The following is a 72,089-nucleotide window of genomic DNA, read 5'->3' on the forward strand; positions in this document are numbered from 1 at the left end:
GTTCGATGAATTATGTTTTGCAGTGTTAATTTTATCTAAATTGATTCATATCTAGTGCTTTCGTTTCTGAATGCTTTGGTGTGGAATGATTTGTTCGTGATCAGGGCCTATTTTTAAGCCCTTGAAAGTTTTTACTGAACTTTGGTGCTATTCTTTTTGGAGGTCATCATCAAAAATGGTTGGAAATGGTTGAGGAGGGATTGATATATGAGTTGGGTGTCATGTGTGAGACTAAAATAGGCTTGATTTGATATGTGCTAGTATCAATGTTTGCTTCAAATGCAATATTACATAATATCATTACATCATTACATTACATAATATTAATAATTAATTGGTGTCTCTTTATTAACTTCTGTGACTTAATAGTTTTGTTGGCTTGAGTTCTGATTTGGAAAAGAAAGACAATGGAAGACACGAATCCCCTTGTTTATATGGACGTCTTGATATGGAAGGCCAACCCTCGAAGGATGATTTTTGAGGTAGCCATTTTCTTTTTAGTATTTTTGATTTTGAATTACAATGATTGTCACAATAGATGATAAATGAGTTTTTATTGTTTGAATTTCGCCACTTTGACTTTGAGGAGGGTAGAAATGCATTCTAACAATGTTTTCATCCTCTCAGCTATACTATGACATTGCACCCTTTGCTGCAGAAAATTTCCGTGCGCTATGTACAGGTAATAATTTGATTTTGTTATATACCTCTATTAAGGCCTGTTGTGCTGCAGTCACAGTCTCACTGATCGAATAACTCCTTGGATATGCTAATTTGCTTTGATTTTATGGTTCATGATATGGGTTCCATATTTCTAATTTAATCTTCTTTGTTCAGGAGAAAAGGGAGTCAGTCCAATTACTGGAGACTTACTGTGGTACAAGCATGCTTTCTTTCATGATGTTAATCCAGAAAGAAATTATGTGAAGGTATGTAGTGATATAGTTTTCAGTTTGTACTTTCTAAGCTGTCCATCTTATAATGCCAAATGGGCTTTGTAATGTTCAAACTCATTTTGTATGTAATGCGGTATCATGACTGTACTGTAGCTGGTTTTCCTTTTGCAGGGGGGGTGCTAGTTGCTTTGAATATGGTACATTTTCTATTGATGCATTGATCTTAGTATGGCACACTTGACTAGTTCTGAAGCTTGTAATTTGATGAATACATTTTGTCGCTTTTACATTTTTGAAGTGGCCAATCTCATGTATTTTCATCATTTCATCAAGTCATCAGATGAAGTAGTTATAGCTTTATTTTTACTATTACTATTTGGTAATTTATAATATTACTAATTACTGATTAAATAGAAGTAGATTTATTTTTTGTGCATAGCACGGAATTTGAAAATTGAGCCACAAAGTTAGCTGCTTGTGAATAATGCGCCTTGTTGTATGTTTTATATTAGATACTGATATATTGATTTTAAGTAAATTTTGTATCCTATTGTCTTCGAGCCATTTGGGTCGATAAACAGTAAGTTGGGTATGATCAGCAGTTGAGGATTTTTGCTGGATTATTTTTGTTTTCCGATTAAAATGTTGTGATGTCTTTCTAAATGAGTGGTTAAACTATGTATTTGTTTGGAGTTCCCAAGTTTAACCAGTTTTCTACTGCTGATATTTATGTGGATCACTGTATATGGAAATCTTCAATTTTCAGTTCATATAAAATACTATTTTATGTTTTACTTGTCTGTAAATCCTTCTTTGAAGGATCCTCTCAATGCTGGATCATATTGATTGTGTACTGTGACCCTAGCAGTTCTTCTCAATTACAATATAACTTTTATCTGGTCCGATGCCCAGTTTATATAATTTTCCAAACTGGCTAAAAATTTCCTTCCTAGATGTAATGTCTACTCTTACACCTTTGCATCTTTTTTCCAATTGGTTTTGCAGCGACAGACGGAGAAGGCATATATGGTTTAAAATTTCCAAGTGAGAATGCTGGATACTGGAGTCATACTTTTAAAAAGCTCTGAAATTTTCTGACTATTTTCAGTTTGAGGAATAGAGCTTCTACATTGTTCTTGTGATTTATTTCAGATGAGCCAAAAATGTGCAACACGCCTGGGCATCATGAAAGAGGTCTTCTATCTATAGAGACCAACGATCGTGAACATGGACGTTCTCATTTTGTCATCACATTAAAACATGATGTCAACCTTGATAGGTTCATTTATGTGGCTAACTCTTGGACCTCTTTTGGTTTTTCCCCCTTCTCTAACTGGCTGGGCCGTCATTATAAATTGCCTGGTGTGCAAACATTTCATTTGTAGAAGTGCATAATATGCTAATCCCATCACTTGGAATCTTGTGTAGGACTCATATGGTCTTTGGGAAGCTTGTCAAAGGGTTTGATACACTTAAGGATATTGAAAGATATGGTTACGTGATACCTATTCGAATAGTCGATTGTGGTGAATATAATGGTGGTAAGATTCATTTTGATCATCTTAGTTCTATCAGAAATGATGACAATTATGCCCCTGATCATCTACAAAATATTTGCATTCCCCTTGCACGAGATGGTAAAGCATAATGTGTGATCATTCTCAAAGCAATGGTATTATTTATAGTTAGGTGTAACACTTAAGATGGCACTATCAAAATAAATCACTTCATCTTTGGCCTCTGCTTACTAATGAAGCAAAATCATAAAATATATGCTTGTTTTTATGAGAATAAAACTTACCTAAAGCTCTTGGTTACTTGATGAATTAGACTATTAGTGCTTTTCTTAGTTTACTCCTCTAGTAACATTATGTTTGTGGTTCCCATTATTTTACTGACCCATAACTAACCATTAATTTTAAACGAAGTAAATGGCTTATCTGGTCCGACAAATTGGAGGTATGAGTGGACCATTTTTTTGCATTATGCTATTACCCTTACTCCTCTTGATCTATATTTTTTTTGGGCTGATTTGTTTTATTGGCAACTAATTTCGTTGTGTGCTGTTATTGCAGATGCCGAGTTTTCCTTGTTTGGGGATGACACTGGTGAAGCTGAATACATGTTTTAGTTTTTCATTACATTAAGGTTGTTTTCAGAGTTGAACATTACTGAATAATCTTATATATGGAGTGAATTCTGGTATGCATGTACTGTAGAAGAGGCAGGATGCTCCTCGTTTGGAAGACTCAATGAAGGGCAATTAGTAGTGGATGAAGACGATCAATTAATGGATGAAGATGAAGACAGAAGGTTCAAATCACATCCATAATTGTCATTAAAAGAGGGAATATGGACGTTGTCGCATATCTTTTGGTACTAAATTCATTCCTACCCATTGCGTCTTGGACAAAAACTCGCAAATAAAGTCGAACACGCATTGAAATGGTATCCATAGGAATTATTTAGTTATCATCATAATGAGTTTGTCTTAAGAAATAATGTGTTATTCACATATGTAATTTGTATTCGGTTTTTTTTTTTTTTGGGGGGGGGGGGTAAGTTAGATGTTTGTGCAAATTTAGCAAGAGCATCAGCATATTGATTACAATATCAAATGATATAATTAAAAGTGACATTCCAAGTTTAAGGGAATATGTTTTGCTTTGCAGTGTAAGGAACCTAGCCATGATAATCTTTTATCGATTTGTGTACCTGTCTTCCGAAATACAGCTGAACCATTATATTGGAAATGTTGGTGTATGATTTATCTGAATTTCCATGTTTTTGTTATGGTTTTGACCATTGTGATGGGTAGAGGATCGATTTGACCATGTAAATTTGGAAATTTATGATTTGGTTGATTTTCTAACTCATAATTAAAGTTTATTTGATTTATTTTTTTGTTTAAGCTTGAAATTTGGAAATCTGTATTTTGGTTGGAAACCCTAGAATGGGAATTTGGGTATTTTGATTAACTGCAACAACGTAAATCTAATTGAGGATTCTGTTAAGCTATTTCGATTGAGGAAAGATGAAAAATTGTGTTGGAAGGATTAAGTGTGGTTTACGGTGAAATTTGGCAAGTTATAGGTAAAAGTTGGAAACTTTATGTAACTGAGTTAATTATCCAACTAGTACTTGTATTATGAACTAATTATGTAGATTGATCATAGCTTTGTGTGGGGTGTATCAGGTTGTGATAATCTGGTTGCTTTTGGTGAGGAGTAACTACTTTTCACTTATTGGGTGTGCTAGTATAATTCTTGTAAGTGATTTCTAAAGAATGATTTGTATGATATACCTTGAGAAAATAGAATTTCGAAATGTGATTTTTATATAAATATCTATGTGCAAAATATGATACGAATTAGTGTGAAATGTCATTAAGAAGTTCATAAAACTTTCCCCGAGATTTGATCTGCTGCGGTCTGCGGTCTATGACACCCTGAATGTGCGAGAGAGGGGATCCATGCTTTGCAGACTTTACCCGGTCCTACCACATGTCCAATGAGCTTGTCGAGTAACTGGTTGCATGGGTAGATAACTTAACCGTGGGTTCTGAGGATATGATGGAGGTTATGTGGTGATTGACGTTTTCTTGTAATTATGATATCGTGAAATTATGTTTCCTTTAATATTTAATGCTCTTATGACTGCACCACTTGTCATCTCGGGAGCTTGCATTAGTTTGTATATTTAATTGTTGATTACTGAGGTGTTTGTCTCACCCATACTGGCTTAACATTTTTCTAGTAGATGTTACAAACGATAACCATTAGAGAAAGATGTGAACGATTAGTGTATTGCTTGTCATTGTACTAGCCTCGTCTTTTTGTTATGCCTCCAATTGTACTCTTCCAGTCTTTAATATAGAACTTAATTGTTGAGTTGATTTTAATTTTAAATATAAAACATATTTCTCATATTTATTAATTTTTTCTAAATTACCCTTATAAATTACTCCCTCAACTATAATCAAGTAGAAGAGGGAAAGGGGATATTAAAAAATCATCATGGTGTTTTAAGAAAAACATGTCATATTTCTTATAATTAACTAACTTACTTAACTTCTTTAATCTAATTAAATTAGTTAAATAATTCTTATATTAAGGATAGAGGACAAGAAAAAAAAAAAGGAATCCGTGTCACAGGACAACCTAGTTTTTCTGCTGTGCATGGACTACATGCTGCAATTTTGCTTGACTTTTATATGAAACATGGGCTAAATTATCTTTCTATCCTGAGCATCAAATATTGTCATGATTAATGTGGGTACTATAAGTATAACATAATTAATTTTTTTTGTTGGCGAAAAAATTCGAAAAACAAAAAAAGAGGGATGTCGTTGTTCTGGAGCACTATTGGCATAGGAGGAGATACAAGCCGTCTCATCCTGATTACTGTCGCATCCTATGAACATTCCTAGTGATTTATATTCCTCTGTTTTAATTTATAAGTTGTTTCTTATTAATTCATATGTATTAATAAAAGCAGTTGAAAATGCGAAATTTGTTATAAAATGTAAATAATTTTTAATATTACTCCTATTAATCATGCTAAACTTTACCATGATATTAATTTCAATTCTCTCCTTTATTAAATATGAACATATATGGCAAAAAAAATATTTAATGCTCATTGAAACTGTTAAAACATAAGGACTAGAAATACCTTCTAGAAGATATCTTATAAAAAAGAACGGAGGCATGATAACATAAACCTTCTAGAAAATGTACATATTAAGTATCAAAGTAGTAGCAAAAACTAAAATTTTATAGGGAGTTGGCACGAAATTGCTGCTACTGATGTATGTTGGAATTTATTAAAATCAATAAATGGAGGCAGTAGGCAACAGTAGGCTTCTTATGAAGACTAGGGTTGGTAAATGTTAGACTGTATTAAATCCGGTAATAGGAGACATATTTTCATGTCATACTAATTCGATTAATGGTTAATGTTAATTAGTTGCTAAAGGAGTTTATGTGTATGTGCTGTCAAAACTCTTGTTGCCATTCAATCTTTGTAAAATATGCATCAGTAAAAGAATGGGTTGGATATCTTTGTATTTACTGTTTAAAGGGAATATCGGAATAACATTTTTTAATGTGTGTTGTTTCAGTACATGCGCTTCATTTTGTTTTTTCTTCACGTATTCCTTTGGTCTTTAATACAGGACCTAATTATTAAATTAATTTTGATCCTAAATATAAAATCTATTTATCATATATATTAATTTTTCCTAAATTACCTCTATGGATATTCCCTCAACCATAATCAAATAAGTGAGAGAAGGAGAATATTAAGAAAGATGATTATGGTGTTTTAGGAAAAACATGTCATGTTTCTTATAATTAATTAACTTACCTAACTTTCTTAATATAATCAAATTAGTTAAATAAGTCTTATATTAAGAACCAGAGAAGTACTATTTATGAGCTCTGTTTGTTAAGATGTTTGTACATTTATGTTGGTGTCTAAATTGTGAATAGGATAATAGTTGTTATGTATTCATGGGAGAATTAAACTCTTTTGTTTTTTGTTCATAATTTCACTGTCCAGTTCAGTAGATGGTTGGCAATAAGATTCTATGTGGGCTTGAGGCTCACAACACAGGTATTATTATTTACTAGTGTTCCAACATATCATTAATGCTTCTTCATAGGTTATCACTCTGGTGGGAATTAATATTTTCTGATGTATATATTTTCTAGTGAATGGTCAAAGTACTTTACAAAACATCATTGTTAATTATAGTTAATTATGCTTAGTTATTGGTGACTGCCCTCAACGGCTGAATAACTATGAATATTGTTAATGTTCAGTTGAAAACTAAGGTAGCTGGAAATTTAGTTGGAAGATTTAATACTTTATATTTTATAATTTACATTTATTTGTAATACTTTATATCTTACACTTCAAAGTATCATACAGTTTGTGTGGTTAAAGTATAAATCTTTGTGGTAGTAATCTCGTTTAAATTGTGAACAATAATGACGAACATGAAAGTAAAGTTGGAGCATGTAGAACTGAGAGAAGTACAGTCAACAACATTAAAACATGATAATCTCAAAGATACAAAGATAATAAGATAATGGAGCATATAAGGGTTATGCTAACTGAACACAATCATTAACATCCTAATAGAAAAAATAGTTGTGACCAATGGATGACATTCGTGTTGTTGATTTATATTGGTGACGTTGTTCTGGCTAGACAGATCCTTACTCTGAGCTCAAGTCTTCTGAAGGTGGTAGATTAAGGTCAAAGTCATTTATAGTCCTAGCAGCTATGTTAGTATTTATGTTGTCTGTGTTCGAAGGTTCATTACAAATGATTGATCTGTAGATGGTGTACACAAGCGCTCTCCTACGTCTTCTTTGGATTGGGAACATGTTCATGTAAGCATGAGACCACGAATCATGAATGGTGAGTAGGTCAGTGATTGTTACATTGACGTATGGAGTGAAGTGTAGAAGGAATTCAGAGTAACCTGTGTAGTCTTAGTAGCTAAAGCTATTTGCTATGTCCGAGCTTTGACAGTGGAAACCTTGATCACGTATGAAGCCATAGATGCACCGAAGAGGTAGGTAACCCACACGCGTTTCGCCACTCTAAAGAGTGTAATACTGTAGAGCTGTTGATTTAATATCAGTTGAGGAGTAGACACATAGTGGCCCACACCAAATTCTGATGTATTCCACACCTATGGACTTTCATTGTTCCAACAGAGCTCTTACTTGTATGAAGCTTATTTCCTGCGCAATAGTCATCATCATGGAATCCAAATAGCTGATTGAAGTGTGCTGGGCAGAGAAGGTAGTAGCTGCAAACTTCTAGTTTATTCTGCTTTTACCAGCAGCAGCTCCAATCAATATGTTCCTTACAATTGTGACCCGCTTTTACAATTGTTATTAGTAATTATTTACATTAGTTTCCTTTTTCCATGTTTTTGGAGCTTAATAAGTTGCATTGAATATATACTAGACCTCTGTAATCTGTTGAGATCCTAAGCACTTTTATTTGGCATTATTGGTCTAAGATCTTACTTTGTGTTTGATCGTAGTGTATATGGCAGTATGCCATAACTGGCGGCTTTGAATTTATTAGTTATTATCCATTGAAGCTTGGTACAGATACCTTATTTTTGTTTATTATTCGATGCTTCATTCTATTTGTGTTGACTGCTTTTTATTATTTATACATGGATGTGTCTCATTCTACACGTATTTCTTGGCAGCATTGAGTGAGATTCAGGTGGTAGCCGCCACAAATGGGCACTGATATGTGATGGAACATGATATCCGCATGTCAAATTAATTAAACGTTTGATTCGAGGATATATTGTAACGTGTAGCAGGAAGATCGTGCCTATGATTTCCCTGACTAACTTGATAATCCAGTTAGTTTGAAGGTGTTATTGAAGTTGAAGCTTAAAGAGCATAACAAGAACTATCCTCACTTTCAGCGTTAGTGTTCTATAGTATATGATCTGTGAGAATCTTATGGAGTACTTTGAAGATGCATCTGAGGTAATAATCCATAAATGAGGTTCTTCTCATTAAATATCCTTAAGTCATTGCATTCATTAATTTGTTATACTTAAGTACTTCCTCCGGTCCTATGTATAAGTTTCAAATAACCAAATCACGTTTTACGAATTAGTAATTAAAATTAGTTAAAAGTAATAAATGGGTCAAAAATATATTTTTTTTCCTTTCAAATTTGCCCTTATTTGTTAAGAGGATATATGGGGATAATATTGATGAGAGAGAGGTAGTATTAAATACAGTCAAATGAGGGCAAAATAGAGAGAAAAAAAAGTAATAAATGTTCAAAAGAACTCAAAAACGAAGTTTATATTTTGGACATAATTTTTTTTTCAAAAATAAAGCTTATATATAGAACCAGAGGGAGTATTAATTATTTATTAACATGATTAGCTTTGGGAAAATGTTGGGCCAGAGGTGAGTTGTTTATTCATCTAGAGTTTAGAGATTAATTGTAAATGAATAAACTCCTGTTGATGTGCTGATGTTGATTTAACTCTATTTATTTTCAGTTAGTTCATGTCATCAATATTGAAGATGGCGGTGAAGAAGTTGAGTACTCTCAACCTATTCCCATGCTCAACCTGTTCCTCAGACACCAATTTTTGATGCCGATACGTCAGATGACATAACTTTAGCTGAGTTCTGCCAGAATGTTGATGTTCCTTCTATTATTAGAAGGAAAAGGAAGAGTGCTAAGAGGAAAGGTTGTGTGGCTGATAGTGGAATCAATGGATCTGCTTCTTCTTCTTGCTTGAACCCCAACTGGAACACTGTGGAGATAATCAAGAAGGAGAATAATGCTTGATGATGGTCTGCTATTTGATGACGTTGGTGTAGTTGTAGGATCTCATGTCTTTCGGTTTGTGTCCTGGTGGGCTGTTGGATGTTGTCATTTTGTGTTAGTTGAACTTTTTTTTAATCCTTTCATGTTTGCTTTAATTCAGGTCCATTTTGCTGTGCTCAATTTGTTAATGTGATGATTACTGTGTTACTGGCTAGTGTTGAATCGTGGCATTTATCAATGGTTATTAGTTAGTTATTAAATGATTAAATATTAATTATTAATTATTTTAATTAATATAAATATTAATGTTAATTAAAATTAAAATTAAAATTTATTTATATTAATATTAATATTCATAAATAATTAATAAGTATTAAATGGGTATGAGACTTTGTACGCTGAAATGTAACATGATAATGAGGGGGCAGGAAAGAGATAATATCTTTCTAATATTGGACTTCTCATAATATTCATCATGATGCAAATGTGAAGAATGACAAAAGCATGGCAACAATTAAAGAAAGACGACGAAGAGGCGTGCTTTTAATTATTGTTACTCAATAACATCATAATAAAATTGGGAAAAAATGTGAGTTTAATGAGGTGGAGGATACATTTCGCTATTGGCAAAAAAATTAAACGTGCATGTAATAGTAAAGAGGCTAAGAAATTAAATAACTTATTCTTAATAACAATATCTCAATAGCATCTAAATATGGTCTGGAAAAATTTTATGGAGAGTTTATTAAACTTTTTTTATTGGGAAACAAAAGAGGTGAGATTTTTTATTCATAAAATTGTCCCCTTGTTGTTATTCTTCCTGAACGTAATATTTTAATAAAAGTACTTGTGTATTTTCTAGATATAACTGATGAAATATGTTTTTGTCTTTGCACAATCTGATTGACCCAAAAAGGCATACTTATATTTCAATGGTGCTGCAAATGCTTACAAATATTATTTAATTGGTTATTCCATATTATGTTTATAATCATCATTATTTAATTTATCATGGAATAATCCCTCTTTAATATTTCTTGGATACATTTTATCAAATAATCATAGGTTGAAATTTCATTTATCATGGAATAATCCCTTTTTAATATTTCTTAAATCCTACAAATAAAATTAGGATGTTACATCCGGAGGCAGCAGGCGGCAGAGAAGCAGAGTGAAAGGGCGTCTTCCTCCTCGGGCTTGGAAAAATGGGCCGTATGCACAGTTGTGGTCCGTTCTCTTATTTGTTTTAGGGTCTATCAAACTTTGTTTCGTGAGTCCACTAGTGCCAGCATGTTTGTTGCTTCAAATGAGATGATTGGTGATAGTATTGAATACCAGCCTAAATTGTGATTTCTGCTAAGTTTAATGACAAATTTAGTTTTTGGTACTTAGCATATTTTACCCCTGAAAATATTGATATCTATGTGACGGTACTCCGTCCTTTCTCCTGTTAGTAATTTTGATAATTGGTTTTGTTTGCTATACAACTGGTTAGTTCAGCTGTATCATTTCATTTTTTTGTATTTCTCATTCTCTTGGCATGTGATTTGGTCAAAAACATTTCACAATTTTTATCGGTAATATGGATAACAACGACTCGTTCACCATTTAATAGGACCATCATTCAGTTTATATGTATCAAACAACCCATTTAGTAGTGTGTGCATTTTTATGAATAGAAGAGATAGCTAAACCTGTACCAGTTCCGATAAGAGCATGCACGGTCGCTTCTGAATCCTGTTTCAGGAGCTCCAAGAGTTTTTTATATCCTTCCCGGGTGAAGGAAAGGGAGACTGTGTCTGAAAGTCTTATTGAACTATTATTCAAATGTTAAAGTAGGAAGGTTATATTAATGCTATTCGAAATATGTGAGAAGACTAAAGAATGTTTATTTGCTTGTTGCATATATGCGTGATGTTTGGAAGTCATGGGGTTCGAATTATGGAATAAGAAGTGACTTGAAACCCACTGTTCAATACATGGAATAATATTAGATGAGTATTTTAAATTATTAAAATGCTACTGGGCTTCTTAATGGAAACATGGGATTGCTGAAATGTTAACCAAGCTAGCAACTAATGAGTGTCAGATAGTATATGGTAATGAAAACTTTATATATAGGTTTGAAGGTTAAGTTTGGAAACTGACGAGAGGCTTGCTGTTTAATGCCCACACTTGTTGAACAGTTATTTTAGAGGACTAAATCATGTTTAGAGACTTTAAAATGGTGATTTTAGCGTGGTGGTTGAAGCTGAAAATTTGTGTAAAAATTGATATTCAATGCTATATAGTGAGATTGATTGATTTAGTTGTCTAATTGTGTTTAGAGATGTTAAAATCAAGAGTTAGAATTTGCTTATGAAGCTGAAAGTTAGAGGTTAAAAAAATGAAGAGCAACAATTGTTTTGATAGTTCTTTATAGGGCTGTTCACGGGACGGATCGGGACCAGGACCGAGACAGGCCCGTCCCGGTTCCGTCCCGATGAACAGTAACAGGACAGAAAATCTGTCCCGTGTCCCAGCCCGTCCCGGGGTTGTCCTGGTCCCAGTCGGGACAGGACGGGACCAGGACGTCTTTATTTTTTAAATTTTTTTAAAATTTTTTTAATAAAATATGATTTTTTTAATTATATTTTTTTTAGCTTAAACCTTATAAAAACATATTTTTATTTTCTTTTTTAATTTGTTTGGGCATTCTTAAACAAAAGCCTAAAATATTGCATATAATAATCATTAAAAACTCTAAACAAAAGTTTTGAACACAATAAAGGCTTGCTAAAAGTTCTAATCATCAATAATCTCAAATCATTAACAAATATAAAAACTCTAAATAAATATATCCATATTTCCATACAATAGTCTCAAATCTTAAAAAAATATGAAAAAAATGACATTATATAAATAGGATAAAAAATTAAAAAAATTTAAAAAAAAAAAAAAAAAGAACCGGGACAGGGTCTTGGTCCTCTTTTTGTCCCGGGTCCGTCTCATCCCAATAAAACCAGGACTGAAACGGGCCGACCAAGACGAATCAGCCTTGAACACCCCTAGTTCTTTATACTAAGTAATTGTCTTAGTTAATTAGATTGTGCTAAAAACATTTAAAGGATGTTTCAAACTACTTGGAAATAATTTTAGACTAATTAAATGGAACAGTTGGAAATTATTTATTTGTGTTTGTGCGTCAATCGAAATTGGACTCGTTGATTCATGTTTTTAATCGCCAAAATTGTGGTTGAAGATGTTGACGTCTTGTATAAGACTTTGAAATTAAATGAAGGTTCAAATTGTGTTGGGAGATGGAAAGTGACTAAACCCCGCTCCTGAATACTCCTAGATGCTGAATAAGAGCCTTGAATGATTAAAAGATGTGTTAAAGCATGTTTTGATTGATGTTGATTGAGTAGTTCTTTTTAAAGCTTGAAATCTCCAGACTAAATAAAAATTGCCATGTTTTAAATTAAAGATTCAATGATATTGTAGAGTTAATAACTATACATTAAACATTCTTAATATGAAATATATAATGTTGTTGTGATGCCTAAAAGTTAGTAGCAATATAATATTGAAACAAGTTAAAAAGAATGAACATTGATGATGTGAAATTAACTTTATTTCGAATAGTGAAGGTTTTAAAGGGGAGGATTAAGTTTCTGAAAATTTAAATGCATTGAAGGCATGAAATAAATGCTGTAGGTTTTAAGTTCATTTCCCACCTCACTCAAACTTAGTTGTATGTACTAAAGTCCTTAAAATACTTAAACAACTCTTAAGCACAAAAGCCAAAACTAAGAAATAAGACACATAAACTTAGAAAATCTAGACTTGGAACCAGAAATATAATCAAAGAGGACGTACTCAGATCAGAAGGCAAAAGTTATGCAAGAGCTCTCATTAACGTATACACAGCTTAGCTAAAAACATGAAAATGTCAGGTTCTGTGCAAAATATTTTTGCTTACCATAAAGTAGTTCTTTTGGTAAAAAGTGCTTATCATAAAGTCTAAACAAATTCATTTAATAACAATCAGCAGATACTTTCAGTTCTACATTAAGCGCAAGCATGAAGGCAACAAATTTAATTTCAAGAGACCATAAAATTTCGGTAGTAAGATAAGTGAATGCAGGAAAAGGTTTTTACAAATTCAATTAATTAAACCAAGTAATTCTTACTAACTGCTTGAAGTTTGATAATCAATCAAGATTTTAAGCTCAAAATGGTACACAATCATTAACAATTTTTGAGCCATGCATCAAACAAAACTTAGAAATACAGCAAGCAATCTTTTGTATTTTCGAAAATTCTAAACCTTACATCTTAAAAGAGGCCACCATCCTAATGACATTAAATAATCCACCATGTATATATTTCAAATGGAGTATAATTAACTTCAATTTGCATTATAAATTATATTTACCAGATGTATTCCATAATTTTCTCTTTTTAATCCTAGATTATAGACTCATCTTTTAATATCAGTATTACAATATTCCATGGATTTAGAATTCAAAATAAATAAAATATATAAAATAAAGTTCTCAAATAATTAAAAAAAAACTTTACAGGATAAGTGAAAGAGAATTGATTTTGAAATATTTATGCAAATAGAGAAGAAATAGAAATTTGACTCTAATACTAATTAATACAGGATGGGAGAGGTCAAAACAAATTTTTAAAAGGCTTGTGCGAGAGCAAAAAAGAATGAAATATGACTTTAATACCAATTAATAAATGTTGGGTATATTTAAAGAAATTGATTTTGGAAGGTTTCAACAAGATAGAAAACAAACGAGAATCAAGTTATAATACCAATTGATGCAAGACAAAAGAGGTGCAAAAAAAATGCGTAACATTCTTAAAGATATACTAAATTTTTTTGTTAAATAGAAAGATATTACAAAATTCATGCCTTTTATTTTTTGCCAACTTAATTAATTCATGTTATAAAATATAAAAATAATGAACTAGTTAAATATAAAATCAAAGAACTGGAAAAAAAAAACTGAACATATCCTTAAGAAATTCCATCCATCATAATTCATAATAAAATTTTAACACAAAATATATGTTAAAAAGCGCCTAATTCATTTTAATTTACATTATAAATCACATTTCTCATACGTGTTCCCCAACTTCCTCTTTTCAATCCAAGAGTTGTACACTGTCTTAGTTTCACATCCCATTCAAAATATAATATATGATGCTTTAGGAAGTGTCAATGCTTCCATCCACGTCTTCTATTTAGAAGAAGCAATATCATCTAAAACTGAAGAGCCTACATGAGGATTAATGTAAAAATAAACATGAAACTATTTGACACTTCACGCATGCCTTCTTAGAATTGCTAGAAGCATAATGAGTAGCTTCAGAAACTTCTCTTTCAAATATTCTACACGTGATTCAAACTTGTCAGATTTCCTTTAAAAAATCAAGAAAGTAAAAAAAATATTAAATGTGAATATGTGTGTGTGTGTTAATATATATTATTAATTACTTTTAAAAAAGATTTAAAATTTTTACCTAAAAATCTACGGGCGAACTCTCAAAATAAAAATGTCACTTTCTATTATAACGTACGAGGTCAGCAACAATGTTCAAATAACAAAGTCTTCTTCGACCATCATTATCATCTATCTAAAGTGAATTTTTGAACAATGGATCCATGGTACCCCTCAATGGACTTCTCTCGGCCCTGATGAGTTCGTGCCACTTATTATTATCGCCACTAAAAACCCTCATATGTTTTTCTTCTAGTATAGGGAGTTACTAGCCATGCATGAAAATCTCAACGTTTTTTCATGAATTTAGAATCAGGGATGTAATATGCCTTTATTCAATGCAATTCTAAAACTCCTCAAAACACAATTTATTTTATTTGTGGGATTTTATACAAATAAAAGAAATTCAAAACCAAATCACATATGTACTTAGTACCAATATTTAATTTTATCATGTCCATAATCAGGCTTTTAAACTCATTGTGTCACACCTTGATAATTTTATTCTAATTGATGAATGATTTGTGACTAACTAAGGCCAAATAGTATAGTAGACTGGTAGAGGATCCAGACTATGAGGAAAAATCAGGATAGGAACATAACGGTCATTTCTGAAAAGATCAGTTAAGAAAGGACAGTATTGGAAATAATGTCCAAATTTCCTGAAAATTCCCAGAAAATCATGAAAAATAGAGAGGAGGGTACAGAATAATATTTGAGGCTTAGAAGATGAATATGAGATTAAAAATAATTTACCATGGAATTATTTGTAATTATTGGAATTTTTGGTTAATTAAGGAAAATTAGCCAATTTCCATTATTTAAAATATATAGAGGCCTCAAAAATTCAAGGAAAAATATGGATAAACTATGTGACATATTATCCTAATTTATAAAATTGTTTCCCACCTTTGGATGTACAGAGGTTAGCTTAAAGAATATTTATTACCGAATTATTATCGGTAGAATAGTGATTTTTGACAGGATAAAATTTAGAAAATTATAGAGGGAGGTAAAACTTGAGAAAAATCATGGATTACCCTTGGAATGAGGGGAATTTAATGAGGTGTTGAAATCGAAATTTTGTGACAGTAAATTGGACAGGATTGTTGGAAAATCGAATCGGAAATACACAAATAATCAGTGGATTGTACTGATTATTGGATGAGTTATTTTTTTTCCAATATTAAGAGCAATATTTCGGCCAAAATTAGAAGGGGAGGACAAAGTTGGAATTTTTCAAATTGTTCAAGGGCATAAAGGGAAATAAGAGACAAAACAATAAAATAATATTTTATTTCCACATGAAAATCACATGGTGATTAGGTGTCCATCCATGTGTCAACTTCTTATGGTGTGTGCCCTAAGATTTGTCCATGTGTAAAGTAGAAAAAATTGGACAGCCGAGATCGCATCTTTTTCCCGAAGGGCATTTTTGGCATTTTGAAATATCAAAGCCTATAAATACCCCCCCTTCCATGAACAAATTCGGCCAAGAGGTTTTGTTGAGAGGGAATTTTGTGTTCTTGAGTTCTAGGAGAGAGAAAGAGAGAAAGCAAGCTTAGACACCTCTAATCGCCGATTAAGAGCTAATTAAGGTATGTTTACCTCCCTAAGTGTTAATTATTTTTAGTTGATTATTTATTTGAGGAAGATTAGGATTAATTACCTTGATTAATTATGGTTTAGTGATAGCTAAGATTAATCATGTTATTTGATTAAGGATTAGTAAGTGATTAAGTTTAGCTACCCTAATTAATTAGTGATTAGTTATGATAATGGAAGGATGATTAATTACGGTTAATCATGTTGATTAAGGATTGATTAAAGCTTAATCATATTGATCAGAGAATGATTAATCATGTTGATTAAGGAATGATTAAAAGTTAATCATGTTGATTAAGGAATGATTAAAAGTTAATCATGTTGATTAAGGAATGATTAAGGATTAATCATGTTGAGTAGAGAATGATTAATGGTTAATCCAAAAGGGATTAGTGACTTAATCTTAGAGGATTATGACTATGTGACTTGAGGACCTTAATTAAATATTGGATTAAGGATTAAGGGTTAGTGATTAACCAAGAAAGCATGATTAATCATGGATTAAGGAAGAATTCCAAGACCTTAATTGAGGATTAAGGCTTGGTCAAACCAAGGTCAAAGATTTAGGAAAGGTATACAGAAATTATAAATTGAAAGGCACAAGGGTAGCATTATATTGAGAAAGAATAGTATACTGGATATGGAATTTACCATACCCTTACTGTATGGTTGATAGGCAATTCTTCTGGAAACCTAAGAGGATCTCAAGCAAGGGAACAAGGAGGAAACATTAAGCGTGGAACTGAGGTAGCGTGAACTGCAATTATTTTGTTGATCTGCATTTGGTGTATCTGCTATGTGTGTTTATGTGCCATGAGAATGTTATGTACAGATGATGTGAACTCCTTGCAATGTATGCCTTGGCTCTTGCATGATTGAGTTTTGACCAGAATGATTATATGCTCCATGATATGATGACATGGATACAGAATGGTTATGGCATGGCATAGAGACTAGAAATGTTATTTTACTGCATGTAGCATGACATCTTATGCATGTTGACTTGATGGTTGTATGTTCAATGCTACTGGGATTTCTATGAAATCTCATTCCTCCTATAACATAATATCCTAGGTGCCACTACTGCCAAGGAGAAAGGAAAGGAAATAATCTTGGCTTGAGGAAGTTATGAATTATGTAATGTATTATACGGTTTTAAACCTTTCTCTTTCAAGCCATGTAAGCATACTATGATCATGAACACATGATATGATAACCTTTTTGGAATGTATATTAATGATAGAATAGCTTTACATGTGATTATAGTATGATTATAGTGAAAAACGAAATGCTGTTAGAATCAGTGAAAAAGGGGATAAAAATGGTCTAGATTTGACCAAACTTTGACCAACGAAGACCCTGGTCAAATAGTTGACTTTTTTCCTGAAATTTGGTATGCAAATAGATCTTATTTTTCCCTTTAAAATGAGTGGTAAAGCGTCACAATCGGAGCTCTGTGTAAGAAGTTATTCCTTTTCAAAGTTAGGCAAAAATCTTGGAAAATAGAAAAATGACCAAATGAACAGTACTTTTCGAAATTTAAAACGGATGCGTTTCTGATTAAAGCGGAACCTAAGGTCATTTTTCCTTGATAGATGATGTTAAGAGCTTCGAGTGAGACTTGGAACGACCTTGTTTCGATTGTTTTAGAATTAGTTATGATTTTCCAAAGTTATGCTAAGTTTAATGTTACGGTGAATAGTAATGCGGGAAAAGAAATTTTCAAATTCAGGTTTTTCAACCCGGTAACCTTAAATTGCGCTTCCGAATGTCTTAACTTGGCACAATATAAGGTCGTAAACGTAAGGTGTTACATTTATGGTATCAGAGCAAATGGTTTTGGCACTCAGAACAAATTTTTAGAATTTGTATGCTCTGAATCTTGAGGAAAGCATGTGATAGTGCCTATTAATGAGTTCATTTGGTCATTAATTACTTTTAAAAAAAGATTTAAAACTCATACCTAAAAGTTACTAGCCATGCATGAAAATCTCAACGCTTTTTCATGAATCTATAATAAGGGATGTAATATGTCTTTATTCAATACAATTCTAAAAATCGTCAAAACACAATTTATTTTATTTGTGGGATTTTATACAAATCACATATGTATTTAGTACCAATATTTAATTTTATCGTGTCCATACTCAGACTTTTAAACTCATTGCTTTTTGAGAGTCCAGTCTAATATCTTCTACGACCTTCGAGGATTTTTTTTGAAGCAGCTTCCCTCCCCAAACAAGTGTTTGTGAATAAAGATGTATCGCGGCCAATAACATAAGTTGAACACATCAAGATTATAATCTTGTCTTGTCAAATCCAGCTCTAATTGAGTAACGGCGCGCGACTTGCCAAATATAGGCTGACCCATCACTCTTTCGTATTGCTGTTTGTATCATAAAAACATCTTAATTATTAGTTAGTGTAACTAAATGTGTAAAAAGAAATTTATTATTGTCCCACTAACAATTATGATTCCAGGCAATAGCTTTAGTACACTCATCTGGTTTGAGTTGTCACATCGATTTGTTAAAATCGCAAATCTTGACAACGACAGATCCATCATTCAATGTCAGTATGGCAATATTCCATGGATTTAACATTCAAAAAAAATAAAAATACATAAAATAAAATTCTCATTTTTTTAAGGGTAAGTGAAAGAGAATTGATTTTGGAATGTTTATGCAAGTAGAGGAGAAGTAGAAATCCGGCTCTGATACCAATTAATACAAGATGGGAGAGGCAAACTGAGTTTTTAAAAGCTTGTGCGAGAGTAAAAAAACAATATAACTTTAATACCAATGGATGTATGTTGGGGATATCAAAGAGATTGATTTTGAAAGGTTTCAACAAGAGTAGATGAAAAGCAAGAATCAAGCTCTGATACCAATTGATGCAAGACAAAAGGGGCGCGGAAGAAAAAATAAATGTGCAACATTCTTGAAGATATACTAAATTTTTCCTTAAATAGAAAGATATTAAAAAAATTTAAGCCTTTTATTTTTTGCTAGAAGCATAATGAGTAGCTTCAGAAACCTGTTTTTCAGATATTCTACACGTGATTCATGCTTGTCATATTTCCTTTGAAAAATCAAGAAAGTAAAAAAAAAATTAAATGTGAATATGTGTGTGTGTGTGTTAATATATATTATTAATTACTTTTAAAAAAAGATTTAAAACTCATACCTGAAAGTTACTAGCCATGCATGAAAATCTCAACGCTTTTTCATGAATCTAGAATAAGGGATGTAATATGCCTTTATTCAATGCAATTCTAAAAATCGTCAAAACACAATTTATTTTATTTGTGGGATTTTATACAAATCAAAGCAATTCAAAACCAAATCACATATGTACTTAGTATCAATATTTAATTTTATCGTGTCTATACTCAGGCTTTTAAACTCATTGCTTTTTGAGAGTCCAGTCTAATATCTTCTACGACTTTCGAGGATTTTTTTTGAAGCAGCTTCCCCCCAAACAAGTGTTTGTGAATAAAGATGTATCGCGGCCAATAACATAAGTTGAACACATCAAGATTATAATCTTGTCTTGTCAAATCTAGCTCTAATTGAATAACGGCGCGCGATGTAGAAGGCAACATTAGTTCCTCAAGCTGCTCAGGGACTTGCCAAATATAGGCTGACCCATCACTCTTTCGTATTGCTGTTTGTATCATAAAAACATCTTAATTATTAGTTAGTGTAACTAAATGTGTAAAAAGAAATTTATTATTGTCCCACTAACAATTATGATTCCAGGCAATAGCTTTAGTACACTCATCTGGTTTGAGTTGTCACATCGATTTGTTAAAATCGCAAATCTTGATAACGACAGATCCATCATTCAATGTCAGTATGGCAATATTCCATGGATTTAACATTCAAAACAAATAAAAATACATAAAATAAAATTCTCATTTTTTTAAGGGTAAGTGAAAGAGAATTGATTTTGGAATGTTTATGCAAGTAGAGGAGAAGTAGAAATCCGGCTCTGATACCAATTAATACAAGATGAGAGAGGCAAACTGAGTTTTTAAAAGCTTGTGCGAGAGTAAAAAAACAATATAACTTTAATACCAATGGATGTATGTTGGGGATATCAAAGAGATTGATTTTGAAAGGTTTCAACAAGAGTAGAAGAAAAGCAAGAATCAAACTCTAATACTAATTGATACAAGACCAAAATGGTGTAAAAAATGTGTAACATTCTTAAAGATTTACTAAAATTTTTTCCTGAAATAGAAAGATATTAAGAAAAATTCAAGCTTTTTATTTTTTACCTACTTAATTAATTCATGTTATAAAATATGAAAGTATTGAATAAGTTAAGTAACTAAAAGAATATAGACCAAATATATCTTTAAGAAATTTCCTCTATCATAATTCGTAGTAAAACTTTAACGCAAAGCATTTGTTAAAAATACCTCATTTGCATCAAAATACAAGATTAAAAGTCTTATAATTATTTCATACAAGTCACGTAATTTCTACCTATGATAATATTCAAACTTCAAGATCTTTTGTACTTTATGATATGACCAACTATGTCAATGACTGCAATCAAAATTAAAAATATAGAAAAATAGAAAGTTTATTATTTCATGTAAGGTTCACATATAGCAATATTTATACAAAGGCAAGATAATAAAATGTTTGAATGAACGTAAATATGATAAATACCTAGTGGATAAATTCTATATCTTATGAATATAAATATGAGAGCCAGGCTAGATGTTGCCACTAGCCATAAAATAATATAGTTCTATAGCCCATTAGATGAATATGGAGAGGCTTCTAAGATATTGGGTATATCTTAACATATTCTTTTTATTTTTTGTGCCAACATTAGAACAAGGTAAATGAACAATCCAATCATTATTCAGTAAAAAACTAGTTGACATACAAAGATGTGAAAGTGAAAATGTTTCATTTTATGAACAGGTCCCACAGCTTAATATAGTAAAGAAAATGAGTACGATTTTATCAACATGCTGCTTATGAAAAGAGCAATTCCTCTTCAAGTGTGATATGCTTAATATAGTAAAGAAAATGAGTACCCTTTTACCACCATGCTACTTATGAAAAGAGCAATTCTACTTCAAGTGTGATGTGCTTGTAGTGTTTAATCATATGTATTTTTATATATTATAATTGTGAACTAAAACCCTTGAAGGTAGATTAAATTAAATTGTGTGTATTTAGACTAAAATTTGAACTTAACACTACTAAACAAGCCAAGAAAAAATATATAAAATTAGTTTTTTAAAAAAATGAAAAAAAATATTGTTGGCTTATCATGCATATGTATAAATAAAATTAGCGAGTTTATTTTTTAAAAACCTTATCATAACAATTTTTAAACATAATTTTATAAGTTAAAAACATAATATATCATTCATTTATCATATATATTTTTGAATTTTTGATTTTTAAGTAGTTCTTCTTTATTCTCTTCTTATATCAAACGGGGCATTATTAAAATACTCTTCCAAATGATTATTAAAATCTCTCTCCCCTCCTTCTTTTCTTGAGCCAAACATAATGTAAAGATTTCACTCACAAGTCACAAGTAACACCAAAGTATAAAATAAATAAATAAAATGATTCAATATTTTGGGAAAAAAAACCTCCTAAACTTAATGTTGACTATGTCCACGTTTTTTTTCATCTTATGTCCACATTTTTTCATCTTTCATTACCATGTAAAAGCTTGAAAAGCTTGGACAAAGTGTTTAGTCTTCTGTTTGTTCCTCTTATAATTGGTTCTATCATAGCCCTTTATTCATTTAAAAAAAAAAAAAGAAAACCCCAGGGTTCCACCCAGATGCATATAATGGAAGCATCGTCCACATCATTTAATAAAACTCTACTTGATTATTTATTTATTCAAATTATTAACGTCAACGGTGTTGAAACATGCCTAACCCGCCATGTCTTCATTATAACTCCACTAATTTATTCCAAGTAATTAAAACCCTCCCTTCTCCGTCACATGATCTTCTTGCTAGTTTGTCATCCCTTACGTAGGTAGGAACAATATGGCATATTTTATTGAATTAAAAAATTGAAACAAGCAAATACAGGTAATTAATGAGATAGGCATATCTTAATTCATAATTCATTTTTTTAAGTCTTTCGTTTTGTTTAAGGATTAAGAAATTATCCCTTCATTATATAAACTGATCTTAAGCTGCTCTGGTTCAGTCGTCTATAAAATCTTAACTTTCTGGACTTTGCTTTCAGTTCTCACTCCTCAAATCACCAGGTATCAGCTCTGTCTCTCTCCCTCCACATCTAAAATCTGGTTTGAATTTTGAAGAAAACTTGCATTCTTTTTGAATTCTGGATCACTTTGCATTTTCAGGATTCCTTTTTTTTTTTTCAAAAAAATAATATTGAATTATGAGTACCAGCTAATCGACTGGTTGTTGTCTTGTTTAATCAGATCTTGACGAAGAGAAGCTTTCAATCTGAAGCCATGGCCCTGGTGAGTTATATTTGGTTTCCTAGTGACCAAAATCTCTCTATATTGTACAAATTAAGCTCCATTTTTGGAAGTTATATGCTTTTCATAACTTCTGTAACTTTCCGTAGCTTTTGTATATAAAAGTCTGGCTTTTATTGATCGAATTGGCTCTCGTCTAGTTCTATGATACTTTTTCGGTTCTTAATATAAGATTTATTTAGATAATCTAATTGGATTAAGGAAGTTATGTAAGTTAGTTAATTATAAGAAATATGACATGTTTTTCTTAAAACACCATAATCATTTTTCTTAATATCTTCCCTCCCCCTTTCACTTGATTATAGTTAAGAGAATATCCATAAGGATAATTTAGAAAAAACTGATAAATATGATAAATAAGTTTTATATTTAGGACCAAGATCAACTCACCAATTAAGCCATATATTAAGAATTGGAGGAGTATTTAGAAAAGTTTTAACTTATAGAATTGTATGGAGTTTATGAAATTTATTGTTTGGTTTAAAATATCTCATTAAAATATAATTTGCTTACTTGTTATTATTGTGTTTGTGCAGATCTTGCACGCACGCAAAACAAACAAAAATACATACAAGATATTCATAACAGCAGAGTATAGTGGTGTGGAAGTTAAATTGGCACCAAATTTTGAGATGGGTGTTTCTAATAAAACTCCTCAATATCGCAAGATGAACCCTATTGGCAAGGTATTATTTTTTTTAATTATTATTTTATATTTTGGTTGGGAAAAGGAATTTTTTTTAAAATTAATTGATTAATTAAACTTTACTAAAAGTTACATTATTGCGCTTTCAGGTTCCTGTGTTGGAAACTGCAGATGGTCCAATCTTTGAGAGTAATGCTGTTGCTCGCTATGGTAACAAATAAGGCCATTCATTTATCACTGTTAAAATGTTTTTCTGTTGTTTATTAAAGGGAAGGAAGTATCTTTAGGTATTTTTCTTTTTATAATTATTTTCTTTTGAGTCGATGCAGTTGCTCGATTAAAACCTGACAATGCTTTGTACGGGTCTTCTCTCATTGTTCACGTAAGTTTTCTACCAATTAAACAGTTTTAAATATAAAAGTTGAATAACTAATTTATCGAAATTAAGCAAATCAACCGACCTAATTATTTTAATCATCTACTTTGAAGTGAATTAAGATATGGGAGAATTAGAACAAAAGACCTATAGGAAAAAATATTTGGTGCAGAGGGTCATAAAAATTATAATTATTTTAAAGGACCATATATTAAGATATAATTTTAAAAAGACTAAATTGCCCATAACTAATCCTCTTATATTCTCTCACGTGATATCTCAATTATTTGACAGTTAGTGAGTTTTCTCCTTTTTCACTAACCCACATCTCATTCCACACAGATTATTTGATTAATTTATTATCAGTTTGTAAGTCTGCAACCATATTTTTACATCAGGTGCCCATTCCGACGTGCCCCAAAATAGGTGACCAAAAATTGATTCTTCTCAACCTGCAAAATCAAACATGATATAGTTCAATCCATTTGCCCACAAAAACTCCATAATTTGTTTGAGAAAAATGCTACTCGTTAGTGTTAAGTGCTTGACCCCTCCCAACAAAGCTCCTCAAATCACAGACAGTATCTCCTTCGACATAAGAGACAAAAAAGCAACCAACAAAATTAACCCCTTAGATCAAATGGAAGTTGTGTGGAAGTTAACATTTTATAAGAATTAAACTAACATTGCCTCAAATCTTTAAACTAACATTTTATAAATCTTGATCCATTTAGGATTTTCCCCCCCTTAAATGAAAACAAGAGCGGCGGCAGAGGGAACGAAGCGGGCGGGGTCAATTTAGTATTTTAAAATTTATATTTTAACATTTGGTCTTTTTAAATAATTCTAATTTCTATGGTTCTTTTTACTAAATAATTTTCTCTACATGTCCTCTCTTCTAATTTTCCTTTAAAATTTTGTATTTAAAATCAAAGCAAAGTCCCCAACTACTTGTTACATTTAAAATTGGACGGAGTATTTATTTTTCGTAGTTCCTCTCAGTCTAGATATTCCAGATGGAGGTGGCATTTCTTGCTAGTTTCTTTTGGTCTTAACATCGTCTGTTATTTTTTGTGTTTCAGGCTCAAATTGAACAGTGGATTGACTTCTCCACATTAGAGATTGATGGCAATATTAATGATTGGTATAGGCCAAGAATGGGACAAGCCCCTCATCATCCTCCGGTAACATGTTCTAACAACTCTTCCATTTACATATATGTGAGTTTTGATTATTGTGTTGAGCAATTCTGATGTTGTCAATTCTAATAACCTAATGTTTATTATTATTATTTGTTAAACTCATGAGTTGAATTCTTAAATGAACTAATTTTGACTTTTTACACTTAAAAAAAAAAAAACAGAATCAAAGCGCATGCAAACTCGCCCATAATTTGAAACTTGGTCAAAGCTAATGGTGGCTGGCTTAAACTTGATAAGATTCATGTTTTAATTTGAGATGGACAAGTTTAATCTGGAAATTTTTTTGTTAAGTTAAGATAATGTTCATTGTTGAATCTACCGGCCCTTTATATGTGTGCCTAAATTCATAAGATTGACAACTATATCATTAAAATATTTTATAAGCAATGGTGCTCATTGGTACCATAAGATCTAAATAGTCTAAATTATTTCTTTTAAATAAACTAAATTCAAAGTTTTTAATATGTAGTTTTGTAAACGATAAACTTACTCTTCTTTTTTAAGATTTCGTGTATATTAAAATAAAAAATTATTTAAAATTTTAAAATTAAATTAAATCTAAATTTTTACCAAAAAATCAAATCGTAATTATCTAAAATCAATTTGAATGATTTACATTAATAATCAGCATTCCATTAATATCATCATGACGTACATAATTTCATGAAGGACCCAAAAATTTTAGGATGCAAAGAAAACACACTCATGTATTGATGTGTGTGTGTGTGTGTGTTGTGATTTTTGCAGCGCGTGTGTCTAATTCCATTAATATCATCATGCCTTGAGATTTATTTAATTTGGTGTGAAATTTTGTGTCTTGATGAAGGTTGAGGAATTTAAAATTTCAGCATTGAGGAGAGCACTAGGGGCGTTGAACACTCACCTTGCTTCTAACAAGTATCTGGTTGGCCAATCTCTGACGTTGGCTGACATTATTATGACTTGCAATTTGTACAGAGGTTTCACTCGCCTCATGACCAAGAGCTTCACTTCAGAGTTTCCTCATGTTGAGAGATACTTTTGGGCCTTGGTCAATGAGCCCAATTTCCACAAGATCATTGGTGAGGTTAAGCAGACTGAGGCTACTATACCTATATTGCCTCAACAGAAGCCCAAAGAATCTGCCAAGCAGGCCCAACCAAAGTAGGTCCAATAAGAGATTGAGAAGCCCAAAGAAGAGGCAAAAGAGGAGGAGCGATGCATAAGCCTCATGAAAAGTTAGTCTTAGTTGGAAGGGTGTTTAATTAACCGTGAGGTGTCTTTGTTGAGTAGAACTTAGTTTCTTGTTAACTTTGTATTGAATTCTATGATGTGGTTTGGAATTAGTCAATTGCATCCTCTATGTGTGTGTTTTTATCTAATTATGATATGTGAATCTTTCATAAAGTCATTTTTTCTCAAGTCATTTTTTCTCGAAATATATTCTTTATATTCATTTTGGTGGACTCATTAGCAATGCTTCTGCTTTGCTTTTGAGAAAAGCTTCTGCAAGGCTTCCTTAAACTTATTAGTGGTCCTTGCCATGTGCCCTAAATGAATATGTAAAATGTGCATTAGTAAAATATATTTACGTAATAATGTTAATTGAAATTGAGAGACTGTAAATATGGATGATCTCAACTAATTAGTGTTATTAAGAAATTTATAACTCATGTCAAATTATTAAGGCTTAATAAAAAAAAAGGGGCCTTACTTTGAAAATTATTTTTAAGAGGTTAATTCTACGGTTTGAACCCATGACCTTTTAGTCATACAAAAATAATTTAACCAATTACTCTAAGATTTCCCTTCATTTTTCTATTTAATAAAATGATCAATTTTTTTTTTTTGTATAGTTAAATGCATTTAGGCATAACGTGCAGGTTATTGACAACTTATTATTGAAAATTAATGCAATTAATCCAATGAACTTTTTTTTAATAAATTTAATATACACATGCACACATGCAAACATACCAATTCTAAGTTTGGATTGTGAGACTTCATCCAAGTGTGACAAGTGGTATTAACATTAGTACAACTAGCTGTTGACATTTTGGCACGAATTTGTCATGAACTATAGTATTATACTATATAGAATGTAGTGACATATAAAAATTAATTAATTTCAACTAATTAGATTAATTTTGAAGGAAAAGGAAAAATTTGGGAAAAAGTCCGTTATGTTAAGTAAAATGTAAGAATTACAACAAAAAATAAATCTACATAATGGAAGTTATGTGTATTAATTATAGAAAATTCATAAGAAACCATTTAGGTATAGTGGATATTTTTTGGGCTTAAAGGTTCTAGTGGATATTTAAGTATAGAATTCCACAAAACAATTGCTCGGAAGCTATAAACATTTGCTGTTAGCACTGTAATATTTATTGTGAAAGTCCACCGGTTGTACAAAATAATCTCCTTCGTTGTTCCATTCTTCAAGAGAAAAAACCCCGTCGATTCGCTGGTGCTTGAAGAGGAGCCAGATCTCGAAACTTCAGCCCGCATTTTGCTGGGGAAGAATAAAAATCTCTGAACTTTCGTTCCGTGCTTATCTTCATCGGCACTTCAATCTCCGCAGTAAAGGTCTGCTTCGCTGCTCGTTTTTATTCGGTGATTTCTCTCTGTGTTGACGTGATGAAGAAGTTGATTTTACTGGTAATTTCTATCTCCGACTGGTCGGTTCCAGTTAGGAAAGTAGAATGCTTTAAATTCTCATATCTAGAGGCCGAAAGTAAAATGTTACAGTTTGTTTGGATGTTGTGAAATGAGCTTTGCTGTGATGTCCATCAGAAATTGATTGCTGATAAATCTGTGAAATGAATAAGTTTCATTTGAACACCATGTAACGTTTTACATCAACTGAGAGGGGATTTCTTCTGATGCAAAACACACATCCGCACGCAGGACTAAGTTATTTTACTTAGTTTGCTGAGTTGCAAGTCTTTAGCAGTCTGCATATGCTATTTCGTGAAGGTGTAAATGGGATACAGATAGCCCTCACCAAGATTGATACGTTGTCGGCACTCTCAGGGTTCTCTTTTATTTAGGTTGGGTTATTTACATTGCTTTGTACTAGGAATTTGTGGTTGCATTAACTTCGATCTTTTGTTTGTATTATTTATTACGGAAATTTATGGATGTTTTCAATTCTAAATTTTATATTTTAAACATAAAATTTTGTTCTTGATTTTGTATTTTAGCTTTATCACTTTGTTTTTTCTAATTGTACGAAAATTTAGTTAATCTATATAGTAATTATTACCTTGCATTTGAATTCCCTCATCATTGTGTGGAATGGGGACAAAGTGACATGTCCTCCGTCGCAAGGAATGGGTAGACAAGGGGATATTTTGTAATATGATCCTTTCTACAATCTTATTTTGAGTTCAAAAGTGTTATTTTGATGTACAAAATTTTTTACCCCTTATTAAGTATGTTGATTTTCATTCTACTCCATGGCAGTGAGCTGGTGATTCATGGCTTTACCCTCCAAACTTCCATACCAGCTCAACCTCTTCCGAACTTTTTTGAATGCAAAAGTCAAATGGGTTCGAGACCCATATCTTGACTCTGTGGTGGAGAAAGAGAAGAATCTCAAACAGGCAATTTTCCTCATGAACCATATTATTTCATCTCCTTCTGAATCTCTTCCCGTCTCCACTGTTTCTCTGTTCAAATCTCCTCTCAACCTTCCCACCACGACAGCCAAATTCATTGATAAATATCATTCAATCTTCATGCAATTCCAACCCAGACCTGGACTACCTCCTCATGTCAAGCTTACTCCTCCAGCCTTGGCCCTCCACAAAGAAGAATTGGCCATTCATAGCTCTATAAACATCCGTCAAGATATTGTTAAGAGGCTTACAAGGTTTTTAATGCTTGCTGGCATTTCAAGATTGCCCATTTATATAATTGACAAGTTCAAGTGGGATCTAGGTCTTCCTCATGATTACATAACAGTGCTTTTGGCTGATTACCCTGATTACTTTGACATTTGTGGAGTGGAAGATCCATTGACAGGGAAAGAAGTGCTTGCCTTAGAGATTGTTTCGTGGAGAAAGGAGCTTGCTGTGTCTGAGTTGGAGAAAAGGTTAATGAACTCGTATTATGGTGGAGGAAAAAGAAGGCATGATATTGCATTCCCAATGTGTTTGCCAAAAGGTTTTGATTTGGAGAAGAGGGTTAAGACGTGGTTTGAGGAGTGGCAATCATTGCCTTACATTTCTCCATATGAAAATTCATTTCATCTTGAACCAAATAGTGACCAGGCTGAGAAGTGGGTAGTGGCGATTTTGCATGAATTACTTTGCCTTCTTGTGTCTAAGAAGACAGAGCGGAAAAATTTGCTGTCCTTAGGAGGGTGTTTGGGGTTGGAGACAAGGTTTAGGAAGGCTTTGGTTCATCACCCAGGAATATTTTATATTTCAAATAAGATTAGGACTCAGACTATCGTGCTTAGGGAGGCTTATAGAAAGGACTTTTTGGTTGAAAAGCATCCATTAATGAGCACGAGATATTGGTACATTCATCTCATGACAAAAGTTGAGAATTACTTGAAACCTGCTAAGATGAGGGATAGTCAAGAAGTTAAAGCCTAGGAATGGAACTGGACATGTTTTGAGCTCAACTAGTTAAACTGACAATTGGTTATGTTTTTCTAAATAAAGATATGGGCTTTGTAAGATATTACTGAGATGTTTATGGAAGTTAACAATGTTGTAATTTCCTACTGCTAGAACTGGAGGGTTACTCCCTTCAAGTTTCTTTGCAATTCCATATTCCCAAGTGGTTGACTTTGTTTTGGCATGTAATATATGGTGAAGTAGATCGTTATAGATTTGAACTCTAGCTTCGCCAATTTCTTGAGAGCAGGCCACAATGAGTTTCCTTGCAAATCCCTTTACTCTCGGTGTGGATGGCTTGCCTTTGTATGAGCCAAGGAGGTGGATTAATTGAAGTGGTTGTAAGCTGACTTAGATACCACTTCAATTCTGTGAAAGAAAACTTTTCAGCACTTCTGTCACCAATTTCTGTGGCATCTTTATAAACAGTGATTTCTTGATCCTTCAGAAAAGTGCATTTGATGAAGACCTGCACTTGATATTCTATGACAACTTGCTACGTGGTATGTTAGTAGTTTGCAATATGAGTGTCAGGAAATGGATGCCAGGGCTTCTCTTGTGGCATAGCAGGGACAGGGCCATCTTATAGGATGGTTTATTATTCTACTTTGGATAGTTCGTGACCTATTCCAAAAGCAATGTTTCCTCATTCTACTCTATAAAGAGCCATTTGGAATGTAATCATGATTGCTCTGGCTTCTGTTTGAGATATTGCCATTTGAAACGTAATTATGTAGTCATGTTAGGTGTACTATCATTTTCCTGTTTATTTCCATAATGCTTGTCTAACTTTTTAGAGTCATAAAAAACTAAATAATTGTTCCCCCCCTCATGTTAATCCACTATATATATGATAAAACAACAAATGAATGGAATTCCTTTTCAGAATGTTTAAGAAGATTAATGATCTCCATAGCACACATGATATAAAGGAAAATTCAGCAAGAGGAATTCTTCTGTAGGTTCTCCACATATCCCTTGGCCCTTTCAATTCACTGTCTGCCGCCCTTCCTGCCCAATCTGTCTTGATCTCCTCTCTTCTGTTTCATCTTCACTGTGATCATCTGAGTTCAGCATCACGCATTTTGCACCTTTGCCTTCTTTCTTGTCTTATAGGTGTTCTCCATGGTTGTGGTTTTGTCTCTGACTGTCATCTCTACTCTCACGTTTGTGGCTCCATAGATCTGCAGCTAGGGTCGACAGTCCTCTGTTGCCTGGATCTGCAGGTTCCTCCTCTTCTGTCCTCTCCTCCACTATTGTCATGTCCTCCTTCATTTGCTTTGAGCTTTGCCGTCATTATTCCTTCTTCCTCTCCTCTCTCCTATTGTCACCAGTCCCTCTTCATTTACATGCCTCAAGTTTGTGTATGTGTCATTCACCGATGAAAGATGATTTTTTCGGTAATGATATTTTTTTGGTGCAAATTTATTTGTCAGCGAGGTTTGAATTGTTAGATTTCTTCTTTCCCACACTAGAATTTGGGTTCTGGATTTTTTCTAATTTTTATTGTTTGAATGAATTTCAAGGAATAATAGTAAAAATAATTGTTGGTTTGGCTGAACAGTCTCCCAGCCTGGGAGACCGAGCTGGATCCAGTCCAACACCGAGTTTGTTCTGGGTTGGACCAAACCATGGTCTAACATGTCAAGGCCAAAGGGATTTCAAACCAAACCTTGGGTTAGATAGAAATCCGGTCTGGTATGTTTGTCATGCAGCCCTATCTATCTATACAGGCCTAACTTTCTGTGTTTGCACATATTTGGAGACAGTATGTTCAACTTAAATTTATGTTATTTACTTTCATATATTTATGAATGTTGTCCATCTATAATGCGCTAGTTTGAGGCTTGCCGGGGGAAAAAAAATTGTGATGTGTGTGGGATAAGCTATACCTGCAATTTACTTTTTCTTTGTCTTGGCATGGTTTCAAAGTTTCCGTTAATGAATTTTCCCTAGTTCATCTCTGTTATTCAATTGAGCAAGAGTGCAAGATCCAGTTATTTGTTATTTCTGCTTATTTGTATTGTCATTCAGCTGCAGATGAGAACATAGCAGGCATGAAAATGAAAATATGCAGTGGATGGCGTCGGTTTCTGTTTGGTCTTCCTCTTATTTTCTTTCTTCCCCATCTGTTATCTGGTGGGTTATTCCTTATTCACTTATATTTGTCAAAAATATCTTGTCGTTTGATGTATTGTGGTTGCCTTACTAACAAATTTCATTCCCATTGTATCAGTCATGGAGTTGCACCAAAACTCAAGCATGCAGGAACCCCAGAAGAAACTTCAAAAGAAATTTGATCATCTGGTTCTTGGTTCTGCTGCTGGTCAAGGCTTGGCTAATCGTTTGCAATGCCAAGGTTCTCCAATTCTCTTTATAAAATAGTATTTTTTTTTTTTTATTATATGGTGGATAAGAGGTTTTAACCTCTTTTCAGTTGTTAACTAGTCACAGAAAATATGGTAGTAATTTGAATTTAGGACCTTGTGCTTTAGTCCCTCCTAATCAAAGCCATATTACTATTGAGTTATCTGGGAACATTTTATCCAATTGAATAGGCTTCTTTCCCTGACACTTCATAATGATTGTAACTTTGCTCTCTTATTGTTATTCACTGTAAATATGCTCACGACATTTTGAAATCATCACACTCAGTTCCGTTATACATGCTTCAACCTTAGTTTTGCAAATATTATTAACAGATACTGAAACTTATTGACTCCTTGTTTAAGTTGTTTTGTAGGTGAAAGCAGCATTATTTCTTGTGTTATTATTAATAAGTTGAATTTCATAGCATTATGTAAAATTGTTTTTGTTTATTGTTTCTAATACGCATCCTAATTTTCAAAATTTCTTTCTGATATCTGAAAATATATAGTAACTGAACTATATAAAACGAAAAATCTATCAAACTTTTAGGGATTAATTAATTATGCAATTCTTGGCGCAAGGGAGCTTGGAAGTTATGAAACAGCTATTGGATATGCTATTAGATAAAGGGAGCTTGCATAATTTCTTAGATGCTAAAATAGCTTGGTAATTAAAGCTCATGGTACGATAGGCTGAGAGACTAAACCTCATGGTTGCTAATCAGTAGAAGTGAATGATCTTGAAGAAGTTTGTGCATCTGGAATGATCAGTGCAGGGCTGTCATTCATGGTAAATGTTATTTTTATGTAGATGAATCTGTAGTTCCAAGTTAGAACTGGAAGATTACAGGTTTACATTATGAAAAATAAATGGAGAAAGAAGTGAAATAGGCGTCCTCTAGCTTCTGAGATGCACGAGACTGTGCTCAAAAATCGATTCTTCCTCAAACCCTCCCATGCTTCGAACTCCACAACTTATTCCCTCTCAACGGCTCCCAATCCCCCCCCCCCCCCAAAAAAAAAAAAAAAAAAACGACCCCCTAAAAAGAAAAGGAAAAAAAGCCCTTACCTCACAACCCATATGAGGTGGTTGGTGTTATTTCCTTTTTTGACCCTTCCAGATGCCTCAACTATTATAGCAGCCTTGAACCCCCAATTACACCTATTATTTCTTACCGTAGATTTTCAGCATTTCAGGTCCATCATTAGTACTATTTTTCTCAAGGGCTTTTACTTCGTCATTGATGTTAATTAGGCAATATTACAATTATATTTTCATGATGTTTTTCGTTTGACATTTGTATAGTCTCTTCATTATTTAAGTAAACTAGCATTGGCCTGTGCAATACGGCATGAGATGCTAAATTATTAAAAAAATTGCACATAATTCCATGCGATAACACAGCTAGTATTCTGGTTGTTCAATTTTATATATATAATGATGATGATTCTTATAATGTATTTCACCTTTTTTAACAGTCTCTTTGCATTTTCCCTTTTAATCCTTTTTGAAACAATGCACAGGAACTAAGTCTCTCAACAAGACTCACTCTTCTCATAATGTGTCACGTGCTGAGGACATTGCATTTGTCACTGTCTTTACCATTTACAATTCTTCTGCTAGCAACGTAGATGATAGATCATCAAACACAGTTATTGGGGATTCTTCATATAATAAGGTGCAGAGGTCAATGGCCGTGTTGAATGTCTTCATTAACTTCGTTCAGGTAGTTATTAAGTACAACTTGTGAAAGTTATTGCCATGTTACCATAGGCTTATTCCCCTACAATTGCATGCTAGTTCTGTAATGAGGTTTGTGGCAACTTTAATGCTTTCTGGACCAGTTAATGCCCAGGATTTCATACTTTGGTGTTTACTAACTGGAATTAGTAATATGTTATTGTCTAAAAAGGTAAGTCCTTCATGAACCTTGTTCTGCCATGAGCATCATATGTTCTGCTACCTAGTCATTTGTTAGCTACTAAAAAATATGTGATTGATACTGGAGCCTGGCTTGGGAAATTAAAACTAAACTTACCTTTGGTAGCATACAAGCTGAATTTTATGACATTCAAAGTAAGTTAATTGCTTTCACCATTAGCAAAGAGAGGATAGGCCTCTGGGTTCGTTTTCTTCTCACTTTCACAGAGAAGTATTCAGTGCATTTGATGGGCCTTTACTGGAAATGGAATGTTTACTTGAGGAAAGGGAAAAAGATAAAGCCCTAAAAAGTGAGGCTGGGGGAGGTGTCGAAAAGGGAAGTACTAATAGGGAGAGGGATATTGCCTTTTTAACCACGCAGTTTGAGCCAAGATGGGTTATTGGCCTTTCACTAACTTGTGGAATTACAAGAGAAGTTGGGGAGACATCTTGTTAATGGACGATTAAGTTGGAGGAGACTGGATCCAGGATGGGTTAGATGGGATGTTGATGGCTCTATCAATCAAGTCAGTGAAGCAACTTGTGGACGACTAACACACGATGAAAATTGCAATTGGAGATGTGAATTCATGAAGAAATTAGGATTTTACGCAAATAGTATTGTTCAGACATAGGATCAAACCTTCTCAAAAAGGGTGTTTTTAAATTCTATGGAAGCTCTTAATAATATCTCAAAAGTTCATGGCATAAGTCACCCAGCTTTCAGCATAGTTGAAGATATAAGAAGACTTCTTATGTGCAATTGGGAAGTCACTAGTGATCATATATTTAGGGATGCCAACATTTGTTCTGACTAGTTTGTGTGTTATGCCCACACTATTGAAACAGACGATGCTCATGTCAGAGCTGCCAATTGAATGTGGAGATATTATGTTGCATGATTTAACTAATGGGCTTGTGCGCCCTCATGTTTTATCAGTTGGATCTTTCTCTATCTTTGTGCATATCCTTTGTAATAATAATAATAAAAAAAAAGGACAGAAAACTGACCTAATCACATGGTGCATGAGGTATATGAGTGGATGAGAGAGAATGTGGCTCTTCCTTCCTATATGGGATTTCGGCTAGACCAAAGGGAGTGGGGGAAGAAATCGACAAGGTTTTGGATAGTAGGAGAGCACATGACCTCTCAGAAGCTTGGAGTCTCAATTCATTTTCTTTTCTTTTGTTGGCTATTTTGCAGTTAGTCATTGTAGAGTTGTCCTTCACTTTTCCATCATTGTCACTAGAGAATATTAAGCAGCTTATACATGCTGAAACAAGAATTTCTAGCATGATCTTCTCATTGATTTGTTGTTCAACCTCTCCATCTTTTTGGGTTTCAAGAGCGTGTGAATAGCTCCAATGTTTTTAAGGTTCAGTCTTGTGCATGCGGCCTGCTGTGGGGATATTCTCTCATGATCTTGAATAAATGATGCACGCATGATCCTTCAATCGTGTCATTGTATCAATTATTCAATTAAATAACTTCATTTTGGGCATGATAGCCATTTTTTTTTGGTGATATGGTCAAATGTTAAATTATCCAACTGAATTAAGTTTGTTGTCTATGCATTGTGTAGTAAGTCATTTTCATTTGATAACTTGGTTGAGTTTTTATTATCATTGTTGATGCGTAATACACTTCATTTAGTGTTTGATACATGTGAATTCGCAGGTGACAATGCCCCAGAGCAGCGTGATCATTCTTACTGACCCAGCATCTGACTTTTCATTGCACAAAAATAGGGTCTTTCTTTATCCTATTCAAGGTGAATATTCACGAGACAAGTTGATGCTTCAAAGGATCAGGTCTTACATTGTAAGATCATGTTGCATTCATGGTAGATTGAGCATTTATGGAGGTTTAAATTGTTGCTTTTCATATCATTCAATGTATTTCCTTCATTTGTCCACCAGTTTATGTCTTCATGATAATTTTAATGGCACAATTAATAGTTTGTGGTTATACTTTTAATGGCTCAGCTGGTTGAAGTCTTCCCTTGTTTATGATAGCTTTCCACTTTTTCACTTTGATATTGATGGGAACAATAAATTTAGTGAGGTCGATCCTCTGGGAGAAACAGAATTAACGAGTAGCAATGTAGCATGACTAACTGTAGTTGGGACCAGGGAGTTCAGGAGAGAGAATGTGAGAGAAGCACTGGGAAATATAAGGTTGGTTGAGTGAGTTTGAGTTTGGGAATGTTTTGAAGCTGGGGAGAAATTGGACTCTTAAAAACAAGGGAGCAGTCCCTTTCTTATTTCTGTGGCTTTTCTGCTTCTTTTCTGGACATACTACTGCTGACAGGAGAATTCTGCTTTTTTGTCATTAAATGATAAAAGCAGAGTCAGTTTCACCATATATTTGATCTCCTTATTTGTCTTGTATCATACTTTTATGTCATTATTAGAAGAATGCTAATATTTATCTTTTTAAAATGAATATCATTTGTTTGGCAGTTTTTTTTAGGAACAAGCTTCAGGAGCTTTCTCAGAGGCCAGCAAGTACCACACACTATATTTTCACTGATTCTGATATAGCAGTGGTTGATGATCTGGGACATGTTTTCCATGACCACCAAAATTTTCATCTCGCGTTGACCTTCAGGAACAATAAGGCTCAACCTTTGAATTCAGGATTCATTGCAGTGAGGGGTACTGCTGATGCAATTTTGAGGTGCATAAATAGATCTGCCCGGATTTTTATCTGAAGTGAATGTATTTCATATTGGCCTGAAATGTCACCATTTTGCTATTGTTGCTAAACGAAAATGATATGATTACAAACTCTGGGAAATAGTGATGAGTCATGATATCATGTATAAATACTGCCAATTGATGTTCTATATTGGTATGTTTTGTTTTGCACTTGGTTATTACCTTCAGCGATATGATTCTATTTCTTAATGAAGCATTTCTCTGTAATCATTAGATATTTAGATATCATTTTCTTTTCCTCTCTTTTGCCTTATTTTTATATATTCCCTTGACTTAAACAATTTGGGGAAAACGCAGGGCAAAGCTTTTCCTACAAGAGGTTTTGAAAATTTACAGCTCAAAATACATGAATGCTTCTCGGATGCTTGGTGATCAATTAGCTCTTGCTTGGGTCGTGAAGTCCCATCCTTCTTTTGATGCCAGCAGGTTTTCAAAGCCCCTGTCTTTCACTGAAGACATTGGTGGTACTTCGGTACTGTTCTTACCTTGTGCCATATACAACTGGACACCACCTGAGGGTGCTGGTCAATTTCATGGCATGCCCTTGGATGTTAAGGTATAATATTAATTGCAGCCTGCAGTAGATATTTACCTGGATGCCTGATCTTCTTTCTTTTTTTTTTTTTGGGGGGGGGGGGGGGGAATTGTACTAATTGTCTTTGTGTTTATACTAAACGTGCCGTTTTGTTCAAATTGAAAATAAAAGTTGCCATTACTCTGTGCCAGTTTGGATCAGCTTAAAAAGGCATTTTTGCGCTTTATGAGATAAATATGTGAGAGGAGTTTAGTCTCGTAAAGCTTAAAAGTGCTTTTTTTAAGTGAAGGCAAATGGGCACTCTTTTTTTTATTTTTTTTATGGAAGATGTAAAGTTTTCCAAAAGTTATCAATAGTATTTTTCGCATCAGCAGACTCTCCTTAGTTCCAGATTGTTTACGTTTTGAACAATTTTGCATCTCTTATCAAACTTTTGTGTAAATGCGCTGCTTAAAACCACAAGGACTGAATCGGAGCCCTTTTAGTGAAACCAAAGGGACTGAAGTAAAAGTAAGCAATATTTAACTAAAGTTCTTGTATGGGATTTATTTTTTTAATGCAGGTTGTACATTTTAAAGGATCAAGAAAACGCCTAATGCTCGAGTCTTGGAACTTCTATAAATCCTCTCCCATCATTGAAGACATGTTATGCCTCATTCTGGCAAGTGGACGAACCAAGTATGATTTTTGAAGTTCACTGGAGAATTACTTGATATTTTGTGCAGACATGCCTCACAACTTAGGAGAATGGTATAGCAGGAAATTTTTTCACCCAGATATATCCACCCCAGCTTCAGGTGTGGTAGATTTGTTATTTTCACGAGAGTTCTTGGCATATTTGTAAGACAAATATTTCACTCAGACTCTGAAGATAATATAGAATGTAATGGTACTCTCATTTATGACTTCCCTTTTGCGTCCTTTTGCCGAGGAGATTGTAGATGGCATAGTACTTGTGGGGTTTTTTCAAAGATAGCTAGTGTGGGTCCGAAGTCTTAAAAAATAGCTTTATTACTCATTTATGAATAATATAGTTTATTAGAGTTTTTATATTGCCTGTTTGGGAGCCTGATGATGGTTTTCACATGTACTGCGAGTGTTTGGCAGCTTAAAGATAACTATGTTGAGTTTACAATTGATTTTGATAAATATATAAAAGGTGTTTGGATTTTTTTTTAAAAAAGTATGGTTTTAAACTTTTACAAATCAATTTTATAAATATGTTACAACTAAATATATTCTCAAAATCATAACAATAAATCAATTTTATTCCCAGTCTATTCTTAATTTAAACACGCATTGTTAATGATTTGGGGCCTGCCAAACAAGCACTAGATCCACCAAGTTGTTAATGTTATTGTTGTATTGTTAATAATCAGACCCTTAAATATCCATTGCTCATCGTGATCACTGCTCAGGTGTAATGATTATATTTAGGAAAATATTCAAGATTTAAAATTCCAATGAAAAAAATAAGTACTATATTCTGGGCCAAGAGAAAAATTCGGGGACTCAGAAAGCGAAAATGTAAGCATTATATGTTGATATATTTATAATTGATTTTCTTGTCTTTTCAAACCGAATAACCAATCGTCCTTATTTCAATTATTTTCATGCAAGAAGTAAATTGTTTGAAAAAATTGGATTGGGAATGGCAGAAGGTAAACTAGTTTGTGAATTTAAATCTAGGGAGAATTTCATTAAACCCCTACTGTAGAGAATTAGTGTCCAGCAACACTTACAAGATTCTACAATTTCACTACACCCCCAAAACTAAAATAAAATTAAAATTTTAGGGTGAAAAGATAATAATACCCTTACTTTTTACTTTTTTTAAAAAAAAGAATAATTGTGGCCGGAACTCTGGTGACCAGCCAGTTGGAGCTTTGATCTTTGGCACTATCCAACTGAGCACTGGTGGCTGCTAGTCAGGGCTTCGGTCACCAAAGGATTTTTCACAAAGAAGGTGATTTCAACCCATGACCTCCTAATACACAAAAAAAATTATGACCACCAAATCAATCAATTCACTTACTCATATAATGCAAAAAAAAAAAAAAAGTAATAAAACAAATGCAATTGTCCAAGTGTAAATGAACATATAAATTCAGCTATTTGCAACACAAATTTAATGATTTACAATACAAATTCGGTGATTTACAAGAAACATAAAGGAATTCACAACCTCAAATACAAGTATTTATGTGTAAAAAAAGAGTAAAATTTGATTATTTATAACAAAAATTCAGTGATTTATAACTCTAATTTAGTTATTTACAAGAAACATAAAATAACTCATAACTCTAAATGCAAGTGCTTAGATGTGAATGATTAAATAAAATTTGGCAATTTATAACAAAAATTCAATGATTTACAACTCAAATTTGGCAATTCACGACCTCAAATACAACTATACAAGTGTTTTTGTATAAATGAACAAGTGAAATTCAACAATTTACTACAAAAATTCGTCGATTGACAACTCAAATTCAGTGATTTACAAGAAATATAAAATAATTTATAACTCCAAATATAAGTGTTTAGATATGAATGATCAAGTAAAATTTCATGATTTACAACAAAAAATTTGTGATTTACAACCTAAATTTGACGATGTACAAGAAACATGCAGAAATTCATAGTCCCAAATGTAAATGTTTATCTTTTTTGTAAATCACTGAATTTGTGTTGTAAATTACTAAATTTATGTTGAAATTACCAAATTTCACTTGTTCATTTACATTTGAATACTTGTTTATTTACATTTGAACACTTGCATTTGTTTTATTACATATATATTTTTTTTGTACCATATAATCAATTGTATTAATTGGCTTAGTGGTTATAAATTTTTTTTTTATCAAGAGGTTATGGGTTCAAATTCTCCCGACCACCTTCTTTGTGAAAAATATTCTACTGACTAGAGCTTCAATAACCGACCATCAGAGCTCAGCTAAAGGTTAGAGCTCCAACCGACCAGTCAACAAAGCTTAGGCGACAATTAATCTTTTTTTTTAAAAAATAAGGGAGTTATTGTCTGTTCATCCTAAAATTTTAATTTCATCTTGTTCCTAAGGGGTTCAGTGAAATTTGGAATCTTATGAGGATTGTTGGACATAAATTCTCTACAATAGGGGTTTAATGAAATTCTCCATTATTTTTTGACTTTTAATATTTTGAATGGCAAAAGTTATTAAAATCTAGAATTTGATTTTTTTTTGGGGGGGGGGGGTCATTGGAAGAGGAGGGGGTAATCAGAGGATGAGCCGGACATAATTTAATGGTGATGGCCATTGTTGCTAATGGTGATTGTTATCGTACAATAATTTTTTTTATGGAAGTTATCGTACAATAATTAATTAAAATTATGTTTTTGGGAAAAAAAATTGAATTGGTTAAACAAGTAAATAGAAATATAACCAAAATATTATCGTTACACATGACATTCCAAAAACAGCTACTTTGATACTATATAAGAAGTGTTATTTCGGGGTTTGAAATATTTTATCTTCGTATATTCTTGTTTTATGTAAGTGTTATTATCTAAATATTATTCATGCATAAACAATAACAACAAGCTACTTAAAAACTGTGAATTAAATTAAACAAAACTTAGCGGAAATATTTGGACTAAATTATATAGATGGAAAAATTAGAGTGAATTATATAAAATTTTGAGAGAATTACAATGAGATATTAAAGAAAAAAAATAATTACAAAACAAATTTTAGAAGTCGTCATTTTCTATTTTAAAACTTGTCAGGCTACTTAGTTGTTGTTAAGATTTTTTAGTAATTTTTTTTTTTTTGAGATCGCATTGTAATTCCCTCTAAAACTTTCTTAAACTTTAAATTGTATATCAATTACCTCTTTAACCTCTATAATTTAATAATAAAATTCCCTAATTTTTTTTCCCAATAACCTCCCTAACTTTTAAATTATGCATATGGTTTTAATCGTTATTTATGTACTATATAAATTTTATTTTTATATACATGTGATTTTTAATATTTTCAGTGTTTTGTGGGGAGCCTAATATTTTGAGTTATATGTAGATCACTCCTATGTATGGCACAAAAAAATAAAGGTCACTCCTGCACGATTGTCTAAAAAATAAAAAATAGAAAGGTTTCAAATCCTATTATTAATACGAAGACTTTGGTAATTTATAAGTACTTCTATAGGTGGTTTTTAAACACGGAAGCCTCGATCTTGGTGAGGAGTTTACTCAAGTTTTTTCTAACAAAAAAATCGATTATTTTTATATCACATGAGGTTATGGAATATATAATTTGACTAGGGTGTGTTTGGATGAAACCAAACTGTGGTTTGGAAAAGTGATTCTGGAGAATAGATTCTGGGGAGAATAGATTCTGTGAAGAATAGATTTTATAAAAAAGTGATTCTGAGAAGTGAGAGTGTTTGGATAGTTGTTATCAGAAACACTTTTTATATATACAAATCACTAAAAAAAAGATATAAGTTAATATGATAATTACAGAAAAAATAGATTTTATGATATATTTTAATTTGAAGGAATAAAATTGTTAATAATATATTTTTTACCAACATAATTAATAATACATAAGATAATATAATTAATAAATAATTAATATATATATATTTATAAAATATAAGATTAAATATGTTTATAAAAAAATATGTTTATAAAAAAATAACAAGATACATATCATATAGGCTCTCACACTCTCCCTTTCTTCTCCAAAAGCAAAAAATTTTTGCTTTTTCCAAAACCATGGTTTTGGTTTTTTGGGGGGTGTTTGGGTGATTAATTCCCCAAACCATGGTTTGGGGTGTCACCCAAACACACCCTAAGGGTGTTTGGCTAACATTTTTCCCAAACCATGGTTTGGAGTGCTTGCCAAACACACCTTAGAAAAAAATCAAAATCATGGTTTGCGTTCAAAACTATGGTTTTGAGAAAAGCAGAAACTTTTTACTTTTGGAGAAAAAAGGGGAGAGTGTGAGAGCCTATAGGATATGTATCTTGTTGTTTTTTTTATAAACATATTTTTTATAAATATATTTAATCTTATATCTTATAAATATATATACATATTAATTATTTATTAATTATATTATCTTATATATTATTAATATATGTTAATAAAAAATATATTATTAACAATTTTATTCCTTCAAATTAAAATATATCATAAAATATATTTTTTCTATAATTATCATATTAATTTATGCCAATTTATATATATAAAAAGTACTTCTAATAACAACTATCCAAACACTCACACTTCTCAAAATCACTTTTTCACAAAATCTATTCTTCCCAAAATCTATTTTTTTCAGAATCTATTCTCCAGAAGTTATTCTCCAAACCATGGTTTGGTTTCATCCAAACACACCCTAAATATTTAACAAAATTGATTTTTTGCGTTGGCAAAAATAATGGTTTTTGAACTACTTATAACTCCCATTCGTGAAGTCAAAGGTTGTCTCGCCTCTCATGAGTCATGAGTTTACGAGTTTATCAGTCTGTAACTTTTTAGTTTCAGAGCCTTTTTCGGGGAACCTGTTCATGAGGTCGCAAGTTTGATGCATAATCCAAATTTTAAAGTAAGAATCTTTGGGAAGAAGCTCTCTCTCTTGATCATCCATGGAAGCCACAAAGCCGCTAGTAAATACGACGACCGCCAAACTTAAGCTAGCGGCTCTTTTATGGCTCGAGGGTTTCAAGGAGGCCTGTTGTCTTCATCGCGTTGTAATTCTGTGTTCAAGGTCCTTCTCTTACTCATCTTTCCATTTTGCATTCTTATGCGTCGGCTTTCTCTCTACTGTCTGTTTTGTTTCCCAGAAACCCATGGTAAAATTTGAGAAAACAATTTTCATAATTTTATATTTTATATTCATCTATATTGGTAAATTTGTTCTGTCAATTGTGAGTTTCTGTGATCTTTTCAATTAATTTAGGCGGTAAAATCCATGTCATTGTAAAATTAAGGATAAAAATATGATGATGAGGTTCTCAAATTGGGTTACTTCCTTTCTTTGCTTTCTATATAGTCAAACAGAGCTCTGATCGGATAATGTTTATCTGCTTTCTTCTCTTACTTCTGTTTTTCTGGCATAGGTCTAGGAAGCTTTTGGTGCGGACCGGGCAGTGCTTTCTCTTAAATGGTTTGATTTTCTTAGGAAGGTAATTTCGCTGTCTTCAATCATATTTTCAGTTATCACAATGTACATTCAAATGTAGTTCTAGTAAACCTGTTAGTGGTAAACCTGATGATCTTCTTCCAATCTTATTAATTATTTCGCTGATTCTGGAAAGTCTCAGGTACTTAATTATATAGAATTGAGCTTTTACACTATCAGCGAAAAACTACTTTCATCAATGTGCAAGTCGTATTTTACCTTTTTGTAATGCTAACGTTTATTAAATTAGAGTATTTGAAGTTCTAAGCGTGTGTAAGTTTAAAATGGCGAGTCCATTTGACTTAGGATGGTTATATTCCTGCTCTGTTCCATGTTAAAACAAGGTGGGGGGTCTGGCTTCCATAAATTAGATGAAGCTTAATTTGCATGATAATTGATATATTGCAGTTATTAATTATGTATATACTTTATATTATAACAGTTTGAATATGGATTTAGCTTCAAAGGAATCAATTTATCTTTGGATGATTGTTGGATAACTAAGTGAATGTGGTTATTAACTAAGTCTAGTTGAGAAAACTAAACAAGTGCAATAGGAATTCTCGTGTCTCCAGTTTATTTTTTCCTCGTGACTTCAAGTGTGTTTGTTGTGAGGAGCACTTAGATTTCTGCGTTTGGAAGAACTTGCTACCCATCTAACTGGTCTGCATAAAACATTTGGTCTGGTTCCTTTTTAAATATTTTCTGTTTTGCTTTTTTAACAAGTGGACGGTGTTCATGACGAATTTTATGAATTAAAAAAAAGCATGATAGGTGGGTTTTATTTATTTATTTATTTTTATTAATATGAGGAATTGTATGACTGATAAGTTGATGAAGTTCAGTTTTTACTATTAATGATCTTCTTTCATATAATCGCTTTTTTTCCTGGTTATCATCTGTTGGTTAATGCCTACATACGTTAGAGGTCAATGGCTTATACAATCTTGTATAAATATTCTATTAAATTATTTGAACATCTTCAAATCTCTGTACAGTTTATTCGTCCTGAACTCAGTTGTCATCCCGACATTGCAGTGGATATTGCCTGATCAGTGCTCACAGTTCAGTTCTCGTAAATTGTGCGGCTTTGGTGGCATTTTGAAATTTTATTCTTTCTTACGTCGTGGACTCATTCATTTCTTTTATGTAAGTATGTAGTTACAATCATCTGACCCTGATGTTCACACTTTTTCTTTATTAAATACAGGGCTGCTTGTATCTTGACAGGATTTTTGGGTTATCTATTACTATGTGTTTATATATTCAAATTTATTTTACTGATCATTTCAAGATAGCCATGTACTCACCAAGAGGCTTCTTGAGTATTATTGATGAAATATTCAAGATGCTTGTCTATATTTTTTAGATGCTGTGATTTTCTGATTATTAGAGCTCATGTTAACCTGCATGTAATTGTTCCTTGCAGGTCTTTTGGTTTTACCCATTATATGTGTTCAGCATAATTTTAAGCGCTATCTGGTAATACTATGCTTTAAATCTTTCATTTGCGTTTGTTGTTAGTTGTCAAATTATTTGGTATTTGTTTGCTTCTTTTGAAATAAGTTACGGAACTTTAATAATTTAGGCAGAAAAGTGCTATTAGGAAGAAGATATTAATATATTGGATCCTTTAGCCTGGATGATTGTTGTGGATTGAAGTGGTCCATGGAAGCCCTCTTTTTTTTTTTTTTTTCTGTGATGAAAATCCATGGAAAGCCTCTTGACTTCAGTTACTGACATCAAACTGCAGCTAACAGCAATGATTTCCATTCCCATGATACTTCTGGCTTCTTCTCCGCTCTAATACCTCTAATGAGTAGTGAAGAACTTCTCTAAGTTCTGTGACCTAGTCCAACTTTAATTAAAATTCCTTATACTTTACTATCCTTCCATGAGAAATTAGAACTTGAGAAGTAGATCTTCCGTCAGAGATCAGCCCAGGTGCTTTAAAAATTTTGAATAGCAACAAGAAATGTTTCAATATTAGAATGATGATTGGAATAAAAGCTCAAATTCTTCAACATTCAGATTTAACAAATTTAAGAGTTGATCAAGTCAACCCTGATACTTAAAGAATGTTATGCTTTCAGGTACAATGACATTGCCAAGCATGGGTATGACGCTATAGATAGATCCAAGTCTCCTGCAGAGGAAGGTTCCAGCCAAACTAAATCATCGGATAAAGCAAATGCTTCCAACATCAAAAGGCTTTCTGGCTTGGGACGGTAAGTATAGAGTCCTGGAAACTTAACAGTAATTCTTACCATTTAAATCATGCATTGAATGGTTGAGCTATATTGTATTTTCTTAATCCAGGTTCATGATTGAGACTGGAGAGCTGGTTTACTCAATAATCCTTTTGAGTGTATTCTTTCTCAAGGTGATAGCCGTCATCATCATCATCACACGTGCGCATGTGCGCACACATTTGTATTTGATTTTGCAAGAATGTCAACTCTCTTCAAATGAGTTGATTTTGTAATTCTTGTTTGAATTTTAATAAGAAAGTTGTGATTGGCGTGCAATCAATATACTTTTTCTTTTATCATATGCAGGTCTATGCTACAGGTTTCATACCTTTCATAGGGAAGATGCTCAATTTTTTACTTCTTTCCTGGATGTATGCATATTACTGCTTCGAGTATGTCCTTTATCAACATCTTAGCTTGATGTCTTCTCTCTTCTGTTGTGTTTAAGATTTTTATTTTTATTTTTTCAAATCTTTTGGTAAATAATATTTTCTTTTGAATTAGGTACAAATGGAATTTTAATAAAGTTCCTTTGGACAAAAGACTGGACTACTTTCAGTCCTCCTGGGCATTTTTTTCTGGGTTTGGTAATATAATTCTTTTCATTTGCGACTCATCTTCACGTCATTTACATTTTCACTTTACAGGGTATATAACCAACGCACGGACTGCTTATGTTGTGTTTCATCTTCCTTATCAACCTCAGTTGCATATATGTATGTTGTGTCTGCATCTAACAGTTCACATCACTAATTTCTCATCACTGTCGTGCCATGTCATTGCCTTAGGGCTCCATTGGTAACTGTTAAGAATTTAGGGATTGGCTCTGTAAGTGTTTTATAAGATAGGGACATGTTTAAAAGCTAAGCTATTGGGGCCTATCAACCTACTTACTAATGCAAACTACAAGGATTGATAGAATAATTTTTCCCAAGCTAAAATCTTTGCACATTATACTAACAATGGTTTTCTGCTTTGCTGTGACATAGAATTACAATATGGTGCAAAAATTTATGGCAGCTCTTTTTCCCCCCAATTTACATTGAGTTTTCTTTGTCCTTACAGGAAGCCCCTGTGTTTTGGCTATATTTTTTTTCTCGCCACTTGTCAGTTATGGGATTATGGCTATTCTTTTCCCACTGGTATGTTTGTTTCCCTCCCTCCCCAAAACAAAGTATTTTCTTCGTGCATTTGTGCTTTTAATTTTCCTTCCTTGATATTATACTATTATGAATCAATGATAGTGGTTTTTATTTTTCAGTTTGTTTTAACTGCGACTGGGTCCAAGGTTGATCAAGAAATATCATTTGAAAAAAGCAAATGGAGAGGCGTAAGAATGGGACGGCTTCCAATATTTCATATTGCACATAAAGTGTCGTAAGCTCTGCAACACTCATCTCTTTGCTCTAGAGACATGGCACTTTCAAGCTTAACTACTTGACTAATGACTTAAAAGGCATCAATCTGGTGATTAATGAAGTTTAATCATCATGATAATAACTATGAGTTAATGCAATAATGATTTAAAATGCATTGAAGCAATGATTGTTCATCAATTTTGAGGTCCTTATATCATTAATCAACAGTCTATCCCTTTGTCATTCCCTCCCTTTTAATACCGCCTCTGAAAAGGATGGTATAATTATGATGCAATGTTTCTAGCAAATTACCGACTTCCCAGCAAGTTGTTCCTAGGTTAGTTTGATGTAGTTGAGATGCAATCCTTTTCTTTCCAAAGTTATATACTACCTCCGGTCCTAAATATAAAAGCTAGTTGACTAATTTGAGTAGATTAAGGAAATAAGTTAAGTTAGTTATTTGTAATAAATAGGTGTTGTGTTTCCTAAAATATTCTCACTAATCAAGTGCATTGGCTAGATCTATCATTATTATTAGGATTATCTTAGAAAAAAAACATAAATATGAGAGACAAAGTAGATTGGGATCTTATATTTAGGACCAAAATAAAAGTCAAATAAGGTCTTATATTAAGAACCGGAGGTAGTATTTGTTATCCCAACTATAAGAACTATTTGGAATTATTGGGAGCTTGTTTTCTTCAGAGTGCTTTCACAGTTTCCTCTTCTTTTTTTCAGTTAAAAGTGTAAAGATCCTGGTTGTAACATCAAAACTCAATGAGAAGTTGCCTATTCCTGTTTGAGCTTAGCATGAAAACTCAAAACCTTGATTGGGGAGAGTAAATCATTGTTTTATTGAAACTATTGCCTCGTATAAGCTGCTCTTTGAGATAGTTGACAGCTGTTGGGGCCGTAGTATTTCTTAGTTTGTTACTATGGAAACCCAACTGTTTACTGATTGGTTGAATTGTTTTCTCCATGCTGACTTTCAACTGAAAGGTCGGTTAAAAAGAGTAATTTTCATGCATTGACTAAAAGATCATGATTTTTCCTTGTGTGAGGTATGTTTTAAGAGTTCTGTTCATCCTATCATACGGAAGAATTGTTGTACTCTGCGCGTTCTGCTAGGATACCTAAAGTAATGTTTTTTTAGGCTGAGATAGATATATAAAGCTGTTATATCTACACTCAGCATTGCGCTTTTTATGTAATTCAGACCTATGCCTTACCTTAGTGTGTGTTTTGGTTTTTAGTTGGAAACCACCAAAACGTCAAACCAGACACGGTCATAGGCGTTATAAGTCCAAAATTTAACTTTGAACCGTTTGACTCTGAACCTTTACATGTTATGTCCCCTGCTATGTCTGTATTGGATCATTTTCTATCCCACAGGTGGGAAAGATATGTTTAGATTGGCGAATTTCTGATAAGTTTTATGGTTATGGCCTGTATGATAAATTCAGATAATTATTGCCATATGAATTTTACTATTATAATTTTAACTTGATTTTTCCACTTGCCTTGATTGGTCCCTCTGTAGTAGATGTGGATGTTATCTTTGCTTCCCTTGGAGAATAAAGACCGGACAAAAGACAACAAAGCTCAATGATATGTAAGGAACACAGTGATTTTGTCCAGAGGGACTCTATTTTAATTTGATTCTGTACTATGCTTTCTATTGTTAATTGTTACTCCCTCCGGTCCTATGTATAAGATGCAGTTTTTTCTGGCTGGGCATGGTTCTATTTATAAGATATATGTCTAAAATTTTAACCAGTTTTTTCTGTTTTTGCTCACATTAATCACATGCTATATTACTGCAGTAATTATCTCATACATCTCTTTTTCCTACTCATTGTCTCTCTCTCATTTACTCTCCCCTCTATAGATAAGGGTATTTCTGAAAAATAAAATACTTTTTTAATGCATTTATTGTCTTCAATCAATTTAAACCAACTTCTGATCATATTGTTTGCAATATTGCAATGTATGCTTTCTTTTGTTTGGATGTAGACAAAAAAGCTTGTTTCGGTCCTTAAAAATTGGCATGATAATGAAGATTAACTCAATTCTTGCATTTTGAAATTATGATTTTATGGCAATTTCACCTTTTCAAGGGTATTAAAATGAGATCGTACAAATTTTGATGATCAAGTGTTCTAATTCTGGGAAATAAAAATACTTTTCACTTTGTTCATGTTTTTTTCTTTAAGTAATAAACTCTTACCTGTTTGAATGAAGCAGATAAAGTGCTTTACGACAAGCGGATGGGTGGGATGCTGTGCTATGGCGTGTGCATGCCGCATTACTAAGATTCATCTTCTTTTCGTTTTAATGAGAAGAACCATCCTTCTCTTTGTATATCCTTGTATTGAAGATTTCTTTTGGGCCGGACGATATTATTTGTACAGTGTCAACTAGATGTTTTTGGTGGAAACTGATGGAGAAGAGTTCTTTGATTGATTCCAAGTTAATGACTTATGAGGCTTAATACTCACAAAACAATGTGCAACTCTTCCATTACAATTTCCTTGTCATGAATTCTGTAGCGGAAAGGTTACCTTGGAAAAGAGGTTTTTATAGGTCTTTGGGTTCTTCTACTTTTAACACAACACTAATAACAAAGTCTTATCTTACTAGTTGAGGTTGATTATGTGGATTTTATGACGTCATTGAGCTTTATCGAAAATCAAATCTATGGGTATATTGTTAATCAGAAAATCTTGCTTAATAATTTCATTAAATGTTCTTTTTTGGTAGGGCTGTGCATCAAACCCGAGACCCAGTCTAACTTGTCATAACTCGGTCCAGTCTGGTTCTACCTAATCTATAAAATAACAATTTGATAATGACATCGGGCTGACCAGATAGGGTGTTTTACTCAGTCAGATTGGGTTTCGGACTAATATGTCTAACCACTTGGTCTAGTCCAACTCGGTATTAATATATATACACATTTTAAAATTTGATAAAGAATACAAAAATAAGTGCTATACCCATTCGGCTGTTCTGCTTCCACCAACAGTCATTGGTCGTTCCAAACTTCCAGTTTTCCACTTTTCCACTCCTTTGCTCTAAGTCTGTTAGTTTTGTTGATTTGTGCTCTTAGATCTCTTGGCTTTGTTGATCTCGGCTTTAAAGGATCCTCAAGCCTTCATGCATCTTCGATCTTGGGTTGTCAAATCTTTGCTTTAAAGTCTGTGGCTTTAGCTTCATCTTAGATCTAAAATTGATGTTGATGGCTTCATCTTAATAGCATGCCTCATGGACAAACAACAAATCTCATCGCAAGGAGGAAGAAGAGAGATGTTGTTATGTGAAAAGATATCTTACTCATTCTTACAGAAGGCACACCATTAATTACTTTCTTCATACATCCTAAATCTTGCCACCAAGAGGAAGAAAAGAAGAGGCTTGCGTCTAATTACAAGGAGGAATGATGGGTTTAGGGTTTTCTTTTATTTGGGCTAGGCTTTGGCAATTTTTTAAAAATTGTGTGGTCATTTTTTTCATCAGGACCAGTCTGGAAGTCCAGTATAACCTAATCCGGTCTTAATAGAGACCAGGTTGTGTTCGAGTTAGATTGGACTATGGACTAATTTTTTTTAGCCCGGTGTTATTTCAGATTGGACATCAGGTTAGGGTGTAACCCAGTCCAACTCGGTCTTTGAACACCCCTACTTTTTGGTATTCTTCTAACCTTTCTTAGAGGGCTTCATACTGTTTGCTTAACCCTTCTCATGGTACATTCAAAGGCTTTCTTTGTATGTGAAAAAACTATCTTAAATGATTTTCAACCATTTTCTCATCAATAACAGCCACTCTAATAGTTAGCTTTTAGTCGGCATAGAAAAAAATAGTTAGCTTTTAGGGTGTGGTTTTCAAGGACTTGTGTTTGTTACGTCTTATATAGGGCGAGGATTTTAATATTTCACTCTCACTCATTATGAATGTTGGAATAAAAACAAATCCAGGTTTGTTGGATTAGGCCCAATCCCAAGAGGCTTGGGGTTTAGTTGTAATTTACTAAAAATCAGGATAGATATTAGTAAAATACCCATTTTATGTTTATTTAAAATATTATCATATGGGGAACAGGCTTTTCTATGTGGAGAACAACTTGTAAACTAGTGAAGATATATGTGAGTGTATTCCTCTCAATCGTATTATCAAGGAAAAAAACAAAAACTCTCTCCTCTCTTTCTCTACATTTGCTGTATATCAAAAATCCAACTCCATCTACATGGCCGGATTATGTGTGGGTACTAGGAGTATTCATTTGTATTTCAGGTATGCCCGAAACCTGCATTGGTATCAGAGCATGAGTTTTTGCTATGGCTTGTATTTTTTTTTTGTTCTTACTACTCATCCATATCTCTTTGTTTGTGAGTTCCAGTTTGACTATAATGTGATTTGCTCTCTGTAAATATTAAGCAAATCCTTTCTTTACTTTCTTCTACTGTAATTTCTCACTGCATATATTGTTTCCTGTGTGTGAGTTACGATTTTCCCTTAAGTATGGATGTATTTGTTCAATTTTCTGTTAACGTACATATTGTTAACTACAGTAGAAGTGCAAGGAAATGGTTTTATGGATTATTGGAAAACCTTTAAAAAGAAAACTTGGAGACATAAGACTTATTCTTTTGCATCAGAAAGTTTAGAGCTTATGTTTTTCAAAATTAAGTCTCTTCAAAATCAAGTTTTTAGGCTTTAAAACCTATCCCATTGTATAGAGGATGCGAAAATGAAGAAAACAATATATAGAAAGAAAAACACTGATGTCAGACGATGGAAGAGAGAAGGTATCGGGTCCGACAAACCCAACCCTATTGGCACATCGGGTCTAAACAATCTGGCTGGAGGTTGAAGATAACCTCCAAGAAAACAGCATCATTTTGTCTAGAGGGGCCTCCTTCCCCCACTTAGCAAAATGCAGTGTTTTGCTAAGTGGCTTTAAAAAAAGAAAGGACGAAGGCCAGTAATTCGTGAGGCCTAAATATTTTTAAAAAAATTCTTGTGTTAGGTCTAAGTGGTTCCCAGGGTCTAAATTTTTTTTTTTCAAAATGAGGCCCAAGAACAAAAAAAATATAAACAAATAAATTGAAAAAAAACCTAAAACCGCCACGTGGCATGTGACGGCACGTGGTACGTCTGTTCACCATGTGGACACTAAGACCTGAGAGGTAGTGGCACGTGGAGGCTAAGGGTCTAACAGGTGTCATCATCAAAGACCTCCATGGTGGCATATGAACTTTGCCAGATTTTTTCATTTTTTGAGGATTTAGTCTTCCTAGGACTCGTGTAGGCATGTGAGATTTTGTCTCTAAAAATCCCTAAATTCATGATCTTAACTATGATATGTGATTTGCCTATTTTGAAAGGCAGTTTGGGATTTATTTTTGAGTTTTTTAGTGTCTTTATAATGATAGGCTTCCGCAATACGAATCATCAAGTGATGACTTTTGAGGAGCTAGAGATGGAACCAGAGGAGAACTGTGAGATGGGTCTCAAGGAGGATCCAGAGATGGACCCTAAGGAAGATTCAGAAATGGACATTTTGGAGGACCTAGAAATAAACTTTTGAGAAGACCTAGAGATGGACATTAAAGAGAACCCATAAATAGATCCTGAGAAAGACCTAGAGATGGACATTGAGGAGAACCCCAAGATGGATCCAAAAAAGGATCTTGAGAAAGAAGATCTCCTTGAGCATGGTCCCATGGAACAAATGCAAGAGCTTTAAGAAATTTATATAGATTCCAAACTAGAGTCAGTAACTTTCTATCCTTATGGACCTCTTGAAGAAGATGAAGAAGTAAATGACCTTCTCACTCCTGCTTTGAGAAGGAGGATAGCGAAGTACGATGCAAAAGGAATTAAAATTGTCAAGGACATAAATAGAGTTCTTAAAAGATATGTTATAAGCATGTACAACAATGAAAGCGTTAACTTCTACACTAATGTCATGATGATGTTTTATGAAGAAGTTAGAGCTAAAAAGAAATGGGAATTAAAGAACGCGTGGGTTTGCGCTGTAAACATAGTGGATAAGAATCACATCAAATCACCCGAACTTAGAAAGGCTCTTATAAGTTTTTGCACATACTTTTGATTTTTTTATTTTATAGTTATTGCATGAAGAGTCATAGTTCTTTGTAATGTTTTTAATGTTATGACTTGATTTATATGCAATTTTTGTTTGATATTTTAGCAATTATTGATATATCCTTCTTGAGTGTGAGCTTTTTAAGAGATAAATCTTCTAAAAGTTATATTTTATTGGAAAGTACTTGTATTTTAAATTCTTCACGGAATCCAATGATGATGCTAGACTCTATGTGATAGGAGGTACAAACGTACTCTCTTGATCATGGATCTACCATTGTCATTATTTTCTTATCAGGAATAATATAAATACAAGACATTGTACATTACGTCGATGCTATATAATTATTTATATGTCCTTTAATTTTTGTTGGTTCTTGTATAGGGAACAATCTTTTAATGTGGAATAGCTTTGTCATATAATTGAAAATGGCAACAAAAAACATTATGGCTTAACTAAATAAGGGTGAAAAACTTAATAGGGACAACTGGGATATTTGGCACCAAAATGTGCAATACATTTTAGAGGAACAAAAAGCTTTAGAGCCCTTGGTTGTCCTAATGAAAGAACTTGAAGTTGGAAACACAGCTCAACATCGAAGAGATCAAAAGCTCTTCCAAACTTGAAAAAGGAAAAATATCATTGCTAGAATCATTCTATTGAGCACCATGACTGACGATCTCATGTGTAGTTCAAAAAGTTTGATATTGCTCAAGCCATGTGGACAGCCCTAAAGGACAAGTTTGATAGTATGTCCACAACTAAGTTTAGAAGGCTAACGATTAAATTTAATACCTATAAGCTTAAGGAGAACACTCCCATGAAGCAATACTTGAGGAAGATGTCCAACATGATAAGAAAACTCAAAGAGGCTGGGTATACCTTGACTGATAAACAACAAGTTCAAGCTGTGATACACTCACTTCCTTCTAGCTGGGAATACATGAAGGTTAACCTTACCCATAATGAGAATATTGTCACTTTTAATGATGTGGCCAAATACCTTGAACTAGAAGATGAGTGCTTAGAGGCCTACAAATCCTCTAACTAGGCCTATTATCATGGTATTAAAAACTAGATCAGACTTGCCAATTTAGACTGAAAACTAGTGAACCGGCCCCTAGTCTGGTTCGGTTCTTCCCTTAAATTGAAAAATTCTAACTCGAATCAAACTAGTCTAAATCAGCGTGACTCGGACATAAACCGGTTAACTCGCTAGTGGAGCAAGTTACTCGGGTTATTTTCGTTTTGCCTTGCACCTTGCCATTATAAGGAAGAAAAGCTTGAAGAAGACACAGAGATAGAAAGAGAGAGGCATGATAAGGAAGAACAAATCTTAAAAAGGAAAGAAAAAGATGAAAGAAATTACTCAGATATAGTTGTTAATGAAGAGGAGAATAAAAACCATTTGTGAGAGGAAAAAAGATGCCGAGCAAAGTTGAAATAGAAACGAAGGAAGATGAACAAAGTAGAAACTAAAGATGAAGAGGAAGAAAAGGTGCGATGGTGTGGATGTAGAAGGCTTTCGTAAGAAAATGGAGAGATTTCGTAGTCTAACATTGCAATGGAAGAAAACAAAGCTTAATAGAAAAGTATCCCATATTTCCCTGCGTTTTCTGCTTAGATGATGATGATATTTAATGCACAGGTCAGCTCATGGTAGGAAAAAGTACATAAGAAATCCAATATATTCTAATTTCTAATAGTTTTATAAGCAAAATAAAATCTATATTAATTATAGATTCTTTCTTACCAATGATTTTTATTATTATTTAAAATTTATTTTTTACTTTTTTATTTTTATATTATGATCTCGTTGATATTTATTATATAGTTAAAATTGTATTATTTTAATTCTAACCAGTCTAACCCGATTTGATCCCGATCTAACTCATTAATCCTTGATTCACTATCTATACCAGTTCAATAACCAGTCTGATTTAATACCTTGCCTATTATACTGAGGGTGTAGGACCTGTTAACTCAAAGCTTGATTTCAAGAAGAGCAAGAAGTTCTACATGAAGGAAAAGAAAGGCGACTCCAAATTCAAAAAAAATAAGAAGCATTTGAAGAAGAAAGGCAAAAAGTGAGGAAAGAAGAAGAAGCTTGACCTAAAAAAGGTCAAATGTTATGCTTACCAGAAGATGGATCATTTCGCGCGAGATTGCATCGAGCAAAATGAACAGGCAAAGGCATTAGTGGATTATGTGAATTCACATGTTTTCTATGTTTTAAGAACTACTTTTCTAACTAAATCTATTTGTTCTTCTTGGATTTTGGACATAGGCTTAACAGACTATGTAACAAGGAATTGTGGATCCTTTATAAAATACCATCAGTTGCCGCATTTAAGCAAATGGCTATATGTGGGAAACAACACAAGGATCGAGGTGAAAGGCACTAGCACTTGCAAATTAGTTTTGCGTGTTGGAAAAACCCTAGTCCTGCATGATGTTCTTCACGCTCCTGACGTTCAACGAAATTTAGTTTCTGTTTTATGCCTTCTAGAACATGGTATTAATGTTAACTTTCATGGCAAGCTTGCAGACATATTTTTAAATTTGACTCTTCATGGTTTAGGATTTTTTTAAAAAAAGTTCTTTATCATGGATATTATTTGTAATTTTAATACATATGACTGTTTCACTACTTCTTCTCATAGTATTGATATGAATACTTGGCATGCTAGACTAGGACATATAAATCAAAATAGAATGACTAAACTAGCTAAAGAGGGTTTATTAGGTGAAATCACTAATACGGAAATGTCTTTATGTGAGAATTGTCTAGCTAGAAAAGCAACTAGAAAAACTTTCAGTAAGGAAAATGGAGCTGAGAGTACATTGCAATCAATTCATTTTGATATATGCAATCCCATGAGTATGAGGGCGATGCACAGAGCATAGTATTTTATTATTTTTATTGCTAATTATTCACGATATGGTTATGTCTATTTGATCTCATATAAGTTTGAGGCTGTTGAGTACTTTAGAATATATATGAATGAAGTAGAAAATTAAACAGACAATATAATTAAAGTGTTGTGAATTGATCGAGGTCTTGGATGCTTTTCTGATCAATTCAAACAGCTCTGTGAAGAAAAAAAGAATAATAAGACAATTAACAATTATTGGCACTCCACAACAAAATGGAGTTGCTAAAAGGAGAAATAGAACACTCTTAGACATAGTTAGATCAATGATGGCTTAAGGGAACCTCCCAATTTCATTTTAGTGTGATGCTTTATTGACAGCTGCTTTCATATTTAACTGTATATCCTCAAAATCAGTTAGTTCCATGCCCTATGAGTTGTGGATGAAATGCACATTAGATCTTAGTATCCTAAGACCATAGGGGTTGGTTGTGTACATCCACAACGATTCTCATATGTATGGGACGTTAGGTCTGAGAGGAAAAAAATGTATCTTTATAAGATATTCAGAACAATCAAAAGAATATGTTTTCATTTAAGAAAACAAAAATGGGACTATTGTTGAAGTTGAATCGAGAGATACAAAGTTTCTTGAAAATGAGTTTCTTAGCAAGGGAGAAGTGGATTGTACTGCATTTCTTTATGAGACACATGAACAAGGTGGTACAGAACAAACCAATGATTCTTAATTGTCTTAATACATTAGTATGAGTAGGAGCATAAAAAGGTCAACACAAAGACCAAAACCAAAGAAAAAAGATAAACAACCAACTCTAACTCCCATAAGAAGAAGTGAAAGGAAAAGTATCCCTAAGAGATGCTTTCTAATTGAAGGTGAAGCGCTCATGGTTGCTCTAGAGGGAGATGATGAGCCACATTCTGTGCAAGAGCCCTTATCAGATCCTGTTGGTGATGAGTAGAAGAAAGTAATGGAAGAAGAAATGGACTTAATAAAAAACAACCATATTTGGGAATTGCTTGATCTACCACAAGGCTAAAAAACTATTAGAAACAAATGGGTTTTCAAGATAAAGAGAAAAGTAGATGGGTCAATTGATAAATATAAGGCTCAATTAGCAACGAAAGGGTACACACAACAAGACAGATTATGAGGATACCTTCTCACATGTTGTTCGTTTCAATTCAATAAGACTTATTCTAACAATAGTGAATAGTTTAGACTTGGAATTACATTAAATGGATGTAAAAATAACTTTCCTAAATGGTGATTTGGATGAAGAAATCTATATGCAATAGTCTATAGCTTTCATTAAGAAAGGAATGGAAAGCAAAGTCTATAAATTGAAAACATCCATTTATGAACTAAAACAATGATCCAGACAGTGGTATTTGAGCTTTCAGAAAACCATAACCTCATATGGCTTTAAAATGATTGAAAAAGACCACTGTGTCTATGTAAAGCAGTTTGATAGTAATTTCGTGACATTATCCTTATATGTAAATGATATACTAATTAGTTGGAAATAATCTAAATTCAGTAATAGCTATTAAGAAATGACTCTCCTCAAATTTTGAAATGAAAGATATAGGAGAAGTAGAGTATATCCTTGGAGTTAAAATCTAAAGAGATCATTCAAAGAGAATTCTCTCTCTTTCCAAGAGAATTATATTAAGAAAATTTTTGAGCAGTTCAATATGAAAGATTGCAATCCCTTAGACACCCTAGTGTTTACAAGAGTACGGAGTCTTGATATGTGTCCTAAAATAGAGTCAAATAAGAAGAAAATGTAAACAGTTTCATATGCTAGTGTTGTTGGTAGCCTAATGTATATGATGATATGGACAAGATCAGATATCTGTTTCACAATTGGATTAGTAAGTAGGCTTCATGCTAACCCTCGTAAAGGACACTAGAAAGCAGTGAAGAGAATTCTAAGATGCTTGAAGGGTACATTAGATTATGCTTTGTTTACCAGAGAAGCAATCTACGTCTAGTTGGACATTTTGACGCTAATTTAGACGGAGATGATGATGAGAAAATTCGACTTCTGGTTATACCTTCTAGCTAAACAATGCCGCCATATATTGGAGTAGGAAGAAGCAGACATGCATTGCCCTATATTCAATGGAAGCTGAGTTTGTGACATGCACTATAGCAGCTCAAGAGGCATTATGGCTTAAACAATTTATAAAACATCTTTTATTTGGAAACGAAAGTACTAATCTAGTATTGGTGCATTGTGACAATATCACAGCCATAGCCTATACTAAAGACCCTAAGTATCATAACAAGACAAATCACATAGATATTAGATACAATTTTATGAGAGACTATATAGCATAGAAGGTTATCACTGGACAATACATATCAACAAAATGTATGGTTGCTGATCCTTTGACCAAGCTGATATTGAGAGAATTGTATGAGAAACATGTGAAAGCATTTGGCATGCAAAGAATGTAAAATTACAAGACTTATGTAACATGATAATGTGTTAAAGAAATTATTGTTTTATCACCATTCTGTGCCTGCATAATAGTATATAATGTCTAATATGTCATGCAAGCTGGTAAGGTTGGCTCTCTCTAGGGGTGGAAACAGGCCAGACGGCTTGTCAGGGGCCTACGGCCTGGCTTGGCCTGCCCTGGCCTGTTTTTCAAAAGAGACAGGCTCAGGCTTGTTTGAAAGCCTATTTAAGTTAATAGGCCAGGCTTAGGCTCTCTAAAAGGCCTGTTAAGCCTGTTAGGCTGGCCTGAGCCTGTTAGAAATTTATAATTATAATATATATCAAAATTAGTTAATAGTATTGTTAATGTGCACTTTTAATTTATTTTTTAATTTTAATATATAGTTAATAGCTTAGTTTTGCCTTAGATTTTGAAGTTTAGTTAACAAGTAAAGATAAAAATATAATTTAAAATAAAAGTATCAATAAATAATATGATCTCTAAATCTTAAAAATATAAATAAAATAGGAAAGAAAATTTTTGTTCTAAGAATGATAGATTAATTAACTTATGTATTATATTAATTAAATTATGATGCTCTCTTTATTCATTGTAAAATTAATATTTTTTCTTTATTTATTTGTCTTAATTTTTTTTGTACTTAAACATAGTTTTGTCCCGAATTTTAACATACAATTAGAATTAGTTTTCAATAATATCTTTATAAATTGTAATTAAGATTTAAAACAGTACCTATGATACTAAAATTTAAATAAAAGACAAAACTAAAAAATTAATTATTATGTATACTTTTTTTATTTTAGCTTTTTCTATAAAAAAATTGTAATTTGAATTTTTTAAAAAAAACAGGCTTTTTAACAAGTTCAGGACAGGCCAGGCTCAGGCTGAAAGATAAGCCTATAACAGGCCACAAGCCAGGCTTAGGCCTATAGGCTACAAAGCAGGCCTGACCTGTTAAGAGTAAAGCCTGGTCTGGCCTAGTCTGTTTCCACCCTTAGCTCTCTCACATAAGCAACCACCTTTGACACTTAAGGAAAGTGTGCAAAGATAATACTTATGTGTTTACTAGTAAAATAGTAACAAAATGCTGATATAGTAGAGAAGAAATACAAACTATAGTCACCTTAACTAAAGTGTAAGTATAGCTAGTTGAGATGAGATCCAACAAAAGAACATAAACATGGATCGAATCAGGGATGCCCCTTTTAAATCAACATGGGCACTTATGGCACAAAGTATATCGTAGCATGCGATTCATACTGCATGTGCTTAACAAATCCGCAAATAGGAAGCAAATGAAAAGATCCCTGCTTTATTGCTATGTGAGTCCCTGAAAGATGCAATACTTTTATTGATATCCTTTGACTTTGACATTGTCATGAAAATATACTTCAGTGTATGCTACTTTATCATACAACCCATGATCATGATGGATGCGATCTAAGGTATTATATTAGGAAAGTGGTCAGTGTATACTGATATATGGGCCAAAGGAAGATTTCTTGAAATATACAAGCTTATGCTAGTGCCTGAGATATGTCCCTTATGATTTTTGTTTCATAAATGTGGACATTATACATACAAGGAAGGCAATCTGAGTCTTATATTAGCTGTAAGAATGTGTACATGGGTAAATTTAGGCCATCCAAGGCATATCTGAGAACAAACTACATAAAGAAGATTGTCTTGTGTTGATCTCGTAGAAGAGATTTCTATCGCGAACGCCTGAAATTAAGACGTCTTGTCCATGTGGTTACGTCAAAGCACTTGGCATGAAAGAAGGAAGAGAGGGTGATCCATAACAATTAATCTGCCAAGTATGAGTGGGAAATGTCGGAATAAAAATAAATCCACCCTTAGTGGATTAGGTCCAAGCCTAAGAGGCTTGGGATTTAGTTGTGATTTACTGAAAGATCAAGGTAGATATTAGTAAAATACTCATTTTATATTTATTTGAAATATTATCATGGAGGGAACAATTTTTTCTATGTGGAGAAAAACTTGCAAATTGGTGAAGACATATGTGAGTGTATTCCTCTTAACCGTATTATCAAGGAAAAAAACAAAAACTCTCTCCTCTCCTTCTTTGCATTAGTTGTATATCAAAAATCTGACTACGTCTACGTGACTGGGTTATATGTGGGTGCCAGGACTATTCATCTGCATTCTAGGTACGCCCAAAATCCACAATGAATATATAATGTTGAATCTATCATCCTATTTCATTTTTCTTAAAGTCCTTTCTACCTACCCTTGTATCTTGGATCCATAAATGGTCTTTTATATGAAAGTATAATCTTATATCCTTGTTTATTAAAAGCCGACATCATTTAACCAATGAGGATTGAATCTAATGGAAGAAACTTGTTACTTCCAATGTAACGAATCTAGGTTTGAATTCCTATTGAGAAAAATATTCATATTTAATACCAAACAATGTCTAAAATAGGATTATTTCTTGTGTGAGGAAATTCGTGCCTAGCGGGAAAAGAACTTGACATCATTAAACTTATTCCACCAAACAGAGTCAACAGAGAATTTAAAAGATACGTTCAACTGAGGACTGCTGGTTTTGAAGTCACGACTTCATTGATGATATTAAATTGCAGAACGAGCAAATCAAACCCAAAATCTAAGTCGGATGATTGCTCTCATGATAAGTTATGGAATAGGCAAAAGTGATTGTTCATTCAAATTGCATGCACTTTTAACCATTATCGCACGGCCAAGTCTTCAGGAATCATCTATCCACAGTTAAGTGGATACATTCTCCAACGACTTGCATTTATTGGCTTTTAGTTCGCGCAAATAACAAAGCGTCATGCAATTCCTTAAATCTGGATTCCATTAATTAAGATATACAGCTTCAAATAATCAATGACTTCACAGTTAGAGAGCTCAAGCAGCCTCACAATTTGCATCGGGGAATAGCATTGGTTCGACTAACACTGTCTATTATGTCGTCACCATTAGAAACTTCCTTTGGTTGAAGCTGTACTTTCTCCGCACAAAAGTAAAAGATAGCGCGGTAGTTTTCTTCCGTATATGAAAGCAAAATGTTACTGAAAAGTGGGGATCCATATTTTTAATTCTTAATTGTTTTTATTACTGAATTTTCTGCTGCATGCATGCAGAATGATGGCATTAGGAATGTGAAGATAATATATACTCATCTTATTCTATTTATAAGTCATTTTCAGTATGTTTCACACAGACTAAGAAAAACTTTAAACTTCATTAACTCTCATTTAAAATTCAATAACTTTCTAATTTTGTCTCTATTTAATATATATGATATCTTATTTAAACAAAGTCAATACAATAATAAATGAAGGGTAAAATTGTACATCTATACACAATTTCTTAGTGCTCTATAAATAGGACCAAAAAATATCTTCTCTCTGTCTTATAAATAGGACCAGAGAAGTATATATATGTATATATATTGGCTATTTAATATCTATCATTGGGAAAACCGAACTTCAGCTTTGTTACCAAGTTAAGGAATGAGATATTGAGATGTAAACGGGATATCTTTTCAAGCATATTGTAGTCTTTTTTTCTTTTGACGTACTATCAATCGGTATTCATTCAATAAGAAAAGTGATTTACAAATTTATTACTACTATTATAATCTTTTAGTAGCTTCTCAACAAAAATTATGAGAAGCATTATATTTAAGCATTCATTAAGAGTCACTACTATTATCCAACTCAATATTACTGGTTTTGAAATTGGCAACAGCACTTGGAATCACGATCCACAAGAAGGGCGTTTAGTGCCCCTGCCCGCGCATATGCTCGCTCACACTCACTCACTCACACACACACACACACACACACACACACACACACACACACACACACACACAGAGATAGTCAAATAGTAGGAAAACATCCAAAAATCTTGCAAGATACTCAATCCGTTTTCTTTTTAATAGAGACAATTAACCAAATTATTTTGTTTAAAATGTTAAGTAAAATTAGTTAAAACAATAAATGTGTAAAAAGTATACTACTCTGTCCCTTATTATAAAGTCTTTTTAACTAAATTACACGGTTTAAGAAAACAATTAGAATTAATTAAAAGCAATTAATATGTAGTAAATATATATTTTTTCAAACATACCCCTATATACAAATGGACAGATGTGAAAGAGTAATAATGAAATAAATAAATAAAGAGAATGTATTAAGTACATTAAACTAGGGGTAAAATAAGTAATAATGCATTAAATGTTCAGACAAACTCAAAAAGAATTTATAAAAAGGACAAATCAATTTAAAAAAATGGATCTTATAATAAGGGACGGAAGGATTAATTTTTTTTGCCAAAAATAACATCATTTATATGGAAGAGAGATAATATGTGGGAATTAAATGTAATGACAATATAAGTAATTAAATTGGGGTAGAATGAGAAATCAACAAATAAAGTTTGAGACAAGCTCTAAATGCCTCTTATAAAAAGGAACATGACATACTTCACAATTATCTCTTATAATAAAATAATGGAGAGAGTATATAAGAAGATGTCTCAGAAGAATAATAATACTCCTCTAGTCTTTAATGTAAGATTTATTTAACTAATTGATTAGATTAAGAAAGTTAAATAAATTAGTTAATTATAATAAATATGACATGTTTTTTCTAAAATACTATAATTATCTTTTTTAATATCTTCTCTCACTCTCTTGTTTGATTACGATTGAAGGAATATCAATAAGGTGATTTGAGAAAAATTGATAAATATAAAAAATAGATCTTACATTTAGAACCAAGATTAAATCTACAATTAGGTCTTAACAATCGGAAGAGTAATAATCAAGAGACAAACCAAATACATGAACGCCCACCTGAATAATACCCAAGAACATGCATGAACGAATATATATCATCTGCAGATTGGCAGTGTCAATTGAAAATTATTCGGAGACCAACCCTCGCAACTTGCACACCTTTTCAAACATATACAAGTACAAGATAACTAATTTGTAAGAGATTAGAAAAATTAGTTAAATTGATTATTTATAACAAATATATGTTGACTTCTCTCAATTATCTTATTCCATGTATGTATATTAGAACTACTCTTTGGTGGAAACCCTTTACAATTAATAGGGATATTTTGAGGAAAAAAATATTATAAAATATTCAAAAAAAAAATCAAATATTTTTGTTTATTCTGCATTTAGTTAACAAGAACAACTAAATGGATAGCTAGAATTAACATTTATTAAAAATTTGTTTAACATTGTAATGATTTGAAAACAAAAAACGCTATATTGAACGAGTTTCTCCGAAGTTTTTAATCTGAATTTTTTTTCTTCTGGAAGCGAACACTCCAAAAACAGTAAAGTGCATTTATTTGCATCTACTTTGTGCAATTAAAATCTTAGCTAACATGATCATGTTTTATAATTTAAGTGAATCAATAAACATTCATGATATTTTACTTAAAACACTTGGAAAATCTCATAAGAATTAAAGTTAATAATGCATTCATTACTTAAGGTATCTTAAAAGAATAGCTGGGTTTAGCCGTTTAGCAATTTGGTGGTACAAGGATAAAGACAAGTATGTGGATGTGCTTTGAACTTGTTTTTTAACTAATATAAAAGTGATTTTTCTTATGAAGTTGATGAAAGTTCAGTTTTATCTGATTATGCATTAGTTACATATTGTGGTATCTCATTGTGGATTTACTAGGCATCATAAGCAATACACGCCATATATATACTCACACCGCGAGAAATTAAAATAAATAAACTGATAAAATGTAAATAAAAATAATAATCTGTACTCGATGTTGCCTCACTTCAGGAGAAAAAACAAGATGTCGTCCTAGAATCGCCTATCCAATAGAATGATTATCATAAATAATACCGAATTAAAACTACAATTTTGGTATGAAGGAAATAACCATTCTAGATTTTGTGGGAGAAACTTATTTTTGTGAATGGCTATTGTAAAACAAATATACTACTTCTTATGCTTAATATAAAAGCTAATTTGATTTTAAATATAAAACTTCAATCCTATTTTTCTCATATGTATTCATTTTTCTTAAAGTAGTTTTTGTAGTAGTTGCATGTGTTAAAAGTTTTATCAAATGATAGTTCTAACTAATACATATAATTAGTAAAGGTATTTTAGAGAAGACAATAATATTTATTACAAATAATTAACTTAATTAATTTTCTCAATCTACTCAAATTAATCAGCTAGCTCTTATATTAAGGACCGATAGTAGTATATAACATTGGAAGTGCATATCCATCATATTTTGTGTGATTTAGTTTGTTTGTTACTCTCTCTGCTCCTATATACTACTTTCAGTACTAATTATAAGACTTCGTTTGTAATCTATAAATGATGTTTTATAATTAAGACCGAAGATAGTATAAGCTTCAAATTTTTGGAGGGCTGTTATTCAATTTGGATTTATCTTAATATTGAGTGCATTTTTTCTAATTTTACCCTTAATTATTTATTCTCTCTTATATGTCATGCTTTTTTTTAATTACGTTTCCTCACATATTCTCTTTTATTCTTTTTCTTATTTATTATAAATGTATATTTAGAAGCAAAATTATATTTTTAACATATTTATTGCTATTAACTAATTTTAACTAATTGTATGTTATTCGTAAATTAGTTATTTGAAATTTTTCTAGGAGGGAGTATTATTTACGCCAGCATTATTAGAATAATGTTGTTGCGACACAGTGAATTTATATCATTTAATATTATAGATAATTCCTCCTATATATAATTAAATATAGTGTATTTAAATTAAAAAAAATAAAAATAAAAATAATCTTTATCATAAATTTTGAAAAAATTACATACATATTTATAAAGTCGAACTTGTTTAATTTAAATATCAAAGATTCAATAACAAAAGTTACTGAATATCAGCATTCAAACAAACAGGAACAAAGTCAAAGCAGTGCCATTTTGTTTTACGTCCAATGTAGTCCTTGTCATATTCATTTTTATAATCTAAAATTTATTAGGAAATGTGAAGAGAAAACTTAAATTGTTGCCTGCATCCCCTGTGGTCATTAAAAAACTGTTCACTAGACTTCCAAATATAAGTTAATTTGCACAGATTAAAAATAATTAAATTAGTTATTTATTAAAAAAAAAAAGTATGTGTTATTGTAATGATTTGCAATTTTGCATTGAAAACCATTTCAATAATAATAACAACAACAACAACTCTTAACATATGCAATACATAGATAGATGTTGAAATCTTACGTTTAAAATTGAAACAAAATTTTATACTAACTATTAAAAGGCAAAGGGCGTAATACTTAATTTAAAGGTTCAAAAAGCAAGATTAACATTAAATTGATGAAATAGGATATATATCTAGACAGAGAGGCTATTCACCTTAAGAACAAATATGTTTTGTTCTACATAAAATACTCATTTTTAATTATTTGCATCCGAAGTGCTCTATCAACAAAAACAGTTTAAGAAAAAATTATAAGTTTTAGAGATAAGAAATCCTAAGACCTTGTACATATCAAAGCAAAATTCTTTGACTCTTAAATGTATGGGCAAAGGGAGTAATACTTTTAAAGGGGAAAAAATAAATAAGATTAACACATCAAATGGAAGAACCGGGATACATTTCCACACAAAGAGGCTATCCGCTTTTTTCACTACAAATAATACTTTCTCAAAATAAAAAATCTCACATATTGACACACAAAACGAGAAAAAATACCAATACCAAAACAGAAATTTCCTCCTATGGAAAAAAAAAACAAAAAGAAAAATAGATCTCTGCCACCTTACCATATCAGTTCTGCTTTGACCTTTAAATCAAACGCAGAAAATCACAGAGCATAAATCCTCCTTTAAAAAAAAAAAAAAAAAAAAAACCAGAGAGCACAGAGCATACTCATCACTTTGAAATTGGTTCCTTCTAACCAATCTGCAAAATTTTTTCTTTTTCTTTTTTTGTCTGAACATATTGCAGAAATGACGATCAACTACCACATCAAAAAGGGAGAAACGAAAAAGACCCAAAAAACAAAAAAAACAAAAAAGAAACATTAGACCCTCGTCCCAGATTTCTCAAATTCAATTCCCAAGCATCAACAGGTAAAAGAGAAGAGGAAAACAAAACAAAAAGAAAAGAAAATCCCAACGAACTGAGATATCTGGGTATATACAGAATCATAAAAGGTAACCAAAACACAGAAACAGACCATGAAAAAGCTAGCTAGCAGCTTTCTGAATCTCCTAGGAACTGATATTCATCTCAGTAACTGTTACTGCGATCGACCTCCTCCTGCATTAATTATCATCAGCTTGAAGATGACCATGATGATGATCAAGGTTTGGAATATTCACATTTTCAACAGCACTGGGAAACGCATTTAATGGAGCCATGTTGGACTGATTAGGCAGCAAAAAAGACGTCGCTGGTGCCAGTTGCAGACCTCCTACATGGGAGGAATTCAATGTGGGCATGAATTGCAGCGAGCTTTGAAACTGATTATTCATGCTTCCACCATGGCCACCGCCGCCACCAGCAGTCTGTGCCGTCAGGAATCTCCCAGAACCACCGCTTTCTGCAGCGGCGACACCTGTACCTCCACTCCCCGAGGTTAGCGTCCAAAATGTGCTACCGACAGCTCCTCCGCCGCCACTGGCAGCCGCCCACATGGGAGTGGTGGGGAGGAAATTGGTAGGCGGACGAAGGACGTTCAAACTCGAAGTTCCAGCTTTTTGCAGTATCTGTTGTGATTGTTTCTGCAATTGCAAGTCACTATTGAATGTCACAGATGAATTCTCACTGCCTACGCATTGGCTTTGTTTTTTATTAACGTCTTTGAATAAATCTTCTCGGAAACGTTTTCTCATATAAGTCTCAGTCGGTAATCCGCTGGCAGCACTAGGTAGCCCTTCTGAAATTTGAGCAGCAGGCAATAGATGATGAAGCCGATACTCTTGTTGCTGAGGGTGTGGCTGAGGCTGTAACCCTAACAAAGTAGAATGCGGGAACGGATCTTCGTAAGGTTGATGATGATGAGCAGACGACGGAGCCAGAACTCCATGAAATGTATGAGAAGCGGACGACGGCGGAGCCAAGAAGGTGGAAGAACCACCATTGTTCCAATGCGAAATGTTGAGTGTTGATGAGAAGTTCGCCGCCCTCGTGCCGGTGCCAGTGGCGGCGATGATTGCAGGCTCCGCCTGTTGCAGAAGCCACTCGATCGTCTCTCCGTCGGACCTAAGACCCAGCTCTTTGGTTAATTGAAAAACCCTAGCCGCACAACCTGCTGGTATTCTAATTCTCCGGCCACGACCATCCACCTTGATGTGTCTGTCCTTGGCTTTCGGCAGGCTCGCCGCAGCTATATCTCTCGCCACCGCCGTCGCTGTAGAAAGTGACAATTGTTGCTGGTGAACTTCTTGTTGTCTCCTGGCCGAATCAGGTCCAGGGAAGATGCGAAGCGGCGGCGCATCAACCAGAGGAACCAGAGCTGAAGAAGACGACGATGACGAAGAAGAAGAAGATGATGATGGTGACAGAGGAGGAGTTGTTGCGACACCAGCAAAGAGGCCAGCCTGGATGGAGGTGGGGCCCATGTTGATGAAATACGAGGGACCTCCTCCTCCTCTTCGTCCGCCATCGAGAGGGACTGCAACCTGGGACGAAGCTAACTGTAACTGATTTTGCGGCGGCTGCTGCTGATGACGCTGGTGGTTGGGATGACTGGGTCTGGGTTCTGATAGTTCCATTTGGGAGAGAGAAAAGATAATGGTGATGATGAGTTTAGCAATTTGAATCTGCTTGGGATTTTGATTGACCTGTCTTGCTCTATTCTCAGACTGTGTGTGACAGACTCAGGAGAAAGGATGAGAAGCGAATTTATGTGAGAGAAAGAGAGAGAGAGGGGGGGGGGGAGGAGGGGTACGTAGGGAAAGAAATAAAAATTTGGTCCAACTAGATTTGTTTTTATACATTATAAGTATCGATACTTTCTATGATTTCATACACAAAAAGTACTGATATTATAATTTAAATCTTTCTTGCTAATGAAATTTTGAAACTTTTTTTAGTATCAATTTTTCCATAAAAACATGTGAATAATAATATTAAATGTTAATTGTTGTAGCTTTCCTCTATCCATTTTTATTTAGTCAAATTTAACAATATTTAAAATATTTTTTGTTAAGATAGAGTACTTAACTATTTATTTATTTATTACTTATAATTCTAGTAGTTTTGATGGAATGTTGCTTGAAAAATGAAGCTGTAATAAATAAAAACTGGAGTGGTCATTTTAGAGGAAGTAGGGGTTGGTAGGTAAACAAATGGATATGGATACACTTATATTTCATTAATTGCAAAAATATTGAAAAATGAAGAATTTTTTTTTAAAAAAATGTGTTTCAATAAATGTTACATTTGGTAAAGAGAAACACAGAAAATGTGATGAAAGGCAAAATGAGAAGTATACTGTTCAGGGAAGGCATCCACATGCAGCTTGACAGGTCATCCTCTCACATTCTTCTCGTTGCCTTTCTTTGTTTTCTTCTGCTTTTTTTTGCTTTTAAAATAGAAAAAAAAAAAAAAAACTTTTCTCACTGCCAGGGTTGAAAAGACAGAATTGACCTTGATCGGTGAGGATTTTGTTTCCATGGTTCCTCTTAACATGTAGGACTAATTATATGTATATATCCCCCTCTTTTTTCATGTACAGAAAGGGATATAAATATTGATTTTCCCTTATTTATAGTAATTTGTTTATAAGTGTGAAGGAGCACATGTATATATAAAACTGACATCCAAGAGGGGTGATTTGGATGTCTCTTAATTTTATTTTTAAAAAATTCTTAATCCAAATTCAAGGTAACAATAAAAACAATAGCAAAATTAAGCTTCGAAATAAGATAAGGAGAAAACGAAGGAGAATAAGACAAAGAAGATTAATATTAGTTCAACCTAGCCATTTGAAGCGGATTTGATTCTCAAGTGAATAATTTGAGAATTTTACTATAATCTTGCAGGTTTTTAAAACTAGGTAATTTGTAAATATAATACAATACAAGATTGAACTAGCATTGATCTCTCTTTTCAACCCTTACGGATTGACTATTATTCTTATGAAGAAGAAAAGAATTGAATAATTAATTATACACTCACTAAATAGGTAGATACAAACTTTGAAGCTTAAAACACAGCAATTAAAGAAAGATTTTAATGCATAAATAAATGCAACAATGGATGCTAAGACATTAATACGGTTGATTGGTAATACTAGTTCCGGTCCTAAATATAATAGCTAGTTGACTAATTTCAGTGGATTAAAGAAATAAGTTAAGTTAGTTATTTGTAATAAATAGGTGTTGTCTTTTCTAAAATATTCTTATTAATTAAATTTATTAGCTAAAACTATCATTATTAGAAGGCTTATCTTGGAAAAAATAGATAAATATAAGAGACAAAACAAATTGGGGTATTATATTTAGAACCAAAATAAAAATCAAACAATGTCTTATGTTAAGAACTTCTAGATTTTCTTAAAAAAACTAATTATTATAAACAAAATTATAATCGTTGAAAACACAAAAAGACACATTATCAAAGTTTTCCAATGAGTGCTAACACGTTAAGCGCAAGGTGAATTAACACGCTTTGTGATGAAATGTCAAAAAAGTTTTGGCTCTTTAACTCTTCATGCTAGTGTTAAGAATAATTCTCCCAGGCCAAAAAAAAGACCAATAATTCTCCATTGTTCATAGATAATAAATAGTGTAATTTGTTAAAAGTTTTCATATCACACACACACACATTTGGAGTCTCTGGTACACATATGGATTGACAATTTTAAAACTTTTTTGGTCGACATGGATCTAGAAGAAAATTATAGTAAAATGGCAAGAAGAATATATCTTCATCCAATGAGTCATAAATCAATCAATACATTGCAATATAAATCAATTTTAATGACATCATTAATAATAAGTGTGATCTAATCACGTCTTACTTCTCTAGATAGTTTGAGCATTTAATTATTTGATATCTTTCATAGCCTATTATAGATTTGCATTATCATGCGTGTCTATTGTGACGTTATATTATTGTTGTTCTGATATATGTGTGTATAATGTGTTTAATTACTTCAACTCATTCAAACTAATAAAACAAGCATATAACTAACATTAATTATATGCAATAATCAATATTGTAAAGGTAAATTTATCACGCTATAATTTTCATGCTCTAATGGTTGTACTACCTCCGGTCCTTAATACACCATCAAAAATTTTTTTTCAATAATGACTTTCAGAGGCAACTCTTTATAAGAGTATATATAAATATATATTATTTTGTAATAATAACAATTAGCAAATTCAATTCAGTTTAATGGCAAGAAGATTAGACATAAATGGATGTGGTAATGAGTTCAAATCTTTTAAGCTGAAAATATTTGGGTGATGATGTATCAATGATATGGCAGGCTGCCGATAGTAATGATGTTTGAAATTTTTACCAGATATTATCACCAAAAGTGTCTTTCAGCGGCAATAAATTGTCTTTTAATGTTGCCATTGAAACTTATAAAAGTCACCGTTGAAAATGTTTTTTAATGTCACCATTAAAACTTGTTAGCTATAACCGCTATAGCAACGACTTTTCTGCAGTGATGTTTATACTTTTAGCTATAACATGAAGGTTATTTTTTTGTAATGATATAAAAACTAATTAACTAATTTATAAAGATATATTAATAAAGTTATTAAATTACTTTATAAATTTTTCTTGAAGGCTTCATAAATTTTTCTTATTTTATTTTGTTGTCAGGAAAAAAAAGAAATTAAGTTCTTTATCTATGGAATATAAAATAAAGCAAAACAACAGGAGACAACTATTCTGCCAAGGAAATATCCCTCCCCCTCCCCCTCCCCCCACCCCAAAAAACACAAAAGGTCCTAAACAAATACTTCCTCCATTGATTGCCTTGCATCATCTTCCCAACAACAACTCCTTGTGTTTTTGGGCGCGATTCTTCAATATAGTTTTGCGGACTAACTTAGACCGTACAGTCTAAGTTAAATTTACATGCTATTAATACAATTTTCATCTAATATAACTCTCGATTTTAAATATTTTCTTCTTTTATTGTTGAGCTTAAAAGGACATCATTTTAAATTTTAAAAAAATATTAGTTTATTATATTTGTGTATTAATATTTTTTTCCTGAATTGTGTGATTTATATATGAATATTCTATTTACCTATGAATTAATATATTTTTTATTTAAATATTATTCTTCTTAAAATTATACATGAATATTTTTATATATTTTAATTAAATTATATTCCTCCTGTCTTAAATAAAAAATAGAAGACTTGTTTTATAGTATACAAGCGATCTGCACTAATGCTTTTCGTTTCCAAAGTTTGAGGCTTGGCATAGAATTAACATGAGTTGGGTGACGAACCGGATAAAATTGAAACCATTTATTATTTTGACTAAAGTATACTTTTAGTCTTTTAATTTTATCTAAGATTTTATTTTTGTCCCTTAATTTTAAAAAGTAAACTTTTAGTTCTCTAACCCTAAAACTGTTAATAACAAAT

General features: G+C 32.6%; 5 protein-coding genes across 8 annotated transcripts; 4 read left to right on the forward strand and 1 right to left on the reverse strand.

Annotated features, from left to right (window-relative positions):
- The first annotated feature begins 22,555 nt into the window (after window positions 1-22,555).
- Window positions 22,556-26,360, forward strand: LOC114759971 (elongation factor 1-gamma-like). Its single transcript, XM_028949220.1, has 7 exons — window positions 22,556-22,603; window positions 22,784-22,825; window positions 23,380-23,529; window positions 23,639-23,699; window positions 23,819-23,871; window positions 24,948-25,049; window positions 25,894-26,360. The coding sequence occupies exons 2-7, from the start codon at window positions 22,817-22,819 to the stop codon at window positions 26,212-26,214; spliced, it is 696 nt and encodes a 231-aa protein (XP_028805053.1). The 5' UTR covers window positions 22,556-22,603; window positions 22,784-22,816; the 3' UTR covers window positions 26,215-26,360.
- LOC114759970 (protein EI24 homolog) lies at window positions 25,161-49,523 on the forward strand. Of its 2 annotated transcripts, XM_028949218.1 has the most exons (13): window positions 25,161-25,172; window positions 42,718-42,977; window positions 43,330-43,395; window positions 44,390-44,540; window positions 44,821-44,873; window positions 45,485-45,619; window positions 45,711-45,774; window positions 45,950-46,035; window positions 46,148-46,230; window positions 46,709-46,785; window positions 46,905-47,020; window positions 48,544-48,613; window positions 49,246-49,523. In XM_028949218.1, the coding sequence occupies exons 2-12, from the start codon at window positions 42,856-42,858 to the stop codon at window positions 48,608-48,610; spliced, it is 1,020 nt and encodes a 339-aa protein (XP_028805051.1). In that variant the 5' UTR covers window positions 25,161-25,172; window positions 42,718-42,855; the 3' UTR covers window positions 48,611-48,613; window positions 49,246-49,523. The 2 variants fall into 2 exon arrangements, with proteins under 2 accessions (XP_028805051.1, XP_028805052.1); XM_028949219.1 differs by lacking the exons at window positions 46,148-46,230; window positions 48,544-48,613; window positions 49,246-49,523 and adding an exon at window positions 46,291-46,359 and having other exon boundaries at window positions 46,905-47,019.
- LOC114759969 (protein WHAT'S THIS FACTOR 9, mitochondrial-like) lies at window positions 27,498-31,499 on the forward strand. Of its 3 annotated transcripts, XM_028949216.1 has the most exons (3): window positions 27,498-27,635; window positions 27,957-28,099; window positions 28,515-31,499. In XM_028949216.1, exon 3 carries the CDS (start codon window positions 28,529-28,531, stop codon window positions 29,651-29,653), a length of 1,125 nt encoding a protein of 374 aa, XP_028805049.1. In that variant the 5' UTR covers window positions 27,498-27,635; window positions 27,957-28,099; window positions 28,515-28,528; the 3' UTR covers window positions 29,654-31,499. The 3 variants fall into 3 exon arrangements, with proteins under 3 accessions (XP_028805049.1, XP_028805047.1, XP_028805048.1); XM_028949214.1 differs by lacking the exon at window positions 27,957-28,099 and having other exon boundaries at window positions 27,498-27,707; XM_028949215.1 differs by lacking the exon at window positions 27,957-28,099.
- On the forward strand, window positions 31,616-38,280 carry LOC114759972 (uncharacterized). Its single transcript, XM_028949221.1, has 7 exons — window positions 31,616-31,816; window positions 31,914-32,036; window positions 33,571-33,773; window positions 35,646-35,789; window positions 36,448-36,647; window positions 36,986-37,244; window positions 37,786-38,280. Exons 1-7 carry the CDS (start codon window positions 31,735-31,737, stop codon window positions 37,912-37,914), a joined length of 1,140 nt encoding a protein of 379 aa, XP_028805054.1. The 5' UTR covers window positions 31,616-31,734; the 3' UTR covers window positions 37,915-38,280.
- Window positions 49,524-66,788: 17,265 nt separating the features above from the next.
- Window positions 66,789-68,240, reverse strand: LOC114759981 (transcription factor TCP23-like). Its single transcript, XM_028949228.1, has one exon. The coding sequence runs from the start codon at window positions 68,238-68,240 to the stop codon at window positions 66,789-66,791; it is 1,452 nt and encodes a 483-aa protein (XP_028805061.1).
- Window positions 68,241-72,089: the final 3,849 nt, after the last annotated feature.

Source organism: Neltuma alba, unplaced genomic scaffold, assembly GCF_004799145.2.
Source record: "Neltuma alba isolate B1F8T4 unplaced genomic scaffold, ASM479914v2 tig00010924_pilon, whole genome shotgun sequence".
NCBI classification, from domain to species: Eukaryota; Viridiplantae; Streptophyta; class Magnoliopsida; order Fabales; family Fabaceae; genus Neltuma; species Neltuma alba.

Coding starts and splice junctions, on each gene's coding strand:
- LOC114759971 (XM_028949220.1), top strand. Junction 23,530..23,638: donor AGATGAACCCTATTGGCAAG/GTATTATTTTTT, acceptor TTGCGCTTTCAG/GTTCCTGTGTTGGAAACTGC. Junction 25,050..25,893: donor AAGCCCCTCATCATCCTCCG/GTAACATGTTCT, acceptor GTCTTGATGAAG/GTTGAGGAATTTAAAATTTC.
- LOC114759969 (XM_028949214.1), top strand. CDS start 28,529: ATGGCTTTACCCTCCAAACTTCCATACCAGCTCAACCTCTTCCGAACT.
- LOC114759972 (XM_028949221.1), top strand. CDS start 31,735: ATGAAAATGAAAATATGCAGTGGATGGCGTCGGTTTCTGTTTGGTCTT. Junction 33,774..35,645: donor TCTTCATTAACTTCGTTCAG/GTAGTTATTAAG, acceptor GTGAATTCGCAG/GTGACAATGCCCCAGAGCAG. Junction 37,245..37,785: donor GCATGCCCTTGGATGTTAAG/GTATAATATTAA, acceptor TTTTTAATGCAG/GTTGTACATTTTAAAGGATC.
- LOC114759970 (XM_028949218.1), top strand. CDS start 42,856: ATGGAAGCCACAAAGCCGCTAGTAAATACGACGACCGCCAAACTTAAG. Junction 44,874..45,484: donor ATAATTTTAAGCGCTATCTG/GTAATACTATGC, acceptor TTATGCTTTCAG/GTACAATGACATTGCCAAGC. Junction 47,021..48,543: donor CATATTGCACATAAAGTGTC/GTAAGCTCTGCA, acceptor CCCTCTGTAGTA/GATGTGGATGTTATCTTTGC.
- LOC114759981 (XM_028949228.1), bottom strand. CDS start 68,240: ATGGAACTATCAGAACCCAGACCCAGTCATCCCAACCACCAGCGTCAT.